The 72,089-nt window shown below is 45.0% G+C and overlaps 1 long non-coding RNA gene across 1 annotated transcript; it reads left to right on the top strand.

Annotated features, from left to right (window-relative positions):
* Positions 1 to 35,053: 35,053 nt before the first annotated feature.
* LOC115462440 lies at positions 35,054 to 40,207 on the top strand. The gene is made up of 3 exons (XR_003940849.1): positions 35,054 to 35,186; positions 35,883 to 35,946; positions 40,094 to 40,207. It is a non-coding gene; the product is annotated as an uncharacterized LOC115462440 (long non-coding RNA).
* Positions 40,208 to 72,089: the final 31,882 nt, after the last annotated feature.

Consider the following 72,089-nt stretch of genomic DNA (forward strand, 5'->3'; position numbering starts at 1 on the left):
CCTGGCTGGCAATAGGTGGGCATGGGGATTGTGGGTGGCTTGGAGCACTTTATTGCTGGTGATGTCTGCACTTTAGCAAGGAAGTGGTGATGCACAATTGGTCATGGCATGTGAGACATATGGTTGCAGTATCAACATTTGTGGGCTGCTGCCACCGTACATATGTCTATGTAGGCATGGAGCAGCAGGCCTGAGATGCCAAAATGTGCAGCCCCTCATTTCAGCCTTGCATGCTTGGGGATGGGAAACATGTTCTGGCCTTTCCTGTACACATGGGCCATGGGGATGGGAGAGGAGAGCTGATGGCATTCCCACCAATTCACAATATCCTTGTGATCCTGGGAATGTACGGTGCTTTCACACGGCTTATATTGCTCTCATAGCAGCACTCCATGACAATTACCTTGCAAAGGTCCTCCTTATGTGCCTCCAGACCCTCATGGCCTTATTGTGGGGTCACAGTCTCTGATACCTCTTAAAAAGCTGCCTCCTATGTCTGAGGCACAGCAACGCCAAGTGGTAGCTCTCCTCCTTGGACAAACTAGGCTCTCTTCTAGCCAACATGTTTTCTCTTTAGTGGACGCTTTCCACATGCACTGGACATGGACATTTTGCATGTGGAACTAGACCAGCTGCCCATCATGGCCCACACAGTCCATCCAGCAGATGGCCAGTTCCGCATTTTCTCTAGGCAATTATACAACAGTGAAAATGACTATCTTGAAATGTCCATGTCAGTGCACTCTATCTGTTATTGGGCGATTTTTTGGGGATGTTTTGCATTGACATTTTTTTTGACGTAGATGTTGTTTTCAAAATGTCCCTTCACATTACTATGTTCTGGTGACTCAAACAAATCTGGATATACAGATATGCCTCTGTAAGATTCAGGGAAATAAGAAATTCCCCTTTCTGTATCACTGAACTTAGAGTTTCTATCCAAAAACTGACCTTTGTTGCCTGGTTTACTCTCTGGAGAGCCAGAATTGGATGAAAGAAGCCCCTCTTCTTTGGAACCACAAAGCAGATGGAATAACTGCCAGTGCCTTTTTCGGACTTTGGGACAGGAACTACAGTCCGAAGCTAAACCAGTCTCTCCAGAGTCTCTCTGACAGTCCCTGCATTTCACCTGGACTAACATGGAGACTCCAGAAACATCTAGCAGTGGACACACAAAACCTTAAACTGGCTTGAGCCACCAGACCTCCACAGACAGAAGACTGAACCACTAGGGTGGCGATAGGGCTTCCATTCTTCACTACTGAGGGTCTTTCAATGCTGTATCACCGTCCACCAGAACTGTCGTCTTTTTGTAACTGTGGACACCAAACATTTAAAACAGGGGGCCTAAGGAAGTCCCTATCCTGATCTGGCTAGAGATACAATCTGGAAGGGAGCATTAGAAGAGTCCCACTTGGCCTGAATAATGTCTCTGATGTGCTGATGCATAGGAAAGGTCTGAAGTGGACAGATTTAAAATCACAACTGTGAGTGGACCACCATTATTTAAGCTAAGTGCCTACACACTTTTGAAAATTGTATTAAAAAAGATGTAGAAAGGAGCATACATCTTTAAGAACGAAGTGGAGTGGTCCTGTGAGTTCTCACTTAGGTTGTGAGTGAGCTAATAGGACAGGCTTGTATGTTTAGGTAATTTTCTTATATTATTTACATTATAATTTGAGCAGTTAAGGTTTTTTTGCTCACGATATTAAATGTCAAAAAATAGCGAAGTAGTTCAATGATCGAGAGACTTGTCCACCCTTAGAGACATAAAACGTTTTACGTAGTCTCACTTGGGTGAGTTTACACTCTGAGACCACTTCCTTCACACAAAAAAATTTTTTGAGTTAAAATTTTTTTGAGTTATGATTTACATATTACTTACATGCTTGTCCTGTTCTTTCATTTACCACCTTCGTGATTGCACTTTATAGACCTAGGCTTTTTATATATTAGGAAAGGACCTTAACATCTTACATTTGCCTTTTACCAGAGGATCTGCCTTACAGGTGATCATCTCCCAAGGTTTCTCATCAAAATTCAATACCATCAAAACCTGAGAGATGAGCTCCTGCAGCTCATTCATCTGAAAAATATAGACTACTGATGAATCTTCACCCAAAGGCAGAACCTGTATCCAGGAACTCTCAGCCTATTCTTACTGATCCAGTTCCCCTGCTTCTAATTTGTGATCCTCCTCAGAGAATTCCAAAAGCTCCTCCATAAGATCCTGCTCCCATTCCAGACTGATTTTTTAGAATGCTGGGTCCCTCTTGATAAATATCCTGGGAGAAGGGCTCCTTACTAATTTTGTTGCTGAGACAGAAGGTCTTATTCACAGTCAAACTAAAATCAGGGGGAAAAACAACATCCACAACCTCTCCTGTTCCTCCTAGGGGCAACTGAACTTAGGCTGCAGGCCCACCTCCAGCCACAGAAGCTGGTCTGAAACCAGAGATACTGCCAAAATGGCAGCGGTTCCCACCAAAGACAGGGCCGCTGCCATGTTCCATGAAACTTTCTCCACACGCTGGGCCAGAGTCCCCTCTACTCTCCACAGTGGGCAGGAGACCTGAAGAATTATTTATTTATTAAATTTACATCCTGCTCAATCTTATCATTCTTGGCGGGTCACAATAAAAACATATATAATAATACATCAAACGACAGAGCTGGTACTCTTCCGGATCACTGCAAAATTTGTAAGGACCACTAGAAACCTCAACCCCCCTGCAGGGATGAGGGATGGGGGGGCAAAATTCCCTGGGCCAGGACTCCAAGGAGGGCCCGGCGCCAGGCCTTTGGAGGGCGCTGACTATCACCGCAGATACAGGATGTTAAAAGAGTTCTAATTAATATACTCACGAATACCATCAGACCAAGTCAGGTTTAAGCATTTTTATTTATTTGCAAGGAGACAGATCCAACTGCAGTCAGAAGGTTGTCTGACCCAAAATTCCTCCCCTCTGCCCTTATAAGTTTTCTCTACGTGCAGGGACACAAAGGAAGCTCAGTGCCTGTGTGTCTGTCAACAATATTGCATTTTCTAACATGTTACATTTCTAGGCTACTAGTCAGCTTGTCTGGCTCCCAAGCATATCTAGGCACATTCCATTTTACTTGTAATATTCTACTTGTACACAAGGTCAGAGAATCTACATTTCAGAGAGTCTACATTTATTGTAGAAATTGTAAGAATGATTAACCCTATATTAGCAAAACATTTTTTCTACATTTCCCTCCTGTTTATCATTGTTACATATTTACTCAAGTCTAAGATAAATTCCTCTCCAAGACTCTGTCTTTTAGTCCTGGAAATTCATGTAGAGATTGTTACTGTATATACCAATGGAGGCTACATAGTCCTTATTAGGGTCACATCAATAAGTCTTTGGAATAGGTCGCGTGCGGCCACAGCAACAGAAGTCAATACTGAAGAAATCAGGCCACTCTAATTTCCAAACCAATCTTCCATCGAATGGGTCATTAAAGCCTGAATTCTCCACCAGTTCCCTTGACAAGGCTGTTTAGTCCAGTCAATGCTTTGGTGATGATTCCATCGGGAGATGTATTGTTCGGAATGTATGTACAACAAAATTCTGCAAACATCTGGCAAACTTTGCCTTTCTCTGCCAGCAGTATGTCCAATGTCAATCGATTCTGCCACGTCATCAATGAAGTGGCATCCAGCTGTTCAGCAATTCCTTGTACAGCATCTCAAATGTAGTCAACAAACCTCTATTGGTTGTAATAGATATAGTTGATCCAATTCACAACCTGATGTATGTGGGACAAATGATCCGCCAGGTGTTACTGCCTTCTTCATTTTGTGTGGAATTGATTCTGGCAGTTCCAGTGTTCCTATGGGTAACATATGAGAGCATAACAACTTGTACTAATACACACTCCCTTTGCCACACTTGTGGAAGATGGGGTCTGAAGGAGGTTTCCACACATCCACCAAACATCAGCTTCTCCTTCTGGGACCAATCTAGATGGTATTTAGGGTTCTGTTTTTCTTTCGTAGTCAGATTTTCAAATCTGATCACTTTAGGCAGAGAAAGTTAAGTGGTCTTGGAAATTATTCTTTTTCTGGTCTCCAGAATTTGATGTCCTTTTCACTGTGTCTATGACCTGGAGCAGGAGGATGATAAGGGCTGATAATTGGTAACAAATTGCTCCTAGGACCAACCTGACTGTCCTCTGTCTGTCAGTCAAGGTACTAATTGTTCTTCTCCTTTCCAGTCATCCAAAAGGACTCCACACTGTTGTCTCAGTCAATTGTTTACAAGGGTCATCTGGATCAGATGTAAAGGCCTCCATTTCGACCCTAAATTCTTGCTTGGGTTGTTATTTCCTTCAACGGGTTTAAGGTGAGGGTTCCTATTGAAGCACCTCCCCTTTGTAGCCGGGCTTACCCTTGCGAGAAGTTGGTCTACTTTGGTTGCCTAATTTTCAGTTTTGTTTTGTTTTTTTCTTGATGACCTTAAGTAGGACCCAGGAGGTGGAATTTTGAACATAGGAGGGGTCCTGGTTCCTTTTAGCAAAACTGGGAAGAGCAAGCCCAGAATGTGGCAAGTTGGATTAACCATTTTGGTACCCTTGAGTAATTGCAATAATTAACCAAGGGTACCAATCTCTATCTAATATCTTATATGAGATCAGCCAGAAGTGTTAAGTAGGACAATCCCATCATCAGGACCAGGATCCCAACTCAAAACAGACATGACAGGGCTAAAATGTTCTCAGATGGTAGCAGACTTCAGATATCTTGTAGCAGGAAGTATGGCTTTGCAGCTTTACAACAGCGGTTGTTAAGGCCTCAATTTGGAAAGAACTATCTTCAAGGCCCTGGGGTTCTTATGCTCTGTTTCTATGCACCCCCTTCTATCTGGTAATGCCTGGGAAGAGCAGGACAGAGATGTTATTATAAAGGTAGATTATCATCCGCTTTATGGAAAACATAAAAATGACATTAGAAACATTTTCTTCATATATGTTGCCAGTGATTCCTCAGCCTCCTCATGACTCTTTTCCAACGAGGCAAACTGAGGGATCATATACTACCTTCCAAACAGAATTTCAAGGAGTTAATCCTGTCCTCCCTGCTGGTGTTATATGCATGGCCAAAGTGAGGCAGTACATCCAATTCTTTCCAGTTTCTGCCATTATCCTTCTGAATCTGCTTTTGAAGATTCCACTGTGTCTTTCCATCAACCCCACTGACTGGGGATGGTAGGCACAATGGTTCCTCAAGTCAATGGCCAATTGTTTCCCTAACAGAAAAACAATGGAGTTTACAAAGTGGGGACCATTGTCACTATAAATTCTCTCTGGAATGCCATACTGTGGTATGACTTCTTGTATCAAAGCTTTAGCCACTGTCAGGGCATTAGCTGTTTTACCTGGGAACGTTTTCTAACATATTTACAAAAACGTTTTTTACAGTAACAGTATTATAAACAAAATCTGCATGCTGTTAAACCTGCATGCTGTTCCCTCCTGTTGAGACATGGCTTGGCCCATGGCTCATTATTATTATATAGGAGATATACAGTATCACCTTATTCAAGGGAGAGGGACTGGTATTGCCCCTATGGTAAAGGAAGACCGTGTGCTAGTCTTAACAAGGTTAAACAACTCAATTACTTGATTCCCGCTTTTTCTAAGAAAGTACCAAGGTTGCCAATCCCCTCCCAGCATTTCATATGTAATGAGCCAAAAAGTTACCAATCCACCCATGTGGGGTCGGGGTATTGATATGTCTCCCTGTTCAATCCTTATGATAGTACACCCATAGAAGATGTGCTCTTCCCCTATAATGGATGTCCCTGGTCCTGTAGTCCAAGTGTCTAGTAAGAGTTCACACAGTGTATAAAACCTGGTCACCGGATCCCAGGCAGGATTATCATCAGGGCCTGGATCCCAGCTCAAAGCAGGTCTGTCGTAGGGGTTATCCATATAGTTTTTTTTTTCCCTCTGTTCTTTCCTTCAATCGTGACTCCACTGTCTTTTATCTCTATCCATCCAGGGGGAAATTTGCAGGGGTCGCTACTGGTGCCTTGATCCTGGTATCCAGCAAGGTTTTAGAAGGACCTTTTTTTTTTCAGGTGGACTGTAGCTTGGTATTGAACAGTACCCACTCTCCCAGTTAACAGCAAATTCAAGTGGTGGAATTTGGGCCAGTAACCCTTAAATGAGATAAAGAGGAAAACAATACTAGTACAGAATTTGTTTCATTGAAATACATATCATTCAGTGTCAAATGAGAATATGTCCTCTCTCCTCACATTCAGTACATACAGATCAGGAGGCCCTGCACCCCTCTCTTTCTCTAATTCTCTGTAAACATTCTTTACCTCCAACTCCTGCTGTATCCACATTGGCAGATGAGAACTTTACAACTCATGATAAGTCATTTACAATTGGAACTTTAGTATCTTGTTTTTGCAACATGAGACCATACATGAGATACCATAGAAATATGCAGAGAAACAATATCATACAGGAAACAATCAGTGGCTTCAGAGGTGTTAAGACTGATGATGCTTAACCGAATAAAGGAATGCACATATGAGTTGATACCTAGTAAGCAAAAAGAAATCATTTCAATTGAAAATGTATCATTATTTAAGATTATACAAAAAACAATATTCCTATACTTAGGGTTACCATCCGTCCAGATTTCCCCGGACATGTCCTCTTTTTGAGGGCGCTGTCGGGAGTCCGGGCGGATTTCACCTTTCCGATCGTTTGTCCGGGTTTTTCGGGTCATCGCGTCACATGACCGCTCCGAGTCCGACGTCCAATCTGTCAGCTGACTGCTCTGATGCAAGCGCGGCGGCGTGGGCCGAAGCAGGCAGGCTACAGGCAGTGTACGTGCTTGTGTGTCGCCTGCCTGCATCAGCTGATGTGATTTCATCGATCCTGCACGCAGCACGCAGGCCCAGTTTACAGCTACTGCAGCCGCCTGCCTGGCGCCTGCCTGCCGCCTTTTTTGCCCTATAAAATCCGAATCGACGATGACTGAGGCAGCAGCGTGCAGCGTCTGGGGTCTGTCTTGTGCTCTCCTTGCTGCCCTGCTGCTTAGCCTGCCGGCCGGCGCCATAACCTGAGATTCTGAGAAGAAGGACCAGGAGGTAAGAGAATCAAGATTTAAGATTAAATAAGCATGCCTCCGGGGAGCCTAAGATAAAAGGCTACTTCTGCTTGAATTTGAAGGGGAAAGATTAAGGAAGGGGTCAAAGGGAGGGTATTCTTGTTGGTGGGGGAGGGGGGAGGAACTGAAAACACATGGCTCTCCTGTTCGTGTGTTCGGGAATAGAGAGAAGAGGATTTTAAAACACAAAACAGAGGAAATATGGTGTAAAAAAACTCAGCCCAGTCGTCATCTACCCAGTAAAAGATAAGTGTAGATGTTTTAAAGACATTTTCTTGAACTGTTAAACCATGATATTGTTCTTGGACCGGGTCAGCACACAAGATTTATTTGAATTGATTATTAAGGATAGAAAGGATTCAGGAAGGATAAGTGCTGTGATGTTTGGCAGCTGATGTGATGTCCCCATATTTATGGTTTAAAAGGCACTACTGAGAGCACTGCAATTAAAAAAAAATGTATTGTGAATGAATTGATTATATGCTGGATATTCTGGTGTAATTGGAAGTATCAGTATAAAGATCTAACTAGCAGCACCAGGTTAGATTTGAATTGATCCCTAACTAAGGATTAAACTGTTCTCCTGTGTGTATGCCAGCAGCCACTGAGCGCATCTAAAATGTGTTGGAAGGACATGGAACTGTGGTGTAAGCTCTCCAGAGCAGGGACTGTCCTTCCCCTTGTGAAACTTGTACAGCGCTGCGTAACCCTGGCAGCGCTATAGAAATGCTAAGTAGTAGTAGTAGTAGTGGTTGTGGCCAAACTGCACTGGTGATTGTTTCTATCTCAGTGCCCAACGATTTCCACATCACTGATGCCAGCTGGTTAATCTGCTTTTACTGCAATGGTTTGCTCCCTTATCATTATCAGGAACACAGATCCTCTCTATATGTGTCTTGGTGCTGCTACCATGATTCCAGCCATTAAATAAAGGAAATCCTGTCTCAGCTGAAATCGCAGAGCAAATGATAATCAAATGCCTGCATGCTTAAAAAAAATTAATAGGTCTTTAAATTTAAAAAATATATCATTTTTAGGGGGTGAGGAGGAAGGCTGAAGGGATGGTGTGTGTGTGTGTGTGTATGTATATATACACACACGCTGCATAATTTCTGTTACTATTCATAGTTGTATCAACCCATGATACAGACCTTCTAGCAAGCTGGAGCATTTCCATAGACTCGAATGTGATCCTTCAGCATCAGTATGCATATCATTATTCACCACAATTTTAAACGGTTCACTCAGGATTATAATCTTATAACTTTAGGGTTTCAAAATCTTTTTTTTTTTTTGAGGATTTGAGGACAGCAGACAACTATTTTCAGAAAACTCAAACTAGAATGTTAAGGTAAAAGGGGGTGGGGGGTGTACAGCCACTTTTTTTAATGTTAGCCAGTTTGCGATGCAGTAAAGAGTCGCAGCAATATTATCAGCTGTACACAGAGCAGATTTCCCGGGAACAACAAATTCCAGAATTTAATTAAACATTGAGTGAGGAAATATTTTCTACAGTTTGTTTTAAATTTACTACTCAGTAGTTTCGTTGCATATGATCCCCTAGGCCTTGTATTTTGGAAAATAGTAAACAAGCAATTCATGTCTACTCATTCCACTCCACTCATTATTTCATAGACCTCTATCATACCTCCCCTCAGCTGTCTCTTTTCCAAGGTGACAAGCCCTAGCCTCTTTATCCTTTCTTCATAGGGAAGTCTGTCATCCTGTTTGCCATTTTTGTCACTCTTCTTTATACCTTTTCTACTTCCGTTATATTTTTTTTGAGGTACAGTGACCAGAATTGCACTCAGTATTCAAGGTGCAGTCGCACCATGGAGTGATACAAAGGCATCATAATAGTCTCATTTTTGTTTTTCATTCCTAATAGCTTAGCAGACAATGGGGGGGGGGGGGGGGTGGATAAACTAGGAGACGTTTTGGAACTGGGAATGAGGTTGAGCATGGCATGGGGGAGATATGCCGGATAAGAAGACAGGATGAAAGTGGAAGAAGTGAACAGGGAGACAGTGGGAATCCAGGTCATACAAGGAATATATATGACGGTTTTCTTGGTTTGTGTTTACAGAGTTTTCACTGCACTGACATAGTGAGCACAGTCATCTGACGTGAGCTACGAACTTGAAATGCCGAAACAAAACTGTTCATTTACTGATACGATGAAAGCGAAATACCCATGTTTCCGTGCAGGTCGACATGACAAGGAAGCGGAATGCATAACATGTGGCGTTGGGACTTATATTTCTGTTGCGCATAAAGGTGCACTTGATTTAGAGGCACATATCAGAACATCGAAACATGTTAAGAATGTTCGTGGAGAAAGCTCATCTATGAAACTTACAGATTTTTTCATAGCACCGTGTTCCAAAATTGATGATTCTGTTTCGGCTGTTGAAGGAACATTGGCGTTTCATGCAGTTAAACATCATCATAGCTATAAATCAATGGACTGCAGTTGCAGGTTAGTAAAAACAATATTGCCTGACTCCAGTATTGCACGAAAAATATCATGTGCACAAACAAAAACCGAAGCAATTGTTAATAGTGTGCTGGCTCCGCATTCCGTTGATGTGGTTGTAAAAGCACTAAGCTGTGTACGCTTCTGTGGGGTTGCGACAGACGGTAGTAATCATGGATCTCAGAAGTTGTTTCCAATTCTTATTTACTACTTCGATTGGAAAAATGGTGGTTTACAGTCGAAACTCATTGATGTGCATAGCACTCCAGATGAAACTGCAGAAACAATTTCAACGTGCATTAAGAACACCTTGGACAGACATAGCTTATTTCAGAAGTGTATAGCCTTTGCAGGAGATAATTGTAATACTAATTTTGGAGGTGTCCGGCGTAGAGCTACTGGCAAGAATGTGTTTGCAAATTTAAAGAAGATGAAAGGAGAAAGCAGTGGCAATGGTACATTAGTTGGAATTGGTTGTCCAGCACGTGTTTTGAATAACTGCATTCAGCATGGCGCTGATACACTTGATGTTGATATTGAGTCAATAGTTTTAAAAATTTACAACTATTTCTCAATCTACACTGTTCGAACTGAACATTTAAAAGAGTACTGTGAATTTGTTGAAGTGGAATATCGCCAGCTACTTTATCACTGCAAGACTCGATGGTTGTCTTTGTTTCCTAGCATCCATCGCATGTTGCAGATGTTTCCAGCCTTGAAGTCTTTCTTTTTGTCTGAAGAAAAGCCACCTGCTGTGATCCGAAATTTCTTTGAAAATGATCTCAGTGAGATTTACCTTTGGCATATGCATTCACTGATGAATGTGTTCCATTCACACATTGAAAAAATTGAACGTGAAAATAACTCACTACTGGAGGTTATGAACTGCCTTAAATCTGTCCAGTCTGTTCTCACATGTCGAGCACAACAGAGTTTCATGTCACTAAAGGTGAAGGAGATGTTAAATAAGTTGCGTCAAGATGGACTGAATGACCACTGTGATGCATTTTGTTCACAAGTAGCCTCGCTGTACACCACATGTTTGGAATATTTGGAATTGTGGACCATGCCACTGGAGGAGTTCACTGTATTTTCATGGATGGCTTTCACTACAATTCCAAGTTGGGGTGAAGTTCTTGCAACTGTGGCATATCTCAAAGAAAAGGGAATAGACATTGACGATAGCAAATGTTTTGATCAGTTCTGCAACTTGAAGAGATTTGTTGAGTCAAACCAAAATGAAGATTTTGAAAAGTTATTGTCACATGAGAAATGGGTGAAGTACTTCAACAGATGCAAGACTGAGGAATGTTTCTCAGAACTTCTTGTCATTGCAGAGTTTTTCTTTGCGATTCCATCACATAATGCTAACACTGAACGAGTTTTTTCCTTAATGCAGAGCCAATGGACAAAGGAGAGAAACAAACTTCTGGTTGAGTCTGTAAAGGGAATTCTCCTTGTGCACCACAACTTTAAGCATATGACATGCAAAGACTTTCATATGTATATCAAGTGCCAACCAAAGTTGTTGCGGAATATCCGCTCTTCTGATAAGTATTCTAGAGCTCAGACTCAATCAAATTCAGATTCAGAAACCTTTGAAACATAGATTGTCTGCTGCTGCTGCAGTGTCATGAGAGAGGTTTGCACTGCAGGTGGGTATCCTGGAAATCTGGCTGGGGAGCCTCCAGGACCACTGAATGCAAACTTTGCAAATCTCTTTCATGAATATATATTGTGGGTATCCTGAAAACCTGACTGGCTGGAATGCGGGTGCCTCCAGGAGTATGGACCAGGTTTGGGAACCACGGCAATTCTCTGTTGTACAGTACACTCAATACAGCTGCTTGTCAATGTTTTGCAGTTTTGCTGCTTTTATAGTTGTAAGAGGTTTTACACTAGATAGTTGGTCTACCACCATTTTCTTGTGGGTTTTATTTGTCCCTTTCCCGTGCAGGTCTCTGTTTTACACTTCATGTGTTCCTGTGCAATTGATATACTGCTGCACTCTTTTGAAGTCAGTATTCCATGGTTGGTTAAATGGTGCCACAATTGTTATTTCTGTTTGGACTAATTGAATCCTGCGTTAAACATTACTGTTTGTTGTGCTTTTAGATGTCAATTAAAGTCGAACCCTTGTGTTTCAACGTTATCGGTCTACCTCCATTTTCTTGTGGGTTTTATTTGTCCATGCAAATGGGGGCAAACAGTTGTTCAAAAACTTGAAATCTGACATAAAATCGTGGCTCTCCCTGGTAGGGTTTCCATGAGGCTCATTTTCAAAGCACATAGACTTACAAAGTTATGTATGTTACTATGGAACTTTATAAGTCTATGTGCTTTGACAATGAGAACCCATATGTCCAGTTTTACCTGGACATATCCTCTTGTTGAGAACACGGCCAGGCATCCGGGTGGGTTGGGCAGTCCTCAGGGTGTCCTATCCACCCTCCTCTCCTTTACCTTACTGTGGTGCCCTGGTGGTCTAGCGACCTCTTCAGGGCAGAAATGACTGTCTTGCTCCCTGTGCCACTTCAAAATTGCTGCTAACAGTTCAAGCGGCAGCTTCGTGAGACTTCTATTGAAGTCTTGCATAGGGGGCGGGGTGTGGGTGGGGTGTGGGCGGGGAAGAGGTGTGCCAGGGGGCGGGGTATGTGTCCTCTTTTTTCTTAGGGCAAATATGGTAACCCTACCTATACTGGCTACCAGTTTAAATGCTGGAGTAGAATTTAGCAGTTTATCCAGCAAACTGAGTTCAACTAAAATCTCCTTCCAGCAATGGTGCAAACTTAACAGAGTTGTTTATAGGCATGAGGATATAAAGGTTACAATTCTAAAAAGGTTCATTGCAGTAATAGGCAACAATCCTGAGAACAGAGGAGACTGCAGTGGTTAGGCCTGCTTCAGAAATGGTGAGACAACAGGCCTAACACAATTGCAGCGAAGACTAGGGCTGTCAGTGCTGTCAGTGGTCACGCAGTCAGGATTCAAATGATGTCATGTCCTGCCTGTACTGGAAGGTGTCAACTAAGGTGAAAGGACAATTTGATGAACCTGAAAAAACAAGAAAAAGGACTCCAAACAATAAATCAATTAACCAGAGCAGGGCAATGAGGGCCTCTATTTAGGCCTCAGGGCATAAAGGATAATAATTCACTCAATGTGTGGTCAAATCTTTAACAAAATGCCATTAACTCAATTCTATACTCAGATTTCATGCTTTATTCAGTTCTATCCTATATAATAATTCTCACCTCCAACGTTCTAAAACCTGGCTGCCTGTGTCCGAAACTTTCTGGGTCTCTGAAGCCTCAGCTGACGTCACTGCACCCATTATGCCATCAAACCAGGGGAAAAAAACGCAGCTGATTCTGTTCCCCCCCCCCCCCCCCCCCCCCACCACCACCACCACCACCACACACACACACAACTGGCTCGTGAAAATAGTTGCCCACCAAAACCCAAACTGAACACGCTCAAGACTACCTGAATCAGGTAACCTGACGGCACAGACGCGCTGAACAGCGGAACACTGGTGCCCGCAGTGAAGCGCTGAACACCCTCCCTCCTCAGATACTGCTCAGCTGGCCTTCCCACAGACTCAAACAAAAGTGGAAAACGTTCAGCTTGCCAAAATCAAAACAAAAGCGGAAAAAATAAGCAGTGAGTGAAGCGCAGAACCCCCCCCCCCCCCCCGGAACACCGGTGCCGAAAGTGAAGCGGTGAAAAGCCTCCCTGCCGTCAGTGAAGCGCTGAACAGACTCCCTCCTCAATTCAGCTGGCATTCGCGAAAAAAATAGAAACAAAAAAAAAAACCACGATGAACACATTCCCTCCACAGTTAACGCTGTGCTGACCAACGCACACAAACACAGAACAAAGGTAAGCAGGGAGGGCACCATCGCTAAATACAATAATCCCTGTCTTCAAGTAGGACCGAAGAGGGAGGGAGGGAGGGAGCGGGGCCTGCAACACAGACATAAGGAGAGCAAGGGAAGGAGAGGTTCATGGAAATCACTTCACCACACACACTCTCTGTATCTGTCAGACACACAAACACACAGTCTCTATCACACACACATAGACTCACTCTTTCAATCCCTCTGCCTCACTCTCACACACACTCACTCTCGGACTCAAACAGTCTGTCGCTCTGTCTTACAAACACTCACACACACACACACACAAACACTGTCTCTATGACCGCCCCTGTGGTCCGGCACACACACTCTCTCACAACAGACGGAATTAGAGCAAGGGAAGGAGGGGGTCATGGAAATCAGTTCCACACAAATTAAACAAGTATTGCATCTCCTTAAAACGCTTTTATACACACTGTATGGTTACAAACAAACAAATTAAAAAAAAACATTGCTAGTGCCCGTTTCCTTTAAAACAGAAATGGGCCTTTTTTAAAAGTTGATAGATAATTCAGAATAAAATGAATTGCTATTCTGGCCTATCCCAAAAGAGTATAGTTCTGTTCAAACAGTTCCACATATATTCACTTCCGCAGACCTTCTAACTAACTTACAGTGTACTTTTGTAGCACATAAACATGCACTCCTGCCATGTGATTATTCACATTATGTACTGTTAAACAGTTCACACAACTTGCACATTGGCATTAAATAACTTTTATAAGCTTCAAACATCTCAGTAACCTTTCACATAAAATGACCTAAGAATGACTGGGAAATTTCTTCCATCTTCTTCATGATGTGATTCCCTACAATTCAAAACACACATTTAAATCTTTATCATGGTACATCTCACCTCTCTGGATAACCAGGTTTAAGCGTCTGCCCAAAATCATGAGAGAGGCACATTTCATTTATGGAGAAAAATTAGAACAAAGATGATTTCAGCAAAGTAGGCAGGTGCCTAGAAATGTTCTATAGCAGCACAAAGCATTCTCATTCAAGGTACATTAAAAATGTTAACAACTTCTTAATCTGAACATTCAGCTAGATTCATTTACCCTGGGGGGGGGGCAATATCTCTGGAGTCTCAATTACCCATGGTACAGTAACACAGATATATGTTTATCACGAGCATGATGAATTAAACACATTAAGTACCTTAGTAGACAAACGGTTCCTTGCATAAATCACATTATCAAAACAAAAAACTGTAATTTGCAGATAAGAATCCGTTCCCTTTCAGTGCTAACTTCGGGAAATCCTGTTAAGAGGAACTGCACTGTCAAGGTACAGCTGATAATATGGTACAAACCTACATCACAAAGGTGAAAATTGTATCAGAAAATAGCAAATGTAAACAAGGCAAACCCAATACAGGAGGAGATTAGAATATTAACTCTTTCCTGTTACTAATAACACAATAAAATGCAAGGATATACAGAAGCTCATGACAATACAAAAGTGTTCCTTCAAAGGAGAAGCACCAGGCTGTAAAAGAAAATATTAATGCAATACCACATGCTGCAGGTTTTTTTTCCCTCCCTTTCCCCAGACACCACTCACTGACATGCATGCTGCAGGCCTTCTTTCCCTCAGGCCCTCCCTCCCCTTCGGGCAGCGCCGCAGACTACCTGTACAGGAAAGCTGCACGGCACCGGGTCGTCCTGCCGCTATGCTGCTGCCCTCCGCTCCAGTCATCATCATTCTGGCACAGAGTTCTTCTGCTGCTTATCTGCAGCGGATCCGCGCGCTGCCAGGGCTGTCTACCTTAGGCGGGGCCAGCGCAGAGGAAGCAGTCGCAGCAGCATACAGCCCTGGCAGCGCGCGGATCCGCTGCAGATAAGAAGCAGAAGAACTCTGTGCCAGAATGATGATGACTGGAACGGAGGGCAGCAGCGTAGCGGCAGGACGACCCGGTGCCGTGCAGCTTTCCTGTACAGGTAGACTGTGGCGCTGCCCGAAGGGGAGGGAGGGCCCGAGGGAAAGAAGGCCTGCAGCATGCACCGTTGCTGGGTGGGCCTGAGGCCAAAGTGGGTGGGCCCCGGCCCACCCGTGGCTATGCCCCTGCCCCACACATGCGACAACCCCCCTCCCCCGGGGTTAAATCCCTCGCCCATCCCAAGTCGCCAGAGGACTACGTCACCCGGCCACACCAACCTTCCTCCCCAGCACACACCTGCCTACCTCCCTCTCTTCTCCGACTTCGGACCACCGCCCTCCACCTCCTCCCCGACCGACTACCTCCCGAGTCGCCATTAAAACCCCCAATACTCTACCCCCTCCCGTCAAGAATCGCCTATGCATGTAGAGGACCCCACCCTTTCCCCACGAGTTCAAGGGTCGTCGTCCCTCCATTCATCGCTCCATCACTTCAAGATCCAGGCACCCTCCCACCAAAGCTGTCAGCAGCTGAAAAACCGTGCAGGCTCTGCCCTTCTCTCTCTATCTCAGCTCTGGTCATGCTCTTGCTGAAACAGGACATCAGAGAGAAAAGGGCTGAGTATGCACTCTTTGGTCCGCTGATGCCGGCCACCGTAACTCCCCTCCACCACACAAGCTGACCCCCACTCCAAGTCCACTGCCACACCCTCTCAGTTCAACACCACCCTCAAAGCCACCCACCACTTCCTCCAACTTTGCCAGCAAGGGACATCCCCCAACCACCCCTCCTCCAAAAAAACCCAATCCAATTAAAAAAAAACACTCCAGCACCACACTACGAGCAAAACCCACTCCCCCACCCCCAAAAAACACTGACCCCCCCCCTCCAAGCCCCCTGCCACAACCTATCAGTTCAACCCCACAACACACCCAGCCCCTGTCATTGTGAGACACACACACAATATCACACAACCACACTACCAAACACCCAGTGCGCCCAACACTCTCTCACCTACACACACTCACACTATCACACACACACACTAGCACTGTGACACACATGATCTTTCACTCTCTCACACACAGACACACAACCACCGCACCCCTCCACCCCAAAACCAAGCAAAAAAATACTCACACACATACACACTCACTCTCTCTCTATATATGTATATCCTTCAACCTCCAGCTGTGCTCCACCACCCCTACTCACCGTGACGGCCATTGTCTTGACCTCGTCCTCTCCTCCTCCAGCTCCCCCTCCAATTTCCACGTCTCAGCTCTTCCTCTCTCCGACCATCACCTGATCACATTCACACTTCTTCACCCCCCCCCCCTCCACCCCGTCCAACTTTAACCACCACCTCCAGGAACCTCCAGGCTATTGACCCCTCCACCTTATCATCTACTATCTCTAATCTCCTCCCCTCCATCACGTCCTCCGAAACTGTCGACAAAGCGGTCTCTGCTTACAATACCGCTCTCTCCTCTGCTTTGGACACCCTCGCACCATCCATCTCCCGTCCCACAAAGCGCACCAATCCCCAGCCCTGGCTGACTCCTTGCATCCGTTACCTTCGCTCCTGCACCCGATCCGCTGAGCGCCTCTGGAGGAAATCTCGTACCCTTTCAGACTTCCTCCACTACAAATTCATGCTATCCTCCCTCCACTCCTCCCTATTCCGTGCAAAACAGGACTATTACACCCAATTGACCAATTCTCTCAGCTCCAACCCTCGTCGTCTCTTCACCACCCTTAACTCCCTCCTAAAAGTGCCCCCCGCTCCTACTCCCCCTTCTCTCTCTCCTCAATCACTGGCCGACTATCTCCGCGACAAAGTGCAAAAGATCAACCTTGAGTTCACGACCAAGCCACCACCTCCTCTTCACCCCTTAACCCTCTCCCTCAACCAACCTACCCAGATCTCTTTCTCCTCTTTTCCTGAGATCACCGAGGATGAAACTTCCCACCTTCTTTCCTCCTCGAAATGCACCACCTGTTCCTCTGATCCCATCCCCACCAACCTACTCAACACCATCTCCCATACTGTAACCCCCGCCATCTGTCGCATCCTCAACCTCTCTCTCTCCACTGCAACTGTCCCTGACACCTTCAAGCACGCCGTTGTCACACCTCTCCTCAAAAAACCTTCACTTGACCCTACCTGCCCCTCCAACTACCGCCCCATCTCTCTTTTACCCTTCCTTTCCAAAATACTTGAGCGCGCCGTTCACAGCCGCTGCCTTGATTTTCTCTACTCTCATGCCATCCTCGATCCACTTCAATCCGGTTTTCGCCCTCTGCACTCGACAGAAACAGCACTCTCTAAAGTTTGCAATGACCTGCTCCTGGCCAAATCCAGAGGTCACTACTCCATCCTCATCCTCCTCGATCTTTCCGCCGCGTTTGACATTGTCAACCATGATTTACTCCTTGCCACGCTGTCCTCTTTTGGGTTCCAAGGCCCTGTCCTCTCCTGGTTCTCCTCTTATCTCTCCCACCGCACCTTCAGGGTACACTCCCATGGATCTTCCTCCACTCCCATCCCACTATCTGTTGGAGTTCCCCAGGGATCTGTCCTTGGACCCCTTCTCTTCTCAATCTACACCTCTTCCCTGGGCTCGCTGATCTCGTCTCATGGTTTTCAGTATCATCTTTATGCTGATGACACCCAGCTATACCTCTCCACACCTGACATCACCGCGGAGACCCAGGCCAAGGTATCGGCCTGTTTATCCGACATTGCGGCATGGATGTCCAACCGCCACCTGAAGCTGAACATGTCCAAGACCGAGCTCCTCGTCTTTCCTCCTAAACCCACTTCTCCTCTTCCTCCACTCTCTATCTCTGTTGATAACACCCTCATCCTCCCCGTCCCATCTGCCCGCAACCTCGGAGTCATCTTCGACTCCTCCCTCTCCTTCTCTGCGCATATCCAACAGACTGCCAAGACCTGTCGCTTCTTCCTCCTCAACATCAGCAAAATTCGCCCTTTCCTCTCTGAGCAAACCACCAGAACTCTCGTCCACGCTCTCATTACCTCTCGCCTTGATTACTGCAACTTACTTCTCACCGGCCTCCCACTCAGCCATCTATCCCCCCTTCAATCAGTTCAGAATGCTGCTGCACGTCTTATATTCCGCCAAAACCGATATACTCATATCACCCCTCTCCTCAAATCACTTCATTGGCTTCCGATCAGATATCGCATACAATTCAAGCTCCTCCTCCTTACCTACAAATGCACTCAGTCTGCGGCTCCTCACTACCTCTCCACCCTCATCTCCCCCTATGTTCCCACCCGTAACCTCCGCTCACAGGACAAAGCCCTTCTCTCAGTACCCTTCTCCACCACTGCCAACTCCAGGCTCCGCTCATTCTGCCTTGCCTCACCCTATGCCTGGAACAATCTTCCTTTACCCATACGCCATGCCCCCTCCCTACCCATCTTCAAATCTCTGCTTAAAACTCACCTCTTCAATGCTGCCTTCGGCGCCTAACCGCTCAAGATATATAGAATGCCCCAAATCTATCCACCCTATCAGACTAACTGTTCACTCATCCTCTAGATTGTTCACTTGTCTTTAGATTGTTCTCTTGTCTTTTAGATTGTAAGCTCTTTGAGCAGGGACTGTCCTTCTATGTTTAAATTGTACTGCGTAACCCTAGTAGCGCTTTAGAAATGCTAGTTAGTAGTATATATATCACCCCTGCAACAATTATTATTATTTATTATTATTATTATTAGCATTTGTATAGCGCTACCAGACGCACGCAGCGCTGAACACCTGACGCAGAGAGACAGTCCCTGCTCAATAGAGCTTACAATCTAAAAAATACAGATAGACAAGACAATTAAGGGCGAGGGAAGTACTGGGTGAGAAAGGAACAAGGGGAGGGCAATTGAGTAGTGGCTAGGTGCCAAAAGCAGTGGTGAAAAGGTGAGTTTTCAGCATAGATTTGAAAACAGGTAGAGATGGAGCTAGACGTACAGGCTCAGGAAGTCTATTCCAGGCATAAGGTGCCGCGAGGGAAAAGGAACGGTCTGGAGTTAGCAGTGGAGGAGAAGGGGGATGACAAGAGAGATTTGTCCAGTGAGCAGAGTTCACAGGGAGGAATGTAGGGAGAGATGGGAGTGGAGAGGTAATGGGGGGCTAACCACCCTAAAAGACCCCCCACTTCCTCCAACTTTGCCAGCAAAAGACATCCCCCCAACCCCCCTCCTCCCCCTCTTACACCAAAACCCTCTCAGTTCACCAACCCACCCACCCTTTCCATTGTGAGACACACACACACAATATTACAAAAACAAAGACACTCGCCCCCACACTCACAGTTCACGCCACCCTCTCTCAGTTACACACACACACAAACACACTCTCACACACACAAACTACCTCTGTGACACACATGAACTTTCACACACAAAGACACACAACCACCGCACTCCTCCACCCCAAAACACCTCAAAAAAACACACACATACACTGATGCGGAACAGGGACACATGCACACCCACTCCCTCTCTCTCTGTATCACCCCTGCAACAATAACCACCCCCCACATCCTCCCACTTTGCCAGCATGGGACATCCCCCAAACCCCGCCTCCCCTAAAACCACAACCCTCTCAGATCTCCACCCCCGTCCCCCCTTTCATTGTGAGACACACACACAAAATAACACAAAAACACAGACACTCGCCCCCAACCTCCTAATACACCCCACCCTCTCTCACTTACACACACACACACTCTCTCTCTCAAACACACAATATAGCTCTGTGACACACATGAAGTTTCACAAACACACACAGATACACAACCACCGCGCACCCCACAAACTCCACAACAACAAAGAAACAAAAACACATACACTGATGCAGAACATGGATAGATGCACAGTCCAAACCACAACCCTCTCAGCTCACCACCCCCCGCACCCTCCTTTCATTGTGAGACACACACACAAAAACACAGACACTCACCCCCAACCTACCAGTACACTCCACCCTCTCACACACACGCACACACACACACACACACACACACAAACTCTCCCTGTTACACACACACACACACTCTCTCTCACATGCTCAATATAGCTCTGTGACACACATGAAGTTTCACAAACACACACAGATACACAACCACCGCGCACCCCACAAACTCCACAACAACAAAAGAAACAAAAACACATACACTGATGCGGAACATGGATAGATGCACACTCCAAACCACAACCCTCACACAGTTCACCACCCCCCGCCCCCCACACACACACACAGAAAAAAACACGAACACATACACTAATGCGGAACATGGATAAATGCATACTCCATCTCTCTCTATATATATCATCCCTGCAACAATAACCACCCTCAAAGCCACACCACACTTCATCCCACTTTGCCAGCACGGGACATCCCCAACCCCCCCCCCCCCCCCAAAACAAAAACACTTACCCCTCTCCAAGTCCCCTGCCACACCCACTCAGATCAACTCCCCCCCCCTTGGGAGACACACACACAATACCACAAAAACACAGACACTCACACCCCCTCCCCAACCTATGCCCCCCAAGACCCCCAAACTACCTGTACCTGCAAGACAAAAACAATACAACCCAACAGCCAACCCCTCCAAGTTCACCAGACATCCCCCCCACCAAAGTTACACACACACACAATAAACAGAACACACACACTGATACTCGCCCCCACACTCTAACTTTGCACCACCCTCTATCACTTCCACACACACACACACACACACACAAAATATCTTTGTGACAAACAAGAGATCTTTGTCTCTCACACACACACACAACCACCCCCCCAAAACCCCACAAAAAAACACACACACAAACACTGATGCGCAACATGGAGACATGGACACTCACTCTCTCCCGTCACACCCTCTCAGTTCACCACCCCCGCCCCTCCTCCCCCCCTCCACTATTCTGAGACACACACACAAAACCACACAAACACAGACACTCACCTCCAACCTCCAAGTCAACACAACCCTCTCTCACTTTCACACACACACAAACTATCTCTGTGAAACACATATGAATAAAACTGTGGCACAAACTACTTTGTCAATCTCTTTTACTAAATCCTACAAATACAATAACATAACAACCTACACAACAAAAAAAAAACAAATTAAAAAAATATATATATTATACACAACACAAAAATGTAAATTAATCATTACCATGACAACACAATTATCCTAAATATCCCATTCAAAACATTAATTGCAGAAAGCAAATACCTTACTAGTGCCTGTTTCATTGGTCTCAGAAATGGGCTTTTTTACTAGTATATATATGGAGCCGATTCTGTCAGGCAGCTATACATGAGCTGTGCAAAAACCTTTTTCATCCCAATACAATTTCAAAATATGCACTAGTTCCCTACTCACAGAGGATGGGCCATTTGTAATTCATCCAGACTATACATTGGATACAATTACCTGACACATACTGTGTCTATTATTCTTTCTTTAATAAATTTCTTGACCACAAGAGTTATCTGAGGCAAGACATGGTCCTTGATATAAATTTAGTTCTAATACAAGCCAATGAGGTAAAGACAGCCAATGATTTATCTTTTTGGGGTGTGGGATCCTTCTGTGGCTTTGGTATCAGTCTGACCCTGTTTGAATGGGGACTTTTACTTTGCCACTCTCCCCATGATTAGTAACATGGGTGGCGTAAGTCCCTGAATTCCTATTTTGTTATAAACCTCATAGTGAAATTACAGCAAATGCAACATGCTTTGAACCCAAGCACAGAAAAGTGAGCTGTAAGAGTACAAATTCAAATCTGATGTAATAAAGGAGAAAGCAATTTAAACAAAGTGAGGCGGCCCAGGCAGTTGCCTAGAAAGGCACTGGAACAGCACAAAATCCTGATATGCAAGGTATATAAAAATTGTAATAACTCCACAATCCAAAAGCTCAGCTAAATAGTTCCTAGTTATTTTTTCCTTCTTTTCCATATAAACCTCAGAAAATGCTGTCATGCACCTTTAAGTAAATCAGACAATTGAAATTCAACGTAACGTGACAGAATCAGCTGTAAAAAGAAAATCCTACCAAGGCTGCATTCTTGATGGGAGGTTTTTTTTTTTTTTTACAGGATGCTAGGAAGCAGTCTTGGGCTGCTTAGGGTTAGTGATCTCATAATTTCCTATATCTTGTAATAACTTCTAACATGATGCAACAGTTAATTTCCCATCAAATCCAAACTTCTTTTTCCATTTCTTTAAATACACACAGTATCTGGTTTACGTTTATGCATAAACTTGCTTTGGAGTTCTCGTAAAACACAACACAGACATGCACACATAACAAACTTACAACATAAATTTCTCATAGCTATGAAACTGTCGGTTTAGGAATTCCAAATTCCTACCAACTCTCTCTTATCTTTAACGTGTGTTGGAGGAGGCGGAAGGCCTCCAATTATTTAATATACAGAATTAATTCCTCATATTTTTTGACAGAGAGAAATGGAGGTTTCTCTCTTTCTAATCATGGGAAAAGCTTGCTGGAATAGCAATTACTCTCTACCCCTCCTCTTGCCAAGTCAGGTAATTGAACCTGATTGCCCATGATCTCTCCCATTGAATATGGTCAGGCCTCAGGGAATCCAGCAGACAGAATTCTTTCCCATGCCCTTTGAAGTAAGGCTACTTCAATCCAAGAGAGAATTACCCCTTTTTTGTAACTATGAGGCAGATGCAGCAACCAAACGTAAAAAAATCTAAATCGTTAAAGTCCCTAACGATTTTAAAATAACGAAAAATGCACCAAAAAAAAAAGTCACACATGCTGAGATCGGTATTGAAACGTACAATGTATCAAAGAATCACAATACACATCGTTAATCGGCCCCCAAATCATGCACAGAGCAGCCAAGCGTTATGTTAGCTGCTCTGCGCATGCCACAAACAGTCAAAACACAGTCAAATCACAAGCACATGGCTCCCAAATCAAAACAAAAATAAAAAAAAAGCGTCGGGAGGGGGCAAAGGCACTGGTCAGGAGCGTCCTGTATGGCCGTCCTTGCCCCCCCCCCCACCCGTGGTCGCCGTTCCCCCCGCCCCACTTCCCCCTGCATTCTAAATTAAAAAGCAAGAAGAAAAGCAAACGTACCTTTAGCAGCCCCGGCCCCCCTCCCTTCCTCACTACTCTGTCTCCCCTCAGCTCCGCCTCCCGACATCCTCCGCCCTGTGCCCCGCCCCCTCTTGGGGTCGTCGCCGCCATTCCCCTCCTCCATCGGGCCCCCCTCCCTCTTACCGGGCCCGTGCAGCGCCTCTCTCCTCTGTCTGAAGGCGCTGCACGGGCAAGAAGAAAGCTGATGCCTGCCTTCTCCCAGCTTCTGTCGCGCGTCTCTCTCCTCCTGGGCCCGCCCCTGTCTGACGTCGGTAACCTACCTGACAGACAGATCTCTGGAGTCAACAGCAATAGTTCTATTACGCATCTCTTTGAACATAAGAAAATCTATGTTATGACATAAACACAGGGTCTGAGCTGACACCTCTAAAGGGAAGCAGTTTTAACTCTTGTTTTAGAATAAGAATGACCTGGGCTGTCAGAGACTTGAAACATATCACCTGTATAGGAAAGTAATTAACTTTTGTCTCCTCTTCTTAGAATTAGAATAAAAGATAAGAATAAAGGGATATACTAAGATAAATAGATCAAAGGTTCTGACAAATAGATTCTTTTATGGGAAAACTGTAATATGAAGATAAGGATCAAAAGCATCTTGTCACTTCTAACAACAGGACAAATGCACCTTCTGAAGAAAATGTAAACATATGCTATGTATTTCTATGTTAAACAAAGGAAATCCTGACTGAATGTAAGATGCTAATTAAGGAGGGGAGAAGTCCTCCCCTCCCTCTTGCTCTCTGTACTGTAAGGAAAGAAAACCCTATTTAAACCTTTTTGTAAGGCAGGAAAGATGGGCAGTGTACATCTCTTTTGGCTCCCAAGCCAGGGAGTCTGAAAGAATGTCCTGACCCCATTTTCCTTGTATTTCAATTTCTATAATATGTTCTTCTTTCTATCCTGATCTGTATCTATTCTATTTCTTATTTTTTTGTCTGGATAAAGAATAAACATGTGTTTTCCCCCGAAGGAAGCTTCCTTGGTTCTTTTTTCTTTTGTTGTTATTTTAATAGGCTTAAACCAGCTGTCCGGTTTCTAAAGATGAGAGGATTTGTCTGCGTAGTACTGCTGGCCTGATTGGACTCCGCGGGCAGCAAGAACAGGCGCAAACATGTGCACACGGAGTTTGTTTATTCCAGCAGCCCTTTCACACCGGATATGGTCTCTGAGTGGGTCCCAGACCACGGACCTCTTCTATAGCAGTCCCAGACAAAAGAAAAGTCCGCACTCTCTTACAAGTGGGTCCCAGACCGTGAACTTTTTCTTATACTATAGCAACCCCAGGTTGAAAAAGGGTCCTCACTCTAAATCTCAGTTACTAATTTAAAAGACATACTGATTCAAAAGACAAATAAGACACCTAAGTTGGTCCGATTGAGATTTGTGATACACAGAAAAGAAAACCGTCAGTCTTCCAAGTGTCAGAAGAACAGGCCCCTGTTTACAGGATTGATTTCCTGGGGGACTTTTAATTCAAGGATTTATTCAAAATCCATATGCACAGCTGTTCTGACCCTAACAAAAGGAAGACCTGTTGGTTCCAGCTCAAAGGACCAAGCTTTTAAAAGAGTTCTAATTAACATACTCACGAATACCATCAGACCAAGTCAGGTTTAAGCATTTTTATTTACTTGCAAGGAGACAGATCCAACTGCAGTCAGAAGGCTGTCTGACCCAAAATTTCTCCCCTCTGCCCTTATAAGTTTTCTCTACGTGCAGGGACACAAAGGAAGCTCAGTGCCTGTGTGTCTGTCAACAATATTGCATTTTCTAAAGTGTTACATTTCTAGGCTACTAGTCAGCTTGTCTGGCTCCCAAGCATATCTAGGCACATTCCATTTTACTTGTAATATTCTACTTGTACACAAGGTCAGAGAATCTACATTTCAGAGATCCTACATTTATTGTAGAAATTGTAAGAATGATGAACCCTATATCAGCAAAACATTTTTTCTACACAGGAACAAAACCTTTTACTGCCCCGCGGGAGTGGTAAAATGTTTTGCTCCTGCTGTAAAAAAATCTCTTCCTCCCCCCAGGTCTCACTTACAGGATCCTGCAGCCGACACCAGTTCACAATCAGAGGCTGTTTCTGTGGACTTTCTTCTGCCGCATCTCACCCTCTCTACTGCAACTTCCTTTTTAGCGTCAAAACAAGAAGTTGCATTAGAGAGGGCAGGACGCTGAGAAGGAAGGCCACGGAGACGGCATCTCAAGTAAGTTTAATAGACAAGAGACCAAGAGATGTCAACACATTGAAACCAATTAGGTTAATCTCTGTTTCCACTCCCCTGTGCAGCTGTCATCTCTAGTACACTCAAAACCTGTGAGCTGCTGCATCCATGTTTTCGTTCTTTATTGTTGGTAGCATTATTTAATCTCACTTATATTTTTAAACATGCCGGTTTGTGCAACATATGGATGTACACAGAGGAAATATAATAATGGAATAACATTTCATAGGTAGAGTTGTAATTTGTTATAAATTGTATGCAGTGTGTCATTTGGAGGGGCTGGTTATAGGGACCCCCTATCATGTGTTATATTCGTGGAGAGATTTTTTTTTCTCCTGATAAAGGGCCACTAAAACAAACATTATGCTATGAGAATCAGGTGCTCAATATTCAGAATTTCTATTTATTTATTTACTTTTTAAAATTTATTTATCAAGATATACAATTCTGTATCTCCATTCAATAAGATAACAAGAAATTAAATCAATAAATTACAATGCATTAACAATAAACAAAGGAAAAACTAACAATTACAATCTTCACCCCCAAGAATAAAGAAAGTAGATCAAGATGGAAGGAGAAAAAGAGAAAAATAAAAGAAAAAAATCTATATCAGTCAATTTATTTACTTATTTATGACATTTATATCCCACATCTAACATGAATTAGGTTGAAACCTGGGAACATTTAAAAATCTTTTTTTTTTCCTGTGCCAAGATCAAAAGAGAAAGATGGTTTGTGGGAATTTGCTCCTTTTGTTTTTTGGAATGCAGTGGTATATCATAAAAATGCAGTTGATAATTTTTATTACTATTATTTACTACTGGTTGATATACAGCAGAAGTTAACCAAGTCAACTTCATGCTTTGTAATATAATTTTTAATAGCATTTTCTCAGTTATTACCCAAATACAAAAAAATTATGTTCAGTGGAAAATAAATCTGTTGGCTCAGGTTACCTGCTATGTGAATATTCCATCATTGTTTCATTATTGTTACCAAGTATTACATATTATGGGCATTTACTACTACTACTACTATTTAGCATTTCTATAGTGCTACAAGGCGTACGCAGCACTGCACAAACATTTGCTTTAAACTTTGTTTTAATTTCTTTATCTAGACCTTACATACACATGGTTTTGCTTTCTAAATTCAAAGGTGAATCCTAAAGGTGGTTGAATAATTAGGTACAAACTGTGTTGTTTCTGACTTTACTTGTTTTGGACTGCTTACGTTTGCAGTGTGTGTATAAATGCATCTTCTGGTGTGTGCATGTGATAATAACTGTCTATACTTATGGTTATGATTTCTGAAAATGTGGCATCATTAAAGGACAGAATTTTAAATGCCCAGTTGCTAATCTCAACTTTGTCAAATGTTTCAGACATATCCATGTACTTGCTCCCATAATATAAATGAATTCTATTATTCTGTCTCACTGTATTTTCAAATGTGAGCCACACTGAACCTGAGTTTGCTTGGGATAATGTGCAATATAAATGTAATTTAAAAAATCCTTTATCCTTTATTTTTATAAGACATTACCTATCCAGCTGGATGGTGATGGCACAAGGAAAGCAAGTTTGGTTCAGTGAAGACTAACTCAAAATAATCTGTTCCTTAGTTGGGCTCTAGTATTACCATAAAGAAAATGTGACCATACCATGCCTCTGTGGTTATGTTCCACTAATAAGTTAAAAGATTAACTTGCTTTCTTGAATGTATAAACTTTGGATGTATGCTAGGAACAAAAACATATACTTATTTATTCAATATCACAATTCCTCAAGTACACAACCTTTTAGGGTGGATAGTGTTCACGATGAACTCCTTTTATTATCGACCAGATAGAAGAGATAAGAGTTTTCAGTTGTGGCACAGTATAAGCCATCACAAGAACAAAATATAAGAAAACCAAAAGACTGCATTAGGAGCTTATAGCCCATTTAGTTATGTTTATACAAAAGAGATCTGCATGTTCAAAACAGAATAATCCATTTGTGTATCTAAAAGGTAAACGTCTACAATTTTACTTCCATTTAATTTCAATATATTCCATCAACTTTATAACACCAGGCTTCCCAAGGCAGATTACAACAGTTAAGATGAACCCATCAGGAAACAGGATATCACTGAAATTTGGCCAACTGTATTGTATAAAACAGTGTAGAAAAATGAGCACAAAATATACCGTGTTTCCCCGAAAATAGGACCTACCCCGAAAATAAGACCTATTGGGGTTTTCCTGCAAATTTAAAATATAAGACATCCCCCCAAAAGTAAGACCTACCAAAATTTTTTTTAAGCAGGGCCACCGAGAGCCACCCGAGGTCGCCCCCCCACCCAGGTCGCCGGGCCCCCCCCTCCGTCGCTCCCAGAACTAACCTGAAGCTCCTTTCACCTTCGCAAGTTCGGATTCGGAGCAGCAGCATGGCAGACCTCTCCTTCCTTCCGTGTCCCGCCCTCGCCTGACGTAACATAACGTCAGGCGAGGGCGGGACACGGAAGGAAGGAGAGGTCTGCCCTGCTGCTGCTTGCTGCTCCGAATCCGAACTTGCGAAGGTGAAAGGAGCTCCAGGTTAGTTCCGGGAGCGACGGAGGGGGGGCCAGGCAACCGATGTTTCCCAGAAAATAAGACATCCCCCCCCCCCCCCCCGAAAATAAGACCTAGAGCGTTTTGGGGAGGAAAAATAAATATAAGACAGTGTCTTATTTTCGGGGAAACACGGTAGATCTCTCATTATAATTGCTGTTTCTACAATAATTTTTAAAGCTGTTTTAATTCAATTCTTATTTTAATGATATTTACATCTACATATGGGAAGCTTTCAAATAAATTAAAAAACTGTCCAATAAGTAAAAAATAAACAAAAAATCTTTTGTCCTACACCTTTTAAGGCACTGCCTATCCAAATGGAACGACTTTAGACTTGTTACAGATGGACCATGCATAGGCAGTTCCTTATTTTTAATAATCTTTTGCTATTGTTTTCAATAGCGTTTGCTATTGTTTTGGTGTACTAAAACCGTGGCAAGCTCCGCCTACTGGCTTCAGCTCTTACAGTGGACTAGATAGGCTCACTTCCACTTCTGTTTATTAAACCTCCTTGTGGCATCTGACTGTAAATCACTGCCAGCTGCAGGAAGCTGTAGGTGAGACCAGCTAGGAGGAGGAAAGGAAGGGAGAAAAGTGGCAGTGGCCTGGGAGGGGGGAGAGCAACGGTGGTGGTGGGGGGTAACAGCGACAGGGAGGGTGGGGGCAGCAGCAGTGGTGGTGGGGACCCTGAAGGTTTTTTTGCCCCGGGCCCAGCTTTGCCTCTCGGCGGCCCTGCCCCCCTGTGGCCACATGACTAACAGTGCTGGCGCTTGTCAATGCTCATGGTGCCTCTCTCTCTCTCTGTCTTCTCAACCTACCGCCCTACTACCTTAACGCCACATCATAACAGAATAAGGGCCAACTGCAGGACTTCAAGCCAACCTCTCTCAGAATCTGCTGGAAAGGGTTTTTTTGGGAGGTTTTTTTAAGTGACAGGACCTTACAAGCACTCACAGCTTCACATACCACTACAGGAAACATGGTACACAGCAGCCCTCTTCATTCCCCTCCTCCACCCCCCCCCCCCCCCGAGCCTGAGGAGATATCATCCTTGATGGGCAAAGGGAGGGGGAGGGACCTCCGGGGGGCTTCAGCCCCAACCAGCCTGACTGCCTGAGAACTGGAGCAGAGCAGAGGTGGAGAAATCAAGAAAAAATCCTGAAAAACCTCTTCCTTTTTTTTTTTTTTTTAATTATCTACAGAGAGACTCCTTAGTTTTACATAAATTGAGACTGCACAATACAGAATGACACGGGGACAAAGTTTGTCCCCATCCCCGCCCCTAGGGTTACCATATGGCTCCAGAAAAAGGAGGACGGATTGAGCCAGCCGGGTTTTACTTCCATTGCTTTCAATGGAAGTAATTGAGGCAGCCGGGTTTTACTTCCATTGCTTTCAATGGAAAGCAATGGAAGTAAAACCCGGCTGGCTCAATCCGTCCTCCTTTTTCTGGAGCCATATGGTAACCCTACGGGCCGCCCCATCCCCATGGGTTCTGTCTCCGTCCCCACCCTATCCCCGCAGGTTCTGTCTCCGTCCCCGCCCCATCCCCGCAGGCACTGTTTCTGTCCCCGCAGGTTTTGTCCCTGTCCCCATGGGCTCTGTCCTAATCTGCAGAAGTCTTGAACAATTATGATTTTATATTTAAATCTTTTTATTAAAGTATAAACAGGAACAATATGCTGTGCAACTATTGTGTATAAATTACAAATAGAAAACAATAACAGCAAGCAGCTATAATAACCCTCCTCACCACCACCCTCTACCCTTCCAACCCCAACAATAGCTGATTTCTACTACCCCAAGTGTAACATGGGTTAGGAAAGAAGAAAAAAACCAAAGTGTAAAATGGGGATTACTTGTGCTGGTGAACATTCCGCCAGTCAGCAATGTAGCTTAGAATTTTGAGAAGGGTTTTGGAATGGGAAGCTAAGGAGGGGTTACCTGGGAGATGGGGCTGGCTGGCAGTTGCAGAGAGGTTCTGGCAACTGAAGAGAGTGGATGTGCTGTTTGATGTGGGACAGGCAGTGTGGAATTGAAGGAAATTAAAAGTTTTAGGAAGTGAGTTTGGCTGGCAGTGAAAGTATTGAGGTGAGAGTGATAGTAAAAGTGAGATTGAGAAAGTGAGATTTGGGACTTTTGTGTAAATGTAGAGTGAATGGTGAAGGGAGTGAGTTGGACAGCCAGAGAGAGAGGAAGTGCTGGGATGTGGCAGAATGTTTTTGATTGCCAAGGTGAGAGTAGCTGCTGTGCTGTGTGTGAGCAGGTAAAGGGTGATTTTGATGAAAGAGAGGGGAAAGAAAGATTTTAAAGGAATTTTGGTGATTGAAGGTACTAAAGCAGCTGTAAGACAAGGGTGTTTGTAGAGGAGAGCATCTGACAGTGAAAGCGTGAGGCGGTGCTGCTGTGAGTGGGAAAGTCAGAGGGGAAATTTGTGGAAAAGAAAACTGTTGGAGAGAGTTTGGGTGGTAATAATAGTGTTGTGGTGAAAGTGGGAGTGAAGGTGTGATTGGGGTAGAGTTTGAAATTAATTTTCTCTTATTTGAAGAATTTTGAGAAATTTTTGGATGAATTGCAATGAGACAAGAGCTGTAGTGATTGAATGAAAGCTAATTGATAGCAGGGTGAATGGGATAGGTGGAAACAAGGAAGAAAAATAGGAAGGGTTTGGATGATTTAGGTATCTGTTTGAGATGTAAAGATAGTGGCTGTCAGTCACTCTTGCACAGTATAGGGAAATAAAAAAAACAAATTAGCTAGGCTTGGAAGTGTTAGGGATTGTTATAGTTAATTTTATTTTGTTAGATTGTAACTGGCCACAGTATTTGTTAATATGCCCCACCAGTGAAAAGGATGTTCCCGAAAGAAGGAAAAGACAGGGTTTGCCCACTTTGAGTTGCTTAAGTGTGAGGTTTAGGTGGAACATCGACCAGACGGGACCGGCTGGTGATCAGAAGACGACAACGGGTCCCGACGCAAGAAAGACTTCTGTGAACTGCGGCATACCTGGCAGCTAAGTGAACTGGGTTAATAGTGCAAGAAAAAAAAATACAAACTTACCTGAAAGTCTCCCGGGAGTGAAAACTCTAGACGAACCTGTAAGAGGAAAAACACAAAGAATCAAATTCTTTATAATAATAGCCACACACAATAGAAATGAGCGAAAGAGAATAGAGGAGGGGGGGGGGGGGGGGAGAAACTGGTTATTTTGAAGTCATTGGGTGTGAAAAACATTAAGCATTTGGACTCCTGTGGGTTATTTAAAGGGTTATTTTAAAAGTAAGGGATAATTGAACATATGTACTATCTGAATTTCTTTCATTGTGTTGACATTGGAAGAGAGTTCTGAAACAGAAAGAATGACAAAATGTTAAAAGGATATTTATTTGTGGAAACGTTTAAAAAGTGAAGGGAATTATTCCAAAGGATGAAAGTTTAATTGTCAATCTTATTTGATAACCTTTGTTTTAATATATTCTTATAGACAAATAAATTCAAACTTTATTAATTTCATCAGTAAGTTTGGTTATTTCCCTAACCAGGGTAAATCCAATTTTAGTTTTTTTCCCCTTTCATTTCACAGGAGTGAAAGGCGAGGTTAGTGACCTGTAAGTCCCTCAAGTTTCAGCGGTGGTGAGTTAGATGTCGGTCCATGACTACTAACAACAGATATTCTGAGCACACCCATCTTCACTGAAATTCAGGGGGTCCATTATACAAGGAATCCTAATCCACCCTGTTATGTCCAGGGGTACAAAATACAACCTGTTCTGTATGCCCTAGTGGGGAGAACTATACCCTATGAAGCACTATTATGATTTTTTTTAAATCTGTGGATGAATAAGACGTCATCAACAACCTCAGGATTCAGTCTAGCTCTTCTGACCTTCCACAGGCCTTCCCGCAATAGAAGATGTCTTCTTAGAAGATGTGCTGGTTGCATGATGTACAGGATCCCACATGCAATTTTTGCCTAGTTGTGGCCAGCATGTATGTTTGCTTTTCCAAAAACTCAAAATATCGTTGTCTGCTTCACTCAACATAAATAACAGTCCAGTTCATTAAACAGGTTTTCAAAACGGAAACGTTTGTCCCTCTTCCCCGTGGGCTTTTGTCCCCATCCCCGCCCCGTCTCCATGGGGATTTCTCCCCATCCCCACCCCGTACTTGTGGGATCTGTCCCAGCCCCAACAAGCTCTATCCCCGTCCCCATCCCCACGGTTTACTGCGGGTACCCATCCCCGTGTCATTCTTACTGCACAAGCTATCCATGTCTACAACCTGCTGGAGAAACACTGGCTTTCTAGGGTCTGCACAGGCTACATATAGGCTTACTGTGAAGTTAGAATTTCTTAGCCTCCACCTGCTGGTAGCGTGCATAACCCATCAATCTGGACCAGTCCAGAGGGATGATGATGAATTAGGAATAAAAACTACTGTGGCTGGAAAGAAGTGCTTTGGTGGATATTTCTGGTGGTCTTATCAGTGCGGAGTCCTGATTCCCTCAGCACGTCTGGTTGTGGGACTAATACTAGTAGAGCTTTAATTTTTCCTTTCCTCTTTCTCTCGCAAGGCTTCAGGCGGTCTCCGGGCCGGCGCATTGCTGCAGCTGATGTGGAAGCCTAGGATTCTGTTTGTGTGTGTCATCCTGACGTCCTGCACAACAAACAAGGTTGTATTGCTCTGCATGGCCTGATTCCTTTCTGGCTTCTGTGTGTGGTTCTGAGTGCCTGCCCCTGTGAGTAGGTAGCACATGCACATACACATACACACACACACTACAGAGGCACTGGCCACTGTTTAAAGCACATAATTGCATACATATTTAGGTGACCGTAGAATTTCCCTTTTTAGTTTTTTGACTGTGCAGATCCCTAAAATTCACTTTTTGGGCACCAGGCAGGGCAGGGTACTGCCATTTTGAGGAGGAGCCCAAAGAGGAGAGAGGGATTGTTAGTCCCTCTGTCCTCCAACTACTACTATGACAAGGTAGGCCGTGGGGGGACGCCAGGGAGGGAGGGAGAGATAGCGGTCCTACTGGACCATGAGGACATTTTTGTTCAATGTGTGTGTGTGTTTGGGGGGGAAGTTAGCGGTCCCACTGGACCACCAGAGCATTTTTATTCAATGTGGGAGGGGGGAAGCTAGCGGTCCTACTGGACCCCCAGGGATTTTGTGTTTTTTTGGGGGGCCTGGAGGTCCACCCAGACCTCCTTGCCTTGTGTTGGGGGGGGGGGGGCTTAGGTTTGACAGGTCCAGGAGAAAATCCCAGACCTGTCAAACCTCTTCTTCTGTTTACATCTGTTTACAGGTCCAGACTTTTGACAGCCCAGACCTGTAAAACAACTTCTATGGGAGGATTGTGTGTTAGGCACATACCCAGGCACTATCCTCCCGCAGAAGTACCCCTATGATCAGAGCTAATAGTGTGCCTATATTTGCATGCTATTAGTTCTGATCATAGGGGCGTTAAAGCCCCGCGCCATTTGGTGCTAATTGTAGAGCGCTATTTGGTACAGCACTGGACTTCTGATCATTGGCGTAGGTGGGTGGGATGAATAACATCTTACACACAATTTTTAAACTGTTTGGCTTTATTCTCCCAGTCTTCAGTACCTGAATAATTGAGGAGAAATCCAGACAGGGTCTAGCCATAAAGTCATGTTTTAGGCATGTTATCACCAGCCCTGCTCTTACATGTCTTCTTGTTTCCTGTGTCTGGTGTAACCTGTTTTTTGTTATATGCTGTCTTGGATTATGTCTGTGTGTTCTTCAAATTTGTTCTAGTTACCACTTGCTTCAGTTCTGATTTTAAAATGACTCTTCCCTTGTCTTTAGAATATGTATTATACTGTTGCAATAGTGTGGTGTTTGCAACAAAATGGGATGAAGCAAATAAATAAATTACAAATAACTAAGCTATGAGCATGGTCTCGCAGGTGTGCAAGCTCAGAAGTTAGTCTAAAAGTTGTCTTGCTTATGTATTACTTATGTTCAAACAGTCATGCCAATAAAGTTGTACAAATTTGAATGAAAAGGAGAGATTAGAAGTCAGAGAAGACCACAAAAAAAAAAGGAACAAATAGAGACAGCCAACATAAATCAAACTGCAAACACAAAGACTGAAAAATGGCTTTTTTTTTATTTTGACAAAGATTGCCTGTTTTTATTTCTTTTGTTGCTGTTCTCCTGTGCCAGATACGAGTCTGCACTGGGGAAGGGGGAAGCAGCTAGCGTCAGCAACTCCAGTTCACTGACTGTGCCTCTTTCCCATGGGGGTGCCTGTGCTGTCAGATTATATTCAGACGCCATGAGGAGATTAGTTCTTACAGAGCAGTATTTTGCTACTGTGTCCACAGCACAGCTAAGATATTTTCAGTTTAGAATAGAAATAAAAGATTAATACATTTTAAAAATATATAAGGAGATACCTTTTTATTGGACCAACGTAATACATTTCATTTCAATATAAACTAATCTTCAGAAGATGCAGTTAAGGCAGCCACGCCTCTCTGGACCTGCCTCTGGTTTGCCCTATAGCATCTAATGCTGCTTCCTACTACCCTGGTTAAATGAAAGAAGGACTGTAATTGCCTCATTCAGCTACAGGCTCCATAAAACAAGCAGGCCTATTGGGCTCCCTGGTCTCCCCGGCAACACTTTGTTTGGGGCTGCAGACTAGTTCAGCGTGAGTCACAAAAGTACGAAATCATAAGCAAGGAGGTAAACCTGCAGAAGTCTATTTTCATTTGTAATCTAAATATAGTTTAGAACAGCATCAGGACATTGTGCTGCTGGCTTTAGACCAGATGTATTGAAATGACTTTAACCATTTTGTGTTTACGAGAAAAAAAATCTTAGTATGTCTTGCTCAAAGTTTAACCTCTGAGGAGAATCTGTAACAATCCTTGCTGGACTCGTACAGAGTCACAGTGTTTGACATTATAGTTGAGTTTTATTTTATGAAGAGAGAACAGGGTGTTTGGACCAGGTGTTCCTTTCTGCACTTTGGGGCTTCCTGCTCAATGAAAACTGGCCTTTACTAACAAGCGACCAGGGTCTTTCCCATTCTTAGTCCTCTCCGGGCTCTTACTGATCCTTCAAAGTGACTAGGAGTCTCAGACTGCCATTCTTTCCAGAACCTTTGCACACCAAGTCTAACTACTAGATAGGTGTCCTGTTGAGCTATAATATAGTCTTCTCCCTCCCTCTGCAGCATCTCCAGAAGAGTTTTGGCATGGCAGCTTAACCCAGGTCAGGAGCACACAGTACTCTCTGCTGAGGCCCTAGTCTGGCTCTTCCAGTTGTTAGGGTTTATTCTGTTTGAATGTTAGGATTATTTTCATTGTATTTTAAACAATATTTTGCTTACAGTAACTATATAGTATAAACTAAACAGCTATTTCTTATTTTTTATAGAAGCTATTTTACAACTGGATGAATCTGAAAAGCCAATTTCAAGACAACCTACAACCTAATCTGTGTATGTACAGTATAAATTTTAAAAGTCTAAGGGGTCAATATTCAGCTGGTGGCAATGAGTGTTTTCTGACTGCTGGCAGCATTATTTCCGGATATTCAATACCGGGGCCCTGTCCAGGCTTTAGCACTGAAGATCGAGGGGGGGGGAGGTTGAGCCAGCTAGCTCATAACCTGTCAATATTCAGAACGTAACCGGCTATGGTGTAGGGCATAAAGGATAGGACTGTGATTCGTGGTCACATTTATGCCTTAAACCTGGCCGGTTACATTCTGAATAACAGAATTAAGCGGCCAAGTGCTGACTCCCGCCCGCCGAATGCCCCCCAACATAGTCAGTTTTCACTTAAGTGCTAACTGGTCGTTTTCAGCGAAGGTAACCTGTAATGCTGCTGAAAACGACCAGATAGCTTTGAACAAATGATTTAGGGGGTGTTTTACTAAGGTGCGCTAGCGTTTTTAGCTACGCTAAACATCAGCTAGCGCTAAGCACTGAGATGCCCATTATATTCCTATGAGCATCTCAGAATTTAGCGTCAGCTGATTTTTAGCACGAGCTAAAAATGCTAGTGCACTTTAGTAAAAGACCCATTAACCAGTCAGTAGCCGTTTCTGGCTAGCTAAATCACTTTGAATATCAACCAGCAAATGATTATTATATGTGGTTATATAAAGCTGTGTGGCTTCAAGGATGGTTATAATATCAGTGAAAATATTGTAAGTAAATAAATTCAATGAGATCAAACAATATTCATTTATCATTATGTAGATTTTTAGTTGTGCTATAGGACCACAAAATATGCATTTCTAAATTTAAATGGATAAGTTAGGCCAACTATTTATGTGGACCAAATTTAAACAAATAAACTGAATATCTGTGCTATTGGGGTAAAGTTAAGCCACATCCCCAGAATGCCTCTGTTACCCATCTTTTTATGCAGAGAATGTTTGACCATGTATTGAAGTGTTTCGCCAAAAATTATTCATTCGTCAGTCCCACAGTTAAAAAAAAAGTATATTATTGATTATAAAGTTAATTCTAGAAATCCTTTTGAAAATCAACCTCCATACAAAAAAGAAATATTTAAATTTATATGTCATTTCAACAACAGCAACACCAACTCTCTCCACTACCAGACACTCTGGAGCTCATTTTCAAAAGAGAAAAACGTCACAAAAGTGGCATAAAGCGGCAGTGAAAAATGTCCATGTCATGATTTTTGAACCTCAGATTTGGGACAGTTTTCTCTGCAGTTCATCTAAATTGCAAGAGAGCATGTGTGGACATTTTCCAAGGATAATGGAACAAGATAAAAACATTTAAGGCAAAAATTGGATGTTTTTATCTAGACCTGTTTCAATCATAGCTAACTTACACAATGGTGCCCTATCTGACCAACTAACCACTGGAGGAATTAAGACATGACCCCGCCCCCTTATTTCCCCAGTGGTCACTGACCCTCTCCCACCCTAAAAGATGTGACAGTGACAGTATACCAGGCTCTGTGATAACTTCAGAGACTATGGCCATTCTTATTAGAGCAACAAGCTGGTCCCAGGAATAGGCTAGTGGTCAGTGCAGTGGACTGTAGAGAAAGGGACCCAGGTCCACTCTATCTAGTATACTTGTGCTGGAAATTGTGAGATATAGGTAGGAAACACCTGCAGACCTGAGGGCTTTTGTAGTAGTGTACGGTTAATTATAGTAGATTTGTAGGTGTTCTAGGAGGGCTCACAATATAAAATAAGGGTGTTAAGGTGGGATTTGTACTTGGGTCCCTATATGTGGTCCACTGCACTGCTGCCCCTCTGATCTGCTGGGATGTCTGTACGGCCAGTTTACTAGGAATGGTGTCACTCAGCCATCCCTATGGCTTGTTTTTTTTTTTTTTTTTGCGTTTTTCTCTAGGAGTTGTTTTTAATGGTATCTAAAGAAATGTCTGGAAAATCCTGGACAAAACCAGATGTTTTTCCAGTTCAAAAATTGCTATGTTCAGGATGAGAATTTTAGACATTTTCAGCAAAATGTCTACAATTGGACTTAGACATCATATCAAAAATGCCCTCCATGTGAAATAACACAGTCTCTAGAAAAACCCCCCACACTCAACGCATATATATCAAATCTACCATACCAAACAAACATTTAAGTCAAGAACTTAAATAGCTGCAACCTGGCCTGTGAAAAATAGACAATGCAAACATTATAATAGATATGCCAAGTCTCGCTCAGGATTGTATTGCACTCTTTTAACTGCTATCTCACTCTCACACTAAGGAGGTCTTTTACTAAGGTGTGCTAGTTTTTAGCTCAAATATCAGCTGGTGCTAAACGCTGAGATGCCCTTAGGATTTTTAGCAGTGGTCACAGCAGGCTGCTTTAGGCTGGCCCCATTGGTGCATTCCCTTTGCTGTGTTGCATCACGATATCCACAAATAATATCCATGAGATAGATTTTCATGAGGTGGAAGCAATTCATGCAAATCTCTCTCATGAATATTAATTTGGATATCCTGAAAACCTAACTGGTTGGGGTTGCTCCAGGACCAGGTTTGGGAAACCACCGATTTAACTATTGATATGAAAATATTTAACCATTTAAACCAAAAATGCACAGAGTTGAGAGGATATGTTGGGAAGAATTTTTGGAAGGAAGGAGATCCATAAAGACAATTATTCAAAAATGTTGCTGCACACATTTTTAAGAATGAGTATGGAAAATTTGGGGGGTCATTTTTGGATTTTTTTTCACAATTTCCAACTTTTTTCAGTTTATTTTGAACTTCTTTATAAGGTTTGTTTACATACATTGAACTTTTTAATGCATACAGTTTAAGTTTACATATGTTAATTTGTAGATTAATGTACTTTAAACTGATTTTGCATGCATACTTTGTTTAAGGTTCGCTATATATCCTTAAAGCATGGGCTATTAACAATATTTTCATGTGACCTTTAAGCTCCTGAAAACTTCCAGATTTGGAAATTAGAACATGATCTCTCTGGTAACAGGGACACTATTTTTGTGTTCCAAAACAATCTACGGACAGGGCCATGGCTGATTTTCCGGAGAATATTTGTTATTTCTGGTCATGGCCTGGAACTTGCCTCTGATGTTTGTATTTCTTAGCCATGTAATTTATTATAGTTGTTCATTAGACGGGCCATGTTAAGTATTACTGGTCTTCCGCTCAGTGCTGTAGCGAGGGTGCCTGACACCCGGGGCGGGTCGCCGCTGCATACCCCCCCCCCCCAGGTGCAGGGCAAGGCGCACCCCACCCCCAAAATGCACCCCCCCCCCGAAACGCACCCTTACTTTGCAGCGGAGGGCAGGCGGGATGGTCGATCCGCCCCCAGTGCACGTCACTGGGAGCTGCGTCGGCTCTGCTGCTTCCCTGCTTTCTCAGCCCCGGAACAGGAAGTAACCTGTTCCGGGGCAGAAAGAGCAGGGAACCAGCGAGCCGACACCCCCCCCCCAGCGGCGTGCACCCGGGGCGGACTGCCCCACCGCCCCCCCTTCCTACACCACTGCTTCCGCTCAGTCATCTCATTCCTCTCCAGTCTGTCCAAAATTCTGCAGCACGGCTTATTTTCCGCCAAAACCCACACTAGCCCACTCCTCAAGTCACTTCACTGGCTCCCTGTCCGCTTCCGTATACAGTTCAAACTTCTATTACTTACCTTTAAATGCATCCATTCTGCTGCCCCCCCCCCCCCCCCCATTACCTCTCCACTCTCCTCTCTCCCTACATTCCTCCCCGTGACCTCCGCTCGCTGGACAAATCTCTCTTGTCATCCCCCTTCTCCTCCACTGCTAACTCAAGGCTTTGTTCCTTTTCTTTCGCGGCTCCTTATGCCTGGAATAAACTTCCTGAGCCTGTACGTCTAGCTCCATCTCTGTTTTCAAATCTATGCTGAAAACCCACCTTTTCACTGCTGCTTTTGGCTCCTCATTTGCCTCCGCCTTGTTCCCTCTCACCCAGTACTTCCCTCTCCTTATTGTCTTGTCTGTCTGTATTATTTTTAGACTGTAAGCTCTATTGAGCAGGGACTGTCTTTCTATGTCAGGTGTTCAGCGCTGCATGCGCCTGGTAGCGCTATTCAAATGCTAATAATAATAATAATAATGTTACTGTTGAAATTCTTCCAGATTTTCTTAAATAGCCTTCATTTTGGCTTCATTGAGTTGAGAAGCTGAAATATTATGCACTCCAGAGCTTACTTAATGTTGGAAAGAGAATACCTAGAACTCAAGGAAGCAGGTCTTCATGTGAGTATACAGTGCCTTTAAAATATTAGTTTCATTGGGCTGTAATTTAACTTCTAAAATGTGCAACATAATTTAATACTTTCCTAACGTGATTTTTGCTTTCTGCAATATCTTACTGTGCTGAAAATAAATGTTACAAGCACCTTTCAGTCACCGTGGGTAGCAGCGAATGCCCCTCCAAAAAATACTCCTACAGAGGCATAAGCAGCAGGCAGTGGGAGATAGGCAAGCCACTTGCCTGACAAAACCATAGCTCAAAGGCAAGTGGGGAACAATGGAGTATCAGTGCAGGTGCGGGAGTACCGCAAATCTGGAGCTAAAGAGAAAAGCATATTAGCCACCTGGACAGGAAGGAGAGAGCAATTCTGGAGCACTTTGTTGCTGCCTTCACTACTGACTGCAGTCCCCACTAATCTTTTCTGGAACATCTGACCCCATCTTCAAACTGTGCTAGCACTATGAGCAAGTTCAAAACTTCCTGTATGCTGCAGTGGCGTAGCCAGACTGCCAATTTTGGGTGGGTCTGAACCCAAAGTGGGTGGGCGCAAAATTTTCTCTCTACCCCCCCCCCCCCAGCAAAATTTAGTCACACTCAGATGCATTTGTCACACAGGGTAAAGTGCTGCTTTTCAGTGCATCCGATTTCAGACAATTTATTTAATAGCCTAATCCTTTTCAGTGAGCTTTCAGAGGCCAAAACCTCCTGACTCAGGTCAGTATAATGCTGTTACGGTATCCTCTCCTGACCTAAGGAAGGAAGTATTGGTCTCTGAAACTTTATTAACACCATATTACTTTATCCTAAATTAAAAATAAAATTATTTTCTTTACTTTTGTTGTATGACCATTTACTTTTTCTCACTGTGTTGCTCCCAGTCTCTAGATTCTGCTTTCCTTCGTTTTCGCTTAACTCTTCTGCCAGGGTTTCCTGGCCATTTGTCATTTTTCTCTCCTTTTTCTTTGCTTCGCTCCAGGGGCAGTGACGTAAGAGATGGGAGGAGCCTGCAGAGCCAGCAGCCAATGCTTCGAGGCTGCCTGCGGTGCCGCACTTTTTTTTTAAAACATTTTTTCTTGTCGTTAGCGTTGGCGCTCAGCTCAGTCAGCTGAGCGCGTCTTCTTTTTGTAGCGGCGGCCCTGCTGCTCAACAGGAAAAGCAGCAGTGGCCGGCAATGGGAGCTGGGGCTGGCGCGGGCCTGGAACAAAAGTGGGTGGGCGGGCGAGAGCTGAAATTGGGTGGGCCTGGGCCCACCCAGGCCCACCCGTAGCTACGCCCCTGATATGCTGATCTCACACCACGTATCATGAGTTTTCAATCTACCAGAAGTGCCTGCACAGGTTGAAGAAAGCAGTCAGTACCTGAGGCAGTGAAGGAGTAGCCTAGTGGTTAAAGCACCAGACTGACAACCAACAAAGCCATTTTCAAATCCTTCTGCTGCACCTTGTGATCTTGGAGAAGTCACTTAACCCTCCATTGTCTCAGGTACAAACTTAGATTGTAAGTCCTCTCAGGACAGAGAATTACATACAGGCTAATTTTCGAAAGAGATGGACGTCCCTCTTTCGACATAAATCGGAACATGGACGTCCATCTCCCAGAGACGTCCAAATCGGTATAATTGAAATCCGATTTTGGATGTCTCTAGCTGAAGTCCGTCGCAAGGACATCCAAATCTCAAGGGGGCGTATCGTAGGCATGGTGAAGGCGGGACTTAGGCATGCCTAAGACTTGGACACCTTTGACCCATAATCGAAAAAAAGCAGGGACGGAGAGGAAGTGACGTCACCAAACAGCATGGTCGCTCACTGAACGAGCTCCTGCTTCCCCACAGAAATGCAATAAAATCAAATCCAGCGTGATAAAACAAGCAAGAATAGCGAGCAGATGTTAACAGGTTCGAAGCGAACTACAACGGCGAAAAGTGGAAAGACAGCGTCCATAGATTTCTCTCGCTTTGCCTTCCTCGGAGGAGCACCGCAGAGCGAAAACAAGATGGCGGAGGTTCATAAGGCCAAAGAAACGGCAGAGACGGAACCTCAGGCGGCACCACAATTGCTAGGAGGATCCGAAGAGGAACTTACCACACGCCTACAAACGTGGTTACAGCAGATAAGCTCAGATCTCAAGGCACTCCGAACCGAAGTAGCAACCTTAGGTTCGGATTTACGAGGAGAAATTCGCGAGCTGGGAAATAAATTGGAAGAGATGGAAACGCATGTGGAAGAGCACAGTGAGACTTTGGAAATACTGTAACACCAAGTCGAAGATATGCATGATGATCACCAAAGCCTCCTCGATAAGATAGAGGACTTGGAGAATCGAGGCCGTCGCAATAACCTGCGATTTCGAGGTCTTCCAGAGACCCCAACATACCAAGGTAGCGAGCAAGTGATACAACAACTGGTCAGTGAACTACTATCAACAAATGGAGACAACATACCAAATGAGACTGTCCACATAGAAAGGGCACATAGAGCGCTGGGCCCAGCATAAAACAATAAAGCTAAGGACATAATAGCTTGCTTTAGTAGCTTTAAATTCAAAGAACGGATTCTGAGAGCAGCGCACCAAAACCCAGGCTTCACATGGGACTCATATACAATTCTACCAGGACTTGGCTGCAGCGACTTTAAAGCGGAGAGAAGAGCTAAGAACTTTTACAAGACACTTGAGAGAGCTCAAAATCCAATACTGCTGGTGACACCCTTTTGCCCTGGCTTTTTATAAAGAAGGGAAAATGTATCAAGTGAGATCTCTGGCAGAAGCAAGAGAGATATGCCCTGAAACCGACCTAGGACAAGAGCAAGTGGAAGCCGGACCAGGGAAGAAAAGTGTATCACGAGCACTTCCACCAAAATGGCAAAGAGTGGGAAAGGACCCACGCAGGCTCCAAAGGCAGCAATCAGGAGCTCGGATCACATGAGAACTGTTAAGTGTGACAATCAGAGCAAGAGCTCACTAAGAGATAGAAGTCTGGCAAGAAGTTAATTTATGGACATGGTTTTTCATGTTTGAAGAGTTGTTTAGAAGCGTTGGAAACCAGATGTTTCCGTGGGGTGAGTTATAAGTGGGACACACGTTCCTTCCTCCACTATTATTTATTTATTTATTGTATTTGTACCCCACATTTTCCCACCTTTTTGCAGGCTCAATGTGGCTTAAAGAGTATAGATATGATCACGTCGTTACATGATTTAAAAAACAGTCGATCATAAGCGGAGGTGAGAGTGGGTTTAGATGGAGAGGTGTTAGGTGAGGCCGTGTGAGAGGTGTTTTTTGATGTACTTGGGTGGTTTAAGGAATGTTTTCTTTCATTGAGGGTGACTTTTGTAGGCTTTGTTGAAGAGATGTGTCTTCAAAGCTTTGCGAAAGCTGGTTAGATTGGTCGTGGCTTTTAGGGCCATGGGCAGTGCGTTCCAAGACTGTGTGCTTTTGTACGCAAAGGTAGTAGTATAAGCCTGTTTGTATTTCATTCCTTTGCAGCTGGGGAAGTTCAGACTGAGGAATTTGTGGGCCGATCTTTTGGCATTTCTGGGTGGTAAGTCCACTAGGTTTAACATATAGAGTGGGGCATCTGCGTGAATGATTTTGTGTACAGTCATGCAGATCTTGAACTCAATTCGTTCCTTGAGAGGGAGCCAATGCAGTTTCTCTCTTAGGGGTTTTGCACTTTCGTATTTAGGTGTTCCAAAAATGAGTCTGGCTGCGGTATTCTGGGCTGTTTGGAGTTTTTTGATGGTCTGTTCTTTACAGCCTGCGTACAGAGCGTTGCAGTAGTCCAAATGGCTTATTACTAATGACTGTACTAGGGTGCGGAAGATGTTTCTTGGGAAGAAAGGTTTTATTCTTTTGAGTTTCCACATCGATTAGGCACTCAATGGTTACACAAGGGGTGACACATGTAGAAGGGGAGGGAGGGGGGAAGGGAGAGGGAAGAAAGATAGGGGTAAGGGATGGGCAAGGGGTGAGAAGACATTATATTAAACACAAACAAAACAGGTGGGGGACCCAAAGTAAGATCTGGGAAAAGAAGATATCAACGAGTAAGGAGCTACAGGGCACATATACTAGCTTAGGATGACAGATATAAACTGGTTAACTTTGAATGTGAGAGGGCTTAACATTCCCAGAAAGAGGCAGCTGCTGTTTCGGGAGCTACTTAGGCTCCGCATAGATATTGCATTAATACAAGAAACCCACCTACAACCAAAATATGAGAGGCTACCCCACTGTATACTTTGCGTCCAATATGGATAACACTAAAAATAAGGGCGTTTTAATAGCACTCAATGGCTCCAAGTCCTGGGACACTAAGAAAGTTATAAGGGACAAAAAAGGTAGATACCTACTCATAATTATAGCATTGGCGGGGAAAACCTATACAGTTTTGAACATTTATGGACCAAACACTAACCAGGGAGATTTTTTTCTGGAAATAGATCAATTACTTGCCAGAAACATTGAAGGCTCCCTGCTAATAGGAGGGGATTTTAACCTTACTATACATCCACAGTTAGATAACTCAACAGCTACTACATGTTATTCGAGACCAGATAGGCGCAAGTTGAATGACTTTATAAACCGCTGGCAGTTGATAGATCTTTAGCGGAGAGACAATCCCACCACACGCAGTTACACATATTATTCTTCAGTACATCTTCTAGAATAGATCTCTGGTTGGGAGACCCTACATTCCTGGGCTGGGTAAAATCCCACCAGATACTCCCCCGCGTCTGGTCAGACCACTCTCCGGTAATATTACAGATACGAGGTCCATACACTAATGGGAGGGCCCGCCAGTGGAGACTAGATGACGCATTGTTAGCCGACCCAGCCAATTTAATTAGCATGGAGCAGCACATTAAGAGTATATCCATTTCAATGATAATGGAGAAGTCTCCCCGATCACTCTATGGGAGGGTCTTAAGGCAGTGGTGAGAGGTCACGAGGGTACGGTGTGCTGAAGAAAAAGAGCTGCGCAAGCAATTAGCAGAAATTGAACAAAAGCAGCACCAGAAAGGCAATCTAACAGACTCAGACCTGCAGTTTCAATCCCAGGAACTGCGGGCTAAAATACAAGAGCTTGAATTGGCAGACCTCTCAGAAAAGCTGGAAAAAGTGAATCAGGCCAACTTCGAGTTTGATAATAAGACCAGTAAGTTGCTGGCATATAAGCTAAAACAACAGATGGCGAGAAATGGGATAGGGGGAATACGAGATGATAAGGGGGAACTACACTCTGACCCTCAATATATTGAAGCAGCTTTCAGGAAATACTATGCACAATTATATACTCCAGAGTCAGTTCCTGGTCAGGAGGAAATAATATCATATTTAGAAGACATGGAGCTTCCTAAATTATCTAGGGCAGCTGAACAGGCATTGTCGAGTCCTAGAGCTAGAAGAGATAGAACAATCCATTAAAAGCTTAGCCTCTAATAAAGCTCCTGGCCCAGACGGATATACAAATACATTCTTTAAAATCTTTGGAAAATTGCTAGCACCACTTCTATTCTATTTTCAACTCCCTAGAGGCAAGAACAGGGCTTCCACCGACGTGGAACTCTGCAACTATAACAGTTATACCCAAACAGGGAAAAGATCCACAACTCTGCAGTTCATACCGGCCCATTTCATTATTGGGTGTTGATTATAAAATATTTACGAAAATAGTAGCCACTAGGCTACAAGATCACTTACATACACTAGTTCATGAGGACCAAGCTGGCTTTGTGAAAGATTGCCAGACTTTTGACAATATAAGGACTAATAAGGAGAGCATTACAAATAATCCAGTTAGCCAAATTCCCATTGTGTATATTATCTCTGGACGCTGAGAAAGCATTCGATCGAGTCAGCTGGCCATTTCGCAGTGCTAGAGAAGGTGGGCATCAGAGGTAAATATACGGAGTGGCTGAGTCTAATTTACAAAACCCAGAGGCCTCAGTGCAGGTTAATGGGTCACTGTCTAAAGCATTCTTACTACATAGAGGTACTAGGCAGGGGTGTGCTCTGTCCCCGCTGCTATTTGCACTGGTGATGGAGCCCCTGGCAGTGAAGATCAGAGCAGCACCCGAGATTAGACGCCCCAGATGGGGGGGGATGGGAGACGAAAATTCTCCTATTCGCAGATGATATCTTATTAACACTTAAAGACCCTTTGAAAGCCTTCCCTAAATTGGAAGAAATAATACGAGCTTCCATATCATCATGCTGATCAATCCATAGACTGGTGGGTTGTGTCCATCTACCAGCAGGTGGAGATAGAGAGCAAAGCTTTTGCCTCCCTATATGTGGTCATGTGCTGCCGGAAACTCCCCAGTATGTTCTCTATCTCAGCAGGTGGTGGTCACACACAGCAGCAGCTCTGGCTAGGTCTCCAAGCCTAATTTTTAGGTTTTGTTGAGTACCTGGGGTTGAGGGCTTTTCTTGAGCAAGTGCAAACCTGGTGGTGCCAGGTCCCTCCTTTTCTCCCCCCCTCCCGCTGGCTCCGTTAAAAAAAAAAAAAAAAATTTTGGGACGTCCTTAAGGGCGTTTATTTCAACGTTTATTGCAGCTACTCACTGGGACACCAGTTCGTTACAGCTCGGAGCGAGAAGCAGGTCATTTTTACCTTTTTGTAGCGGGCAGGGGGTTCCCCAATCGGTCTCCACGTGGCCTATGGCGTCGGAGGGCGAGGGCGCAAAGAATCACTCCCCGGACCGCGTGTGCGCTTCTAGCGGGGATGTGGGGGTCTTAAAGTCTGATTCGCCCTTGTTGGGTGTCAGTTTGGAGGCTGGTCAGTATCCCGGTTCTTCCTCCGGTGCGGCGGTTTTTCCCGCCATAAACGCCCATCCCCCGCTGCTCGCCTCCGCCATCTTGGCCGGCCACTCTGCTCGGACGGCTTCTTCTTGGGCTGCCCTTGAGGTGGGAGACGTTAATTCTATGGCCGCCCTTGATTTGGGCGACGGCAAAAAAGCGGCCAAAGTTAAGCGCCGTTCTTCCCGCGCGGCTCCCTCGCGGAGTGTCGCGCCGGACGCCATTTTGGATGCGCAGCATGTTTCTCCCCCGCTCTTGCGAGCGCCGGTTGAGGGTGCGTCTAGGGCTGTGGCCCAGGCTGCTGAAGTGCACAGTCTGGGGGGTTTCTCCCCCGAGTTCATTTTGCTGCTGCATCAGGCCTTCCTTATGCAAAACGCTGCCCCGGCTCCCTTGTCCGATAAAGGGGTTGAGGTCCCCGGAAGTAAACGCCCTCGGGTGGATTTCCAGGCCTTAGAGGAATCTGTCTCCTCTGATCTAGATGAGGGCAGCGTATCTGGGTTCTCCCAACGGTCCTTTGGGGATTCCTTGGAGGAGACGGATTCCCGCTCGGATGGAGCGGATGACCCTCTGCAGCGCGGATTTTTTCGCTCAGAGGACTTGCCCAACCTGTTAGTGCAGGCCATGAGCATTTTGAAGATTTCCTCTCCGGAGGACGTCTCTCCCTCAGCCCCTGTTGGCTCCGCCATTATGCTGGGGACGAAGCGCCCGCCTGGAACCTTTCACGTGCATGATGCCATGCACACCTTGATTTCGGCTCAATGGGATGTCCCGGAAGCGAGCCTCAAAGTGGCTAGGGCTATGTCCCGCCTCTATCCTTTGCCTGAAAGTGAACGGGAGGCCTTTCTTTGGCCTACCGTGGATTCTTTAATCACTGCGGTGACTAAGAAAACGGCGTTGCCGGTGGAAGGTGGCACGGCCCTAAAGGACGCCCAAGACAGAAGATTGGAGACGGCCTTAAGGTCGTCCTTCGAGGCGGCTGCTTTAAGTTTGCAGGCCTCAGTTTGCGGCTCCTATGTGGCCAGGGCGTGCCTGACGATTGTGCAGCGGACTTCCCCCTCGGATCCTTCGTTGAGGGCTGATTGGCCGGCCCTGGAATCGGGTTTGGCTTATTTGGCAGACTTGCTGTATGATGTCTTGAGAGCCTCGGCTAAAGGTATTGCTCAGACAGTCTCTGCGCGGCGGTGGCTTTGGCTGAAGCATTGGTCTGCTGACCACACCTCTAAGTCCCGCCTGGCTAAGTTGCCTTTTAAAGGCAAGCTGCTCTTTGGGGTCGAGCTGGACAAAATTGTGACCGATCTCGGCACGTCTAAGGGCAAGAGGTTACCAGAGGTCAGGGCTCGGGCCAGTGCTCGCCCCGGTAACTCCAGAGGACGGTTTCAGGAAGCCCGTCGGTACCGCCCGGGCAAGTCGGGCTCCTCTGCCCCCTCTTCCTTCAAAAGGAACTTCTCCCCCAAGCAGCATTCCTTTCGCAGAGACCGCCGTCCCGGAGGTGCACCCTCCGGTCCTCCCCCAGGGTCTCGTACCCAATGACGGGGCCCTGGTCCATGGCCCAGTGCAGATTGGAGGACGCCTGTCCTAGTTTCTGGGCGAGTGGACCAGGGTAACTTCAGACGCTTGGGTGCTGGAAGTCATCAGAGACGGCTACAAGCTAGAGTTCTGCCGACCCTTAAGAGACGGGTTTGTACTCTCTCCCTGCAAGTCTCCGGTCAAAGCTGTGGCAGTGCAGCAGACTTTGGACAATCTGATCCGCATGGGTGCGGTCGTTCTGGTGCCAGAAAATCAGCTTGGCAAGGGACGTTACTCCATTTACTTTGTGGTACCAAAGAAAGGAGGTTCTGTACGGCCTATCCTCGACCTCAAAGGGGTCAATCGGGCCTTGAAAGTTTGGCACTTTCGCATGGAGACTCTCCGCTCTGTTATAGCGGCAGTGAAGGCAGGGGAGTTCCTGGCATCCTTGGACATCAAGGAAGCGTATTTGCATATTCCCATCTGGCCTCCTCATCAACGCTTTCTGCGTTTTGCAGTCCTGGGCCGACACTTCCAGTTCAGAGCCCTCCCGTTCGGGTTGGCTACTGCTCCGCGGACCTTCTCCAAAGTAATGGTGGTCATCGCGGCCTTCCTGCGAAAGGAAGGAGTACAAGTCCATCCTTATCTGGACGACTGGTTGATCCGAGCCCCCTCTTATGCAGAGTGCGGCAAAGCTGTGGACCGGGTGATTGCTCTTTTGAGCTCCCTGGGGTGGATCATCAACTGGGAGAAAAGCCAGCTGCGCCCGACTCAGTCCCTGGAGTATCTGGGAGTTCGATTCGACACCCAAGTGGGCAGAGTGTTCCTGCCAGACAATCGGATTGTCAAGGTTCAGGCTCAGGTGGACCAGTTCCTAGTAGCCTCTCCTCTTCGGGTTGGGACTATGTGCAGCTGTTGGGCTCTATGACGGCCACGATGGAAGTAGTGCCATGGGCCAGGGCTCATATGAGACCAGTACAACACTCTCTGCTGCAGCGCTGGACTCCAGTGTCGGAGGATTATGCTGTGCGCCTTCCCTTGGACCCAGCAGTGCGCAAGGCGCTGAGCTGGTGGCTGAAGACAGACAAGTTGTCTGCAGGAATGCCTCTTGTGACCCCGTAGTGGATTGTCGTCACGACGGACGCCTCTTTGACGGGCTGGGGAGCCCACTGCTTAGGAAGGACAGCGCAGGGGCTCTGGTCTCCTGCAGAGGCAAAGTGGTCTATCAACCTCCTGGAACTCAGAGCCATTCGGTTGGCGCTTTTGGAGTTCCTCCCAGTACTGGCATTGAAGCCAGTACGGGTCCTGTCGGACAATGCCACGGCTGTTGCCTATGTCAACCGCCAGGGAGGTACCAAGAGCGCCCCTCTAGCCAAGGAGGCCATGAATCTATGCCAGTGGGCGGAAGCGAACCTGGAACAGCTGTCAGCGGCCCACATTGCCGGAGTCATGAATGTCAAGGCGGACTTTCTCAGTCGCCATACCTTGGAGCCCGGAGAGTGGCAGTTATCGGCTCAGGCGTTCTTGGACATCACGAAGCGGTGGGGCCAGCCGAGCCTAGATCTGATGGCGTCATCGGCCAATTGCCAAGTGCCGCGCTTTTTCAGCAGAGGACGGGACCCTCGATCTCTGGGAGTAGATGCTCTTCTCCAACAGAGGCCGACACAGGAGCTTCTCTATGTGTTCCCGCCCTGGCCCATGCTGGGCAGGGTGCTAGACTGGGTGGCAAAGCATCCGGGCCGGATAATCCTGGTGGGTCCAGACTGGCCCAGACATCCCTGGTATGCGGACTTGATCAGGCTCTCAGTGGACGACCCTCTGCGACTGCCAGTGGAGCAGGGTCTGTTGCATCAGGGTCCCGTGGTGATGGAGGATCCCTCCCCCTTTGGTCTTACGGCCTGGCTATTGAGCGGCAGCGTCTGAGGAAGAAGGGCTTCTCAGACAAGGTCATCGCCACTATGCTGAGAGCGAGGAAGCGCTCTACTTCTACTGCTTACGCCAGGGTTTGGCGTACCTTTGCAGCGTGGTGTGAAGCAGGCTCACTTTCTCCCTTCACTGCTCCAATCTCTTCAGTGTTGGCCTCAGGCGGCCTCGATGGCAGAGGCCGGGTCCGTCTCCTTGGAAGAGATTTGCAAGGTGGCAACTTGGGCATCGGCCCATACCTTCTCCAGGCATTACCGCTTGACTGTGGCTGCTCGGGCGGAGGCCCAGTTTGGAGCTTCAGTGTTGCGGTCAGGGATTTCAATGTCCCGCCCTGGGTGAGTACTGCTTCGGTACATCCCACCAGTCTATGGATTGATCAGCATGATGATATGGAAGGTAAAATTATGTATCATACCTGATAATTTTCTTTCCATTAATCATAGCTGATCAATCCATAGCCCCTCCCAGATATCTGTACTGTTTATATTCTGGTTGCATTTCAGGTTCAAGTTTAGTCTTCAGTTCCTGTTCAGGAGGACTTCGTGTTCAAGTTTTTTCAATTGGATTCTTCAAGAGTTGAGACGACTTTGTGTTACAGTGAGCTGCTGCATTCCTCTCCCCTCCATTTTACGGGGCTGGATTGAGACCTAAATTCTGCCGGCGCTCCCTCCCGCTTCGTGCGGCTGTAGGGCAGCTTTGTACCCCTCCCGCTTCAGCAGTGTTAGGGTCAGTCAGCTCCTCCCGCGGTTGCAGGATAAGCCCGATCCCCCCGCATCGGCGGGGTGGTGTCCCTCCCCCGCTCCGCAGGGATGAGCTGGACGGATTCCCCTCCCCCACTTGTGTGGGGATGAGCTGGGTTAATTCCCCTCCCCCGTTTCGGCGGTGGTGAGCTGGGCAGAGTGTCCCTTTGTGGGTGTAATTCTCTAAGTGCTGAGTCCTGTGGATGGAGCTTTGATATCGACATACTGAGGAGTTTCCGGCAGCACATGACCACATATAGGGAGGCAAAAGCATTGCTCTCTATCTCCACCTGCTGGTAGATGGACACAACCCACCAGTCTATGGATTGATCAGCTATGATTAATGGAAAGAAAATTATCAGGTATGATACATAATTTTACCATATGGTGCGGTATCTGGCTTCAAAATTAACTTTGGCAAATCAGAGGCATTGGATATAAATATGCCTGAGGAACAGCTTAACCAGCTAAAATTTCAGTTTCCATATAGATGGGCAACCAAATATATTCGTTATCTGGGAGTTAATATTCCACGCAGAATAGAAGACCTATTCCAAAGCAATTTCCCAAATAAAGTGCAAGATCTATTCTCGGAACTAGAGAGATGGGGGGGGGGGGGGGGGGGGGGGGGGGGGGTTGACGATGTCATGGTTGGGACATATAAGTGCTGTAAAAATGATCATCCTTTCAAAAATATTATATCTTTTCATGGCATTACCAATCTCTCTACCAGATTCCTTTCTTAAAGGCCTACAAAGGAAAGTGTTTTCCTTTATCTGGAAAACTAAAACCTCCCCGAGTGAGAGCAGAAGTGATGTGTCAACCAAAAGAAAGGGGAGGCATGGGGGTCCCCTCTTTTCACACCTATTACCAAGCAGCACACCTAAGATTATTAGCAGTATGGATGCAGGATACAAAAAAACCCTGGGTTCAGCTGGAACAGGGATGGGTGGCACCAACCCCACTGAGAGCTATCCCTTGGGTTCCAAAACAAAACCTGATAGAAATTACTAAAGATAGTCCAACTCTGCTCCAATGGCCCTTAACAGTTTGGACTGGGATTAGAGATAGATTCTTTCCTGAGCGTACATATTTCAAACACATGTTTCTACGATTTGCCCCCAAGTTTGGCCTGGACCCTTGGACCCAGCGTATCAAGAGTGGGAGGCCATGGGTAATTGAGGTTCCAAGTAGATGGAGAGTTGACAGGAGGATTCTAATGGAGTAAACCTTTAAAAAGGCACTTAACCAATGGATGTGATGAAAAAGATGATTGCTAAGCCTCTGTATGCTTTGAAGAAATGGCTGCTAAATGAACTTGAATAGATGAGGGTTTAAGCCCCGAGCTGGAGAGGTGTAACAAATATTGAAGACATGTCTGTATTGAACAGGAAAAAGGATCGAAATCATTGTCTTTGCACCAAGCTGTAAATCTCTTCCATTTGTAGAAAAATAGAATTTTTGTGTTGATTGTTTGGTAGCTACTGTGAGAGCATCTTGAACTGTCAAGGTCTTTAATGATGGTGTGCCCCCTTGAGTCTCTTGCAGTTACTGGAGGTTGAACAAGAGGTTGAAGCAATCTCCTGTTCTGTAGAGACAGTAAATGACAGTGGTATAAGGTGGTCAATTGAAAGTTTGAGAAGCCAAAGGTATCATGGTTGATGTGGCCATCTGGGAGCTTTGAGAATGATATTTGTTGCATTTTAAAGGATTTTCTGATTACCCTTGGAAGTAAGGGGGTTGGAGGGTAAGTGTAATAGAAGCCTTCTGTCCATGGAAATGTAAAAGTGTCTTTCTGGAGACTATGTTGGGATGGAATTCTGGAGCAAAATGTTTTGCATTTGGAGTTGTGTTCTGTAGCAAAAAGTTTGATTGACGGAGTCCCCCAACTGCTGAAGATGGAGTGAGCTATTCAAGGTGAGGGAGACCACTCGTTCAGGTGAGCACTCTGCTGAGATTATTTGTTAGCTGGTTTGAGAGGCCTAGAATGTAAGAGGCCTGTAGAAAAGCTTGAATTGGTAGAAGATATGTCCGGATTTGATGAGCTTCCTGGCACAGAGTCAGAGAAACCATGCTTCTTTTATTTAGATAAAACATTGTTACCTGATTGTCCCTTTGAGCAGATGGGACGTAAGTACATAAGTATTGCCATACTGGGATTTAACAACTTTGAATAACTTTGTGTCGTCAGCAAATTTAATTACCTCACTAGTTACTCCCATCTCTAGATCATTTATAAATATGTTAAAAAGCAGCGATCCCAGCACAGACCTCTGGGGAACCCCACTATTTACCCTTCTCCATTGAGAATACTCACCATTTAACCCTACTCTTTTAACCAGTTTTTAATCCACAATAGGACACTACCTCCTATCCCATGACTCTCCAATTTCCTCTGGAGTCTTTCATGAGGTACTTTGTCAAAAGCCTTTTGAAAATCTAGATTCACAATATCAACCAGCTCACCTTTATCTACATGTTTGTTCACCCCTTCAAAGAAATATAATAGATCGGTGAGGCAAGATTTCCCTTCACTAAATCCATGTTGGCTTTGTCTCATTAATCCATGCTTTTGAATATGCCCTGTAATTTTGTTCTTTATAATAGTCTTTTCCATATTTCCCAGCACCGACGTCAGGCTCACCGGTCTATAATTTCCCCAATCTCCTCTGGAACCTTTTTTAAAAATTGGCGTTGCATTGGTCACCCTCCAATCTTCCAGTACCACGCTCGATTTTAAAGATAAATTACATATTACTAACAATAGTTCCGCAAGTTCATTTTTCAATTCCATCAGTACTCTGGGATGAATACCATCCAGTCCAGGAGATTTGCTACTCTTCAATTTGTCAAATTGCCCCATTACATCCTCCAGGTTTATAGAGATTTCATTCAGTTTTTCCAACTCGTCAGCTTTGAACACCATTTCTGGCACTGGTATCTCTCCCAAATCTTCCTCAGTGAAGACCGAAACAAAGAATTAATTTAATCTCTCTGCTATGGCTTTGTCTTCTCTGATTGCCCCTTTTACCCCTCGGTCATCTAGCGGTCCAACCGATTCTTTTGCAAGCTTCTTCTTGCTTTTAATATACCTAAAAAAATTTTTTACTATGTGTTTTGGCCTCCAACGCAATCTTTTTTTCAAAGTCCCTCTTTGCCTTCCTTATCAGTGCTTTGCATTTGACTTGGCATTCCTTATGCTATTTCTTATTATTTTCAGTCGGTTCCTTCTTCCATTTTCTGAAGGATTTTCTTTTAGCTCTAATAGCTTCCTTCACCTCACTTTTTAACCATGCCGGCTGTTGTTTGGTCTTCCTCCCTCCTTTTTTAATACAAGGAATATATTTGGCCTGGGCTTCAAGGATGGTATTTTTGAACAGCATCCACATTGATGTAAATTTTTGAACCCCACAGCTGCTCCTCTAAGTTTTTTTTTTCACCGTTCTTCTCATTTTATCATACTCTCCTTTTTGAAAGTTAAACACTAACGTATTGGATTTCCTGTGTATACTTACTCCAAAACTAATATCAAATATGATCACATTATGATCACTGTTATCAAGTGGCCCCATCACCTTTACCTCCCGCACCATATCATGTGCTCCACTAAGGACTAGGTCTAGAATTTTGCCTTCTCTTGTCGGCTCCTGTACCAGCTGCTCCATAAAGCTGTCCTTGATTTCGTCTAGGAATTTTACCTTCCTGGCATGCCCTGATGTTACATTTACCCAGTCAATATCAGAGCAATTGAAATCACCCATTATTATCGTGTTGCCCAGTTTGTTAGCCTTCCTAATTTCTGAAAACATTTCTACATCGGTCTGTTCATCCTGGCCAGGCGGATGGTAGTACACTCCTATCACTATCCTTTTTCCCCTTACACACGGAATTTCAATCCACAGGGATTCCAAGATGTGTTTTGTTTCCTGCAGGATTTTCAGTCTATTTGATTCAAGGCCCTCCTTAACATACAATGCTACCCCTCTACCAATTCTATCCACCCTATCACTACTGTCGCGTGCTCGAGGACCTTGGCATACTGTCAGGCTTCTTCCCCGGAGCACTGGGTTCGTGAGTCCATGGGCCACTACCGTAGAGCGGCAGTGGCAGGCAAGATCACCTTCCAGGTAGAGATGAGACAAGACTGGACCGGAACCCCGGACTGGAGTTCTACACAGGAATACACGGAACTGGAACGCACCGGACGGGTGCGCACTGGAGTGGAGCCCGCTGGACTGGAACACACTGGAGGGCCCCACTGGACTGGAACATACAGGAGTGAAACCCGCTGGACTGGAACACACTGGAGCGGAACCCACGGGACCGGGACCCGCTGGACTGGAACACACTGGACCTAGGCTTCACCTACGCTTGACCACCTTTCCCCGAGGGTTGAGCCCTCAAGTTCGGGCGGCCGGCAGGGCTTACAGGAAAGACCGGAACTGGAACTTGTAATCAGAAACAGCAGGAATCAGGATCCAGAAGTGCCCCCAGGCACCTAGGCGAAGGCAGGGCAGATCGGCAGGGAATGTCCGGGTTCCGGCGGCAGGCAGGTTCAAAGCAATGGTCAAGTCAAGGAACAAGACTACGGCTGGAGCTTCAGTATCACGGAGTACTGGCAACAGACTGAACAAGGGCAGAAGCTCCAGCAACAAAAGAAACATACACGGAACACAAGCAGGCAAACACCAGAAGACTAGTCAACTATACAAGCTAGTAGGAAAGCTATGCCCAAGCTAACAAGTCATACACAGGAAACATACACAGAGCAAACGCAGGAGACTAGTAAGGCTATACACCAGCTAACAACCAAAGCTGTGCCCAAGCTAACAAGTCATACACTGGAAACATACACAGAGAACTAGCAAAGCTATACACAGGCTAACAAGCCAAGCGGTGCCTACGCTAGCTAGTCAAACACTAGGAACAAACACTGAGCACTAGCAGAGCTATGCACAGGCTAACAAGCCACACGGTGCCTAAGCTGGCTAGTCTAACACTAGGAACAAACACAGAGAACTAGCAGAGCTATGCACAGGCTAACAAGCCACACGGTGCCTAAGCTGGCTAGTCAAACATAGAAGCTCACACAGAGCAAACACTGAAACAGTGTACAGAGCACTCTATATACAAGGGCCCTTAGACGAAATGCAAAGGCAAGGGCTGTAGTCTCTAAGTGATTAATAAAGCCCTTCAACACCAGAGGCACAGCTGCAGCAATCACCTTGCATCCAAACAGAGGCTTGACACACAGAGAAGTCAGCCCAGTGGGAGCCATCTTGGATACTGGCATAGAGGAGTTGGCGGCAGCCATCTTGGAAGAGGCAAAGCCCACACAGGTGAGGTTCAGTAGGGCAATCAGCACACAGAGCCAGAGAGACAGAGACACAGAGACAAGCAGAAGCCAGCACAGCCACTGACTCCCAGAAAGAGGGTAAGGAGTAGGGTGGTCACGGCCACAGACGTGACAACTACGATATAATTTGTACCCCAGTATGGCAGTGTCCCACTGGTTATCCTCCTTCCACCAGGTCTCAGAGATGCCTATTATATCTCATTTTTCATTTAGTGCAATGTATTCTCTCTCTCCCATCTTATTTCTTAGGTTTCTGGCATTCGCATATAGACATTTCAAACTATATTTGTTTGTTCATGTTTGCATCATGACAGTATTAATTTGCAATCTTTTGTCTGATTTTTATTTAAGGACACCTGATCTACTATGGTCTTTTTTGCAACGTCACTATCGGGATACCCTATCTTCCATGTTTTGGTGATATCTTTGAAAGATACCTTATTCCGAACCATGCGCTTTTCAGTGACTGTTGGCCATCTGTCAGGTTCTCAGGTTCAGAGCCCGCAGGGCCGGGCTCTGGAGCAAATGTGAGCCCTTGGACTGCTGACGAGGAGCGACAGCAGCAGGCAAAACCCACCAACCAACGCTGGGCAAGCACACCGGCATCGGCAGGGACTGCAGGCACCGCCCAGCGAGCCGGAACACATGGACTGGAATCCCCAGGACTGGAGGACACAGGACTGGAACACTGGACTGCAATCCCCCGGACTGGTGGACACAGGACTAGAACACACACCGGACCGGAACACACTGGACTGGTCCGTACAGCTTCACCTGCGCTTGGCCACTACCCCCCCCCCCCCAAGGGTTGAGCCCTTGGGTTCGAGTGGCCGGCAGGACTTACCGGATACCAGATGACACAGGGACCAAGACTGGAAACAGAAGTACTCCTAAACCCTAAACTGACCTAAGTGCTCCCAAGCCCTAACCAGCAGAAGTGTTCCTAACAGTAAACTGACAAAAGGACTTCCTAAGCCCTATACTAAACAGGAGCTCCTAAGCCCTGCTCAACAAAGGGACTTCCTAAGCCCTAAACTAACAGAGCATGGAACTAAACACAAAGCTAACACAGGTGCTACTAAGCACCAAGCTACAAGCAGTGCTCTACAACTCTAAACTAACTAAGGTGCTCCTATGCACCAAACAACCAGAAGAGCTCCTAGCACTAAAAGGGAAGACAGGGGAGCCACAAGGAAAAAGCAGGGAAGCTAACACATAAGCCAAAAGTGCTTCCAAAGCACCAGACCCAACTGTGCTTCTAAAGCACCAAACACAAACAGCAAATACTGCAATGCTCCCAATAGCACAAACACCAGAAGTACTTCTAACAGCAAAATCTGTAGTGTTCCTAACAACACCAAACCCTGAAGTACTTCTAACAGCAACAGAGCTTCCAAAACCCTACACACAGCAATGCTTCCAAAACCAAGAGGGAAAAGCAGGGGAATCACAAGGGAAAAGCAGGAAAGCAAACACACAGTCACAAGTGCACACTGCACTCACACTAACCTGGACCTTTAGCAAAAGCAAGCAGGGAAACTAGACTCAAAGTCAGAAGTGCACACTGCACCACCCTACCTAAAGCAAACGGAACCGTTGCAAAAGGCCCCGAAGGAAAGAACACCATTTCCTTATCAAGGCCCTCCCTGATGATGTCACACTCCCTAGACCCAGGCAGCACACTGAAACACAGAGAGCACACTGAAACCCATAGAGTCCTAACCCACACCAATGCAGCACTGTGAAGCACTTGAAGCCAGTACACCCAAAGAGAGGTAGAGCTAACTCAGTCCACACACACAGCTGTAGTAAAGTGAAACAATTAGAGTCATGCTGCTGGAAGCTGCCAGCATAGAGAGAGAGAGAGCTAGCTCAGAAAGGACAGACAACAGAAACAGAAGCCAGCTAAGAAGCTGACCCCCAGGAAAAAGGTAAGTTTGAGAGGGGTTCTGACCACGATCATAACACCTTCTCCCAGTTTCTAGTTTAAAAGCTGCTCTATTTCCTTTTTAAATGCCAATGCCAATGTGATACAGAACTGGAGGTGCAGGTTTATATTGAGATTCTGTCAAATTCTATAGAAAATTGAGACTTCACTTCCACACAGAAAAATTTGTTGAATGATGCTACAAATTATAATGGTGGCTTTACTGGTAACCCAAACTAGCTGGAGGGGTTGGTTTTCTTTATGCATGGTGTCTTATATTTCTAATTTGAAAGAATGTGTGCGGGGAGGGGTGGCATAGCCTGGTGGGGTACAAGGGGAGCAGTCGCTCTGCCAAACGGAGTTTGAGGGAAGTGGCACCTATGTGCACTGTTCCCTATAAGTTGCATGGCCACAAACTTGCCTCACTTCCCTCCTGCCTCTCTGCAGATCCAGTCCAGCGGCAACAGCAGCAAAACAAGGACAGCTATTGCGGGACCACACAGTGCACTATGTAGACTCACAGCTGCCCCTGTGATACCATTTCCTGTTCTGGGGCAGATCCAGCAGCTGTGAATCTGCACAGTGCGGCCCCGCACTGGCTGTCCTTTTTTTTTCTGCTTCTGTTGGTCTGGATTAGTAGCAGTGGCAAGGGTGTCAGAGGGAGGGTTGCAGAGAAGTCAGACGCTGCTTGGAAGGATCAGACACCAGAAGGAAGGAGGCAGACTCAGGGGACAGACATTGGAAGGAAGGGTCAGAAAGAAGGGACAGGCACTGTATGGAAGGAGGGAAAGGGGGACAGACACTGGATTGAAGAATCAGAGAGAAGGGACAAGCACTGGAAGGAAGAGTCAGAGAGAAGGGTTAGAGAGAGGGGACAGATACTGAAAGGAAGATGGGAGATAAGGAGCAGTTGCAGGAAGATGGGATCAGAGAGAAGGGGCAGATGCTGGATGGAAGGGTATTATTTATTATTTATTGCATTTGTACCCCACATTTTCCCACCTTTTTGCAGGCTCAGTGTGGCTTACAGAGTGTTATTATGATGTGGTCATTCCATGATCTTAAATACAATCGATAGTAGGCTGAAGGTAGATGAAGATTTAGATGGGAAGGTGTTAGGTAAGGTCATGTGAGAGGTGTTTTTGGATGGGAAGGTGTTAGGTAAGGTCATGTGAGAGGTGTTTTTTGATGAACCTGAGAGGTTTAAGGAATGATTTATTTCATTAAGGATGTCTTTTGTAGGGTTTGTTGAAGAGATGTGTCTTCAACAATTTGCGAAAGCTGGTTAGATTGTCCATGGTTTTCAGGGTCATGGGTAATGCGTTCCATATCTGTGTGCTTTGTACGCAAAAGTAGTGGCTTATGACTGTTTGTATTTAATTCCTTTACAGCTGGGGAAGTTCAGATTGAGGAATTTGCGGGCCGATCTTTTGGCGTTTCTGGGCGGTAAGTCCACTAGGTTTAACATATAGAGTGGGGCATCTGCGTGGATGATTTTGTGAACGGTTGTGCAGATCTTGAACTCAATTCGTTCCTTGAGCGGGAGCCAGTGCCGTTTCTCTCTTAGGGGCTTCGCACTTTCGTATTTAGTTTTTCCAAAAATGAGTCTGGCTGCGGTGTTCTGGGCTGTTTGGAGTTTTTTAATGGTCTGTTCTTTACAGCCTGTGTACAGGGCGTTACAGTAGTCCAAGTGACTTATCACTAATGACTGTACTAGTTGTGAGAAGGAAGAAGCTGTCCTACCCTGGTTAGGCCCCTAGAGGGGGCTGTTCCCCTAAAATGTCCAGGGAGAAGGGCTGGGTGAATCACTAAAGGGAGCCAGTAAGGGGTGTATAGCAGGAGGTCGCTAGGACCGAGGAGAGTCCTGGGAATAGAAACAGGTGCAGCAGGTTATGGGCTGGGTCCTGTTTGGCCATTAACCACTTAAGACCCCACCAGAGTGTGAGGGAGAGAGGAGAGCTAGCAGCTGAAGAAGAGAGCTGGTAACTGAAGCAGGAAGATCCCCATGAGAAGTACTGGCTGAGCCCTTTGGCCTGGTGGTGAACTGTGTGCAAAGCAAGGAAGCTGGCTGGGGTAAGAAGGCCCTAGAGTGTCAGGTATAAGAACTGTGTGTTACAAGGAAGGACTATGTGTCCAGGTTACAAGGAAGGACTGGGTGTCCATGTTACAAGGAAGGAATGTGTGTCCAGGTGCTTAAGCTGGAAGATTGAACTGAGTAGGAATAAATGTTTAAGCTGGAAGAACTGTTTAAGCTTGTAAAAGTGTTTTAAGCTGGAAGAAATGTGCCCCAGGAAGCGGGAATAAAAGATTTGTATGAGAAATTTAAAGGTGGGAGCTTCATCTTCACAATAGCCTCATCTTCACAATTGGTGGCAGTGGTGGGATCTGCACTGAACATCCACGTGGGAGCAGTTGGATTCCAGATCAGACCAGATGAGGGGTTGGCGTGAGATGGAGGTGACCTTGGAGGTTCCAGAGGCTGTGGTTCCAGAAGCCTGTCGAGGGGGCCAACACTAGCAAAAGCGCTTTGCTCACCTACCCCAGGTAAAGGGTACCTAGGGGGGAGATAAGAGTGGATACGTAAGTGAGAACTGGAGGCTTGGGAGTGGCTGTAGGGGATGGAGGAGGCCACAAGACCCTCCCCAGGGGGGGGGACCACAAGACCCTCCCTGGGGGAGGAGGTGGACACACAGGGAGGTGCAGCACAAGTGAGGGGGCCAGGAGAGTAAACAGGCCACACTTGGATGTTGTTTTATGTGATTGCAGGCTGCACCCCATCGGACGGCCAGGAAGGATGGAGGCCTGAGAAGCCGGAGAAAAGTTCAAGCCGGAGAGGAGAAGGCAAGAGCACTCACCTGAGTCAATTACCGCTGGAGAGGATCTATTAAAGCTGGACATTAAGAACCAGGTTTTGGGGACTTGCAGGGGATAAGGGTCAGATAGAACCAGCTGTAAAAAAGCCCAAAACAGTCGCCAGGTGACCCCTTTCTCGGAGGGATCATGGTATAGGTGGGCGCCCAGGGAAAGGGTAGGGCCCAAGCCATGTGAGGTGCTAAGAGAAAGATAAGGGACCTAGGCGAGCTAGGTGACCCCTCCCTCAGAGGGATCATGGTATTGCCGGGCGCCCAGGAGGTAGGAGGGGGCTGCAGGAGAAGAGGGTCAGGTAGCACCCGCTGCCTTGAGAGCCCCTCAAGGCCTAGTGAAGGGGAAGGGCCTGGGCCATGTGATGTGCTAAGAGGGGGATGAGGAGCCTAGATGGGGGGTTGGTGAGGCCCAGGGATAGAACAGGGATGAGCCTGGAAAAGTGTATGCCCTCTTGGAGGAATTGCTGCTCCTCAGTGCAAAAGGCTTAAAGCGTTGCTGAGGTCGAGCAGCAATTATCTTAAGGGTGGGGGTATGTGAGAAGGAAGAGGCTGTCCTACCCTGGTTAGGCCCCTAGAGGGGGCTGTTCCCCTAAAATGTCCAGGGAGAAGGGCTGGGTGAGTCACTAAAGGGAGCCAGTAAGGGGTGTATAGCAGGAGGTCGTTAGGACCGAGGAGCGTCTGGGAATAGAAACAGTGGCAGCAGGTTATGGGCTGGGTCCTGTTTGGCCATTAACCACTTAAGACCCCACCAGAGTGTGAGGGAGAGAGGAGAGCTAGCAGCTGAAGAAGAGAGCTGGTAACTGAAGCAGGAGGATCCCCATGAGAAGTACTGGCTGAGCCCTTTGGACTGGTGGTAAACTGTGTGCAAAGCAAGGAAGCTGGCTGGGGTAAGAAGGCCCTAGAGTGTCAGGTATAAGAACTGTGTGTTTACAAGGAAGGACTGTGTGTCCAGGTGCTTAAGCTGGAAGATTGAAATGAGTAGGAAGAAATGTTTAAGCTGGAAGAACTGTTTTAAGCTTGTAAAGTGTTTTAAGCTGAAAGAAATGTGCCCCAGGAAGCGGGAATAAAAGATTTGTATGAGAAATTTAAAGGTGGGAGCTTCATCTTCACAATAGCCTCATCTTCACATGGAGGGGCATAATGGAACAGAAACGCCTATCTCCATGGGCGTTAATCTCCGAGAACGGGTCCGTGAAGGGGCGGACCGAACCGTATTATTGATAAAAAATAGACGCCCATGTTTTATTCGCCAATGTGTGAGCTGGGCGTTTTTGCTTTTCAGCGATAATGGAAAAGGAAAGTGCCCAGCTCAAAAACGAATAAATCCAAGGCATTTGTTCGTGGAGGGGCCAGGATTCGTAGTGCACTGGTCCCCCTCACAGGCCAGGACACCAACCGGGCACCCTAGGGTGCACTTTTACAAAAACAAAAAAAAGGTAAAAGAGCTCCCAGGTGCATAGGCACCCTTCCCTTGTGTGGTTGAGCCCCCCCAAATCCCCCTCAAAACCCACTGCCCACAAGTCTACACCATTACTATAGCCCTAAGGGTGAAGAGGGGCACCATACATGCTGGTACAGTGGGTTTGGGGGGGTTGGGACGACTAATAAGCAGTAAGCAGCACAATTGATAACAGGTAGGGGGGGATGGGCCTGGGTCCACCTGCCTGACGTCCCCTGCACCCCCTAACAACTGCTCCAGGGACCTGCATACTGCTGCCTGGGAGGAGGGTATGACATTTGAGGGTGAAAATAAAAAGTTGTGAAACATCATTTTTTTGTGGTGGGAGGGGGTTAGTGACCACTGGGGGAGTCAGGGGAGGTCATCCCCGATTCCCTCTGGGGGTGATCTGGTCATTTAGGGCACTTTTTGGGGCCTTATTCGTGAAAAAAACAGGGTCCAGGAAAAGTGCCCTAAATTCTAGCTACAACGCATCCATTATCGGCGAAGGGCGCCCATCTCTGTTCGGGTGATAACCACGCCCCAGTTCCGCCTTCGACACGCCTTCGACACGCCCCCGTCCACTTTGTCCGCATCCGCGACGGAGTGCAGTTGAAAGCGTCCCAAATTTGGCTTTTGATTATACCGCGTTATTCGTTTTTGTGAGATAAACTTCCATCTCCCGATTTAGGTCGGAACTTGGGCGTTTTTCTCGTTCGATTATAAGCTGGATAGTGTACTAGAAAGAGAGGCGTTAAGAAGAATTTTAATTAACATACTTACAAATCTCAAGACACCAAACCAGCTTAAACACAAAAACAGGTTTATTCTTGCGCAAGAGAGACAAAAATCCAACATCAGTGAAAAGATTGTCTGACCTAAAATTCCTCCCCTCTGCTCTTATATGTCTTTTTCTACAAGGCCTACGTGCAGCTTCACAAACAGTGTCTCTGTGTGTCTGTCATCACAATTAACATGTTACATTTAGACTGTTAGTCAGCTTGCGTGACTCCCAAAGCATATGTAGGAACATTTAGTTCTACTTGTAATACTTGTAATACACAAGGTCAGAGAATCTACATTTCAGAGGATCTACATTTATTTAGAAATTGTAAAAATGATTAACCCTATATTAGCAAAAAACCTATATTAGCAAAACATTTTTTCTACATTTCCTCCTGTTTATCATTGTCTCTAAGATAGATTCCTCTCCAAGACACTGTCTTTCAGTCCTGGAAATTCATGTAGTCTTGAGATTGTTATATACCAATGGAGGCTATGTAGTCTTTAGAGGAAGCCTGGCTATCGTTGGTCTTCATTGTCAGCTCTTCATGCTGGTACATAGTCTTAGTTAGGGTCGCATCAATTAGTCTTTGGAATAGGCCGTGATACATGGAATACAACAGCATCCACATGTTACCAATATAGCTGCAGCCACAGCAACAGAAGTCAATACTGAAGTAATCAAGCCACTCCAATTTCCAAACCAATCTTCCATCCATTTGGTAAATGGGTCATTAAAGCCTGAATTCTCCACGTTCCCTTGACAAGGAGTGTTAGTCCGTCAACGCCTTGTGATGTTTCCATCGGGAGCTGTATTGTTCGGAATGTATGTACAACAAAACTCTTCAAAAATCTGGCAGACTCCGCCTCTCTCTGCCAGTAGCATATACCGTGGCCGTCGATTTTTCCATGCCATCATTGAAGTGGCATCACTTTGTTCAGCAATTCCTTTTATGGCATCTCGAGTGTAGTTGACAAGTCTCTGTTGATTATAATAGGTATAGTTAATCCAGTCTACATTTTCATTAATTGTTACCCAGCAGAAGGGGAAGGATTCAAATCCAGCAGTAACCTGGTTCCTTGCCTTGAACTCATTGGGTACCCCTCGAGGCACCCCAATGTCATCCACATACACATGTGGATCAAATGATTCTGTGTGGAACTGATTTTGGCAGTTCCAGTGTTCCTGTGGGTATCATACTAATCCACACTCCCTGTGCCACACTTGTGGAAGATGGGATCTGAGAAGGAGGTCTCCACATATCCACCAGACATCAGCTCTTCCTTGGTCTTGACTCTGGGACCAGTCGAGATGGTATTTAGGGTTCTGTTTTCCCATCAAGTTGACCTGATGATTGCAATATGAGTCTGGTAGTGGCTTCAGATTTATCGCTTTCCTCCGTCCTTCTATGGAAAAGCAAGTGTAATTACCTGGGTATGATGTTACAGTTGGTGGCCTAATTCTTCCCTTAGTGGGGGGGGGGGGGGGGGGGGGGGGGGGGAAGGGTGTGACATTATAAGGCAGGTTCCACTGGGTTGGTAACTGCTGTTATACAGCTGGATCATGCACCGCAATCCCTCAGGATCATCAGGACTCATTCTGAAGGGTATGGTCCCCAAGGAAGGTCTTGCCTTAGCACATGCCACACAGACTTGTTTATTTTCCCAGTAGTATAGATTACCCATGCCATTCATTCGTTTTTTCCTCTGGTAACCTGTTTCAAGTTCCAGTTTTTCTTCCATGGTCAGATTTTCAAATCTGATCATTTTAGGCAGGGAAAGTTCAAAGTTCTCTCGAGAAATATTTTTTTTCCAATATTTGGATAAAGAAGTGTCCAATAGGATCAGTCCTGGAGACATATGCTCCCACAGCATATAAACATTTATCTGCCTTCCGGGATGTTTGTAAAGTAATTAGTAGTTTATTGCAGTTTGACTCATCAGTACATTCGGACACTGCTTTTTTTTTTCTTATGATGGAAAATCTGTTTTGGATTCAGTATCATCTTGTGTTTTAGGAGGTAATACCCCCAAAGGGGTGGAGCTCATGCTCCAAATAGCTAGGTCCCAAATAGTGCATTGACGGATTCCGGGAGTATTTGTAAGTAGGAAGCATACATACTTGTCAGACCATGTAAGTCTTGCAGCTGCCTCTTGTCCTCCGCAGCGAGTTAGTTCACAGAAATCTATTTCCACTGTACTGGTCTGACCCTCATAAAAGATAATGTTCTTAGGGGGTTCAGGAAGCCCCGCCTGTGCCCACTCTGTGTGCTCAGTTCCTCTGAGTAGTGCTCGAGCTGCCCCAACTCGGCATCTTTCCTGAATGAATTCCCCCTGTATCCGATTAAAGTGGTCTCGGGAATTATTCCTTTTCTGGTCTCCAGGATTTGATGTTCTTTTAACTGCGTCTATGACTTGGAGTAGGAGGATGATAAGAGCTACACCACAAATTGCTCCTAGGACCAACCTGATTGTTTCTCTGTCAGTCAAGGTCCTAATTGCTCTCCTCCTTTCCAGTTGTTCACGTGGGTTGTCTGGATCAGATGTTAAGGCCTCCATTTCGACCCTGAATTCTCACTTGGGTTGTTGTTTTCTTCACCGGGTTTGAGACAAGGGTTCCTATTGAAGCACCTCCCCTTTGCAGCCGGGCTTACCCTTGCGAGAAGTTGGTCTAATCTGGTTACCTAATCTGAGCTCCTGGTTCTGCTACCTTCTTGCAGTGCGATAGGTGTCAGCTACTCAGGAGTACTGGTATGGATCTTCCCAATGAGGTGAAGACCAATTTTCCCTCTTGATGACCTTGATTAGGACCCAGTCTCCTGCTTGGTAGGTTCAGGATCTGTGGACACGAATGACCAACAACAGAAAATGAAAAGGTCAGAATGGAAGCAGTAAAGGGATGCCCCCCCCCCCCCCCCCAGTGGGTTGTGTGTGAACAATTTCAAACAGCTCAAAACTATCTCCCCTTTGCCTAAAGAAGAACCAAGGGTGCCAGTCTCTATCTAGTATCTTATATGAGATCAGCCAAAAGTGTACCAATTCTCCAGTGTTAGGTCTAGGTAATGATATGCTTCCCTGTTCAGTTTAAGTAGACCAATCCCATAGAAGGTCAATTGTTTCTAAAGTAAGAGTCCCGGGACCTGTGGTCCACTGTCAAGTAAAGGTTCACACAATATATGAAACCTGATGTAAGGACTCCAGGCAGTGTTATTACCAGGATCCTAACTCAAAGTAGACATGAGAGAATTAAAATGTTATAACAGTTCTTTCACAAATGTTGGAGTAATACAAAATGTAAATCCTTTTTTTATCAACAAAACTGTTGCTAGCAAGGCAGTGAGAATAATGACAAAAGTGAAATAAATGAAAACTCTAGAACCGTAAGGCCCCAATCATCAATATGAAGGGGGCATACTCAATATCACAACATTAGTATGAAGTATGGCTTTAAACGACATACAGGTAGCAGACTTCAGATATCTGAAGCAGGAATATGGTTTTGCAGCTTCACAGCAGCGGCCGATAAGGCCTCAATTCAGAAATAGGATCCTTCCAAGTTTGTGTGGTGCAGGATCTGCAAACTGATCTGGAATGACATTAGACAGAAAAACTTCTCTGTTAATTAACATTGTCTTCATATATGTTGCCAGTGATTCCTCAGCCTCCTCATGACTCTTTTTCAATGAGGCAAACTGAGGGATCACATACTGCCTTCCAAACAAAATTTCAAAGGGAGTTAATCCTGTCCTCCTGCTGGTATTATAAGGTGGCCAAGGGGAGGCAGTATATCCAACTCTTTCGGTTTCTGCCATTATCTTTCTCAATCTGCTTTTGAAGATTCCATGTCTTTCCACCAGTCCTGCTGACTGGGGGTGGTAGGCACAATGGTTCCTCAGGTCAATGGCAATTGTTTCCCTAGCAGAGAAATGATGGAGTTCACAAATGGGGCCATTGTCACCATGAATTCTCTCTGGAATGCCATACCATGGTATGACTTCTTTTAACCAAGGCCTTAGCCACTGTCAGGGCATCAGCTGTCTTACTTGGGAACGTTTCTACCCATTCTGAAAACGTATCAATGATTATTAAGCAATATTTCTTGTTTTCACATTTATTCAATTCAATAAAATCCAGTCTTTCCTGAAAATTGTTCTTAGCACAAAGCATACATTGTGAACAGAAAATGTTTTAAAGTATTGTGAAAACCCGTATGCTTTCTGTATGCTGTGCAGGGGCGTAGCCATGGGTGGGCCTGGACGGGCCCAGGCCCAGCCACTTTCCTTCCAGGCCCGCCCAACCAGCATCCTGCTGCCATCGCTGCCTTTTCTCCCGCGGCTCCGCCGGGTCGGGGAAGCAGCGTTCAGCAGCGTTGCCTGCCTTTTAAAATAATTAGTCTCCCCAGGGTCCGCTGAATTTACTTTTTTGCCCATCGCAAAGCGCTGCCATTCGCACAGGCAGCTCTGCTCCCCTTTGCCGCGTCCATCTGGCCCTACGTATCCACTACAGGAAGTGGATCAGAGAGGGCTGGATGGACGCGGCAAAGGGGAGCGGAGCTGCCTGTGTGAACGGCAGCGCTTTGCGACAGGCGAAGAAGTAAATGCAGTGGAACCTGGGGAGACGAATTATTTTAAAAGGCAGGCAACGCTGCTTCCCGCCACACTGGTGACTGGCGCAGGGATGAGACTTCTCAAGCTTTGGGGGCCTCCAGAAGATTCTTCAGCTGGCAGGGCCCGGAGATCCCCGCCAGCCCAGGTATTTATCTTTACGGGAGGGAGATGGACAGAGAGGAAATATGTGGGTCATGCCCACCCAGTCCACCCCCAGGCCCACCCAAAAATTGAGGTCTGGCTACGCTACTGATGCTGTAAATATTCTTTTTTTTTAATTTGTAAAGTTTACAGTGCCTCACCCCATTCTCCATTAGCATCCGCCACTCCAAAGTCCTCACTTCAGGGTACAGACATAAATGCAGTAAACAATATCATAACCTGTTTCCCCTCTGTTTTTCCCCCCCCCCCCCCATATTCCTCCCCATCACCCACCCCCCACCCTTACCCCTTACCCCCTTTTCCTCCCCGACCCTCCCCTCCCCTTCCCTTTACCCCCTCAATCTCAGTCCCAATCATTCCCCCCTTAGCCTCCCCTCTGTCCCCTCCCCCTTCCGAACTTCCCCCAATAGTCAGTCAAAGTGTACCCATTCCTCTGCTTCTGGATTATACCTCCCCCACCTTTTGTCTGTCAATTCTTCCATCGCGATGAGTCCCCTAATCTTCCCAATCCAGTTTTGTACTGTGGGCCCCTCTGTTTGCTTCCAAAACGCTGCTACTATAGATTTTGCAGCTGCAAGGCCTATCTGCTTAAGCCTGTGTTCCCATTTTGCCTCTCTCTGGTTCCCCCATCCTAATAAGCACCATTTAGGATCATATGAGAAAGGAGTGTCCAGCAATGACACTCGAAGGCCGAAAACGGAAATGGCACAGGCACGGAGGCGCAGCAAAAAAAAACCCCTCCTCACACAGAGCGAACCACGAACAACGTCCGACGGTCACACGGAGGCAGGCAAGCAGCTCGGAGGGATGGAGGGAGGGGGCCCCAACCATTATAGAACCTTGCTAGTGCCCGTTTCATTGCGCTGAGAAACGGGCCTTTTTTCCTAGTATTTTCATAAGACAGCATCTAGTAATGGAAGGATAAGATTAGAACAAAAGCATTTTCTAACAGCAGTTTTGAAATTCTGTGGCTTATAATTTCTTTCCTATGAACAGAAACATTATGAAACAGGAAACAATCAGTTGCTGTTTACCCCTAACAAGCAGAAAGATATCATTATAATTCAAAATGTACAAAAAAAACCCAATATTCCTGCAATCAGACCAACAGTTTAAATGCCGGAGTAGAATTTAACAGTTCATCCAGTAAATGGAAATTTCACAAGTAAGTCTAACGAAAGTCTCCTTCCAGCAATGCAGCTGTAGGTATACAGTCCTGTATAGATTAGGTGAAATTCTTCTTATATACCAGCTGGTCAGGCTGATATTTGTAAATTTGTAATTAGAGTGTCACATAGAAGTTAACCATGCTTCTGAAAGATCAAGTAAGCATAGCAGAGCAATGAGGACTTCATAGTTGTTTATAGGCCTGAGGTCATAAAGGTCACAGTTTCCAACAAGTGAAACAATCTATTTAATGTCTGGCCTGTTCTTGAACAAAATGGCATCAGGTTAATGCTGTTCTCAGGTTTATACTTTATGCAATTCTGGTTAAAAGTTAAAATCAATTGTTATTCTAGCCTATCGCAAAAGAGTATACCATAATTTATATACCATTCCCTGTATAAACACTTCAACATACGTCTACACATACATTCACTTAACTCAGACTTTCTAAACAACGTACAGTGTACTTCCTAGATATTCTGTCATGTGACATTTCACAATATGCACTGGTGCATCCAAATTGCACATGAACAGCAACAACCTTTTAAGCTTTCACATAGAATTACCATTTCTGTAACCTTGCACATAGAATTACCCAAGAATGAATGGGAAGTTTCATCCATCTGTGTCACAATTAAACTCCCTACAATGCAAAACATAAACATAAATTTTTATCATGGTAGATTTCACCTTTCTTGAATAACCAGGTGTGAGCATCTGCTTAAAATCATGAGATAAGCACATTTCAGTTATACAAAAACATATTAAGGAAATAAATAAAAATGACATCCTAAGTACTTGTCCTAACAAAGAAGATTAGGGCAGTTTCCTAAAAAGGCACCTTCCTTTTTTCTAGAGCTGCACACAACAGTTTCAGGCAAGGCACATAATCTAAAAGCTCATCTAGATACACTCTTCCTGGGAGTTATCTCTCCGAAATCTCAGTTACCTGGGGCATACATATATATATGTCTTTAAACACATTTAATATGTCAGTCTTGTGACTAAATTTAAAGGTAAAATCAGTTGCAGGGCAACAATCCAGCAGGACCGTGAAATCCTGTTTCGTTATAAAACCTTACAGTCAAGCTACCACAGATAATATGGTCCCTTTTTTTAAATTATTATTAGGGAGGAATGCAACCAGCTGGAAATAAGAAAACTGCATTAAAAAATTAGCATGCCATCAGAAATACAAGAGTGTAAAAATTTGCAACTTTGACCAGGCACTCACTATGGCGTTAAATTAGAGTCCAGATCCTGTGTCACATACAGGCCTCCCTCAATTCTGTAAGCCTTTAAACCCCCTTTCGGTTGATTGTATGGCAATTCAGGCTCAAAAACTTATATTAATTTAGACAGTGGTTCCTTTATTATGCCACCACCTGCATTCTTTACTATGATACAACTATGATAGTTTCAGAGGTTAAAGGAATTGAAAACTAGGATCTAGTGAAGAAACATACCACAGAGATCAGAAGAATTGATGGTAAGCTTTGAACCCAATCTAATAGGAAAATCTCCCTGAAAGAAAGCATAAACTGGACTGCACTTATACCCACACATGGCATTTTACATAGTCCTGAGCCGTTTTTTTTAATCATGCTCCCGCTTCCACAAACCATTTACAAGTTTTTCCTCCAATAAAGAGTGTCATGCACCTTTCAGTAAATCGCAGAATTAAAATTCAAATGTAGTGCAACAAAATCAGCTGTAAAAAGAAAAACAAAGGCTGCTTTCTTGACTGACCTTTACAAAGATTAGATCAGGAAAGAAATATCTTTTAAGGAAAGTTTTTTCTTAAAAAGAAACTAATTGTGGAATATGAAGTATTTAAGCTTAGTAATTATTCCAGTAATATACCCAAAAGGATTAAAGAAAAGAATAAGTGACATATTTCTTTAACAAATAGATTCAAGAAAAATAAAAGACATTATCCCAAACAATGAAATTCAGGTGCTCCATACACAAAGCTTTAGGTAAAACAGGGACAGTGTTAAATAAAAGCCTGTCAGCACAAAAGTTAGTCAGAGTTTTTAAATCTCTAGTATTCCCAGTAAAACAAAATTTAAAATGATCAAAAACTCTCAAGTAAAATGCATTGTTTACTATATAGTTCTTTCTATGTAGAAAAAACAAAAATGACATTTCTTCAATTAAATTTCTTTTTTTGCCTTTTACAAGATTCTACTGCCCATGGGTTGGGCACTTCTATAAGGGGAAAATTTTCATATTCATCTATCTGCCATGAATAGGGACTTTTACGTTTGCCACTCTCCCCATGATTTCCCACTTCTAGTAACATGGCTAGCTTTATGTATACAATGGGGGTGACTGGTTCCGTATCGTAGAGCAGCTAGGCTTAGATGGTTCTGAATAAAGTGGTGGAGTAAGTCCATCATTAGGATCTGGCTGAGTATGGGGTTTAATTACAGGAGGTCATCCTTCTGTGTTAACACATTGTGTGTTCAGATTTCAGCCGTTTTTCATCAATTATTTTTTTTTCTCTTACAAGATTCTAGGAACCAGTCCTGAGCTTCTTTATAGCCATTTTCCCCTCTCTTCTTAGGATTAGTGCTCTCATAATCTTAAGTACATAAGTAATGC

The sequence above is a fragment of the Microcaecilia unicolor genome, chromosome 2 (assembly GCF_901765095.1).
Source record: "Microcaecilia unicolor chromosome 2, aMicUni1.1, whole genome shotgun sequence".
Lineage (NCBI taxonomy): Eukaryota > Metazoa > Chordata > Amphibia > Gymnophiona > Siphonopidae > Microcaecilia > Microcaecilia unicolor.